General features: G+C 38.2%; 4 protein-coding genes across 4 annotated transcripts; 1 reads left to right on the forward strand and 3 right to left on the reverse strand.

Annotated features, from left to right (window-relative positions):
• Window positions 1-8,537: 8,537 nt before the first annotated feature.
• On the forward strand, window positions 8,538-11,708 carry LOC110915364 (peroxidase 72-like). The gene is made up of 4 exons (XM_022160042.2): window positions 8,538-8,753; window positions 9,616-9,807; window positions 9,900-10,065; window positions 11,181-11,708. Exons 1-4 carry the CDS (start codon window positions 8,547-8,549, stop codon window positions 11,591-11,593), a joined length of 978 nt encoding a protein of 325 aa, XP_022015734.1. The 5' UTR covers window positions 8,538-8,546; the 3' UTR covers window positions 11,594-11,708.
• A 2,396-nt stretch (window positions 11,709-14,104) lies between these two features.
• LOC110915362 (epoxide hydrolase A) lies at window positions 14,105-17,295 on the reverse strand. Its single transcript, XM_022160041.2, has 4 exons — window positions 16,942-17,295; window positions 15,719-15,901; window positions 15,386-15,627; window positions 14,105-14,436 (listed from the first exon to the last, which is right to left on the reverse strand). Exons 1-4 carry the CDS (start codon window positions 17,233-17,235, stop codon window positions 14,187-14,189), a joined length of 969 nt encoding a protein of 322 aa, XP_022015733.1. The 5' UTR covers window positions 17,236-17,295; the 3' UTR covers window positions 14,105-14,186.
• Window positions 17,296-39,297: 22,002 nt separating this feature from the next.
• Window positions 39,298-39,690, reverse strand: LOC110920348. Its single transcript, XM_022164562.1, has one exon. The coding sequence runs from the start codon at window positions 39,688-39,690 to the stop codon at window positions 39,298-39,300; it is 393 nt and encodes a 130-aa protein (XP_022020254.1).
• A 2,300-nt stretch (window positions 39,691-41,990) lies between these two features.
• On the reverse strand, window positions 41,991-42,977 carry LOC110920347. Its single transcript, XM_022164561.1, has one exon. The coding sequence runs from the start codon at window positions 42,975-42,977 to the stop codon at window positions 41,991-41,993; it is 987 nt and encodes a 328-aa protein (XP_022020253.1).
• Window positions 42,978-72,089: the final 29,112 nt, after the last annotated feature.

The following is a 72,089-nucleotide window of genomic DNA, read 5'->3' on the forward strand; positions in this document are numbered from 1 at the left end:
AAATTCATTTATTCAATCCGTGTAATACACGGGGTTATAACCTAGTTTATACATATACAAGTTATAATGTCGTTGGTGTCACATAGGTAGCGTCATGAAGTCACATGAAATCCTCCTTTTTTAAACCATAATATACAATTTTAACATACTTAAGTTTTTACTAATGTGAAATTTCTCTAATAATGTTTTTGTCATAACTTTTAAAAATACTTTATACACGGTTGTATTTAATTTTTTTTCTTGACATTTTGATATTAATTTTGGTTGAAAACGGTTTTGTACTCGAATTATAATACTTTTGTATCGTAAGCTAAAACAAATATCAGTACCATGTTGAACCGAATTGATACCGACTGAACAACATTGGTATCGGAATTAGTATTCTTTTATATGGTTTTCGATTGATGTAAGGTACAATTTTATTTTTAGGGTTGCGTTCGAAGCTTTTGTGTGATGAAACAATTCTATACACACTTTTCATCGTAAACGATACCGAGTACCAGTAATGTTACGAGCCAAACCGAAACCGACCGCAAACAATATCAGTACCTTTATCAGTATTTGTTTTGTGGATTTCGACTGCCATAAAACACGTATTGCAATCCATTTGGCATAACACGACTTAACTTTTATTGGTTACTAAAGACAAGTTTTATGTAATTAAACAATTATAAATAAAAAATAATATTTTGTAATGCACAATAATCTTTTAGCGAACTAATACCGCTCGAACATCAATACTGGTACGGTATTCATACTTATTTTTATATTTGTGTTGTAACCTTGTAACTTTCAACTTACTATTTTAAACCATTTTTTTTTATTTGGTCGGTATTTATAAACATTATTTTATATCTTATACATATCTTCAGTTACTCTTACGACTTCTCAGTTCTCACACATAATTCCCGCGGTTATAACAAAAATTAAATGGCAAGTAAGACCATGTGTAGTGGTACACATGAATAAAGCCCTTACCTATGGGTATTTTACGATACGTGTTATCCCAGTCAGCAAAGGGGCATTATGGGCGTTTTTCACAAATGGACGTAGTGGGATAATGCCCCATCAATGATTACCTAATTAATATTTTCTTGTTTTTTTTAATTTAAACATAAAGGTATTTGAGTTGGAATTACATGATTGGCCAAGTAAGGTGAAGAAAGGCGTGGTTTGAAACACGCGTGGAAGCTTTTTTTTTTGAAAGAAAACACCCAAAAACACCTCGGGGGTGGGGCTACAGCGTGATGGAAAGTGATTGGGGGAGAAAAACGCCAGAATCATGCCCACATCTAAACATCATCCACCTTTCCATTTCCCTCCATTTATAACGAGTATTGCCTTTGAGTTGTCATCAAAAAGATAATTCTTTACTACTTTGATGGAATTGTGAGTTCATCTTTGTTTGATAGTACACCTATTACTTCTTCAACATATTCTTGTTTACGCAAAGGGTTTCGATTTTCCTCATGAAATAAAAGATTATTTTATATAAAAAAACAGACAATTCTAATGATATATAAGGTATATGTCTGGAATATTAAATGCCGCGAGAACACGTAAAATAAAACATATCATACATTCTTTTAATCTTAAGAAAAAACTAATATAAGAAGAAATGGTAAAAATGCTTTGTTAATTTGCTTTTCCTAAAATTATATGTATATGAACAATTTTCATTTATGTATAAAATCTATACCTATATGATATAGTATAGGTTATATTATCTATTTTTGACTGCAATCTAAATCTACACTATTTGGTGACAATAAAACTTTAATCCTCATCACTTATGAGAGACACTATTTGAACACTTTAGTACCATATTTGGCTACATGCCCTTTGGTGGTTATATTACCTACACATAAAAGCATAATAAGATGTTAGTTTGACGGGTTTTTTTATTAATAAAATACACAATTCTAAAAAATATGAAACAACATTGATCAAAATATTTAATGATTTATGCTTGCTAATATTTATTCTTAGGATAATTGGATATTTTGTAATGATCCTCACTGTTTATATCGTCATTATCGTAATCATATTTAGTAAAGTCCATCAATAGCAAGTCTAAGGTAGGGTTTGAGGAGGGTAGATGTAGACAGTCTTTCCTCTACCCCGTAGAAATAAAAAATCTGCTTCCAGTGAAACTCTCGGCTCAGCTCACTGTCTATGTGTAAGTACCAAAGGATTTGAAGTATAGTCATTCCAAGTTGTGATAAAAATGTGTCACATTAGGGATTCTTTTCCAATAGTTAAAAAAGTAAATTTAGAAGTAGGATTGACTTCTGACTTACGCTAATTAAAAAATGTGTGCAAAGCATTTTAATTATATAAACGAAACCTAATTGCAAAAGTGTGACAAACTTAGTTGCAAAGCGTTTCTTTTTCTGATATCAACGAAAGGAAATTTGTGTACTTATGATATTTTTCTTTTCTTTTCTTTTTTGCCGTTCTAAAAAGGGAATTTATAATATTTTGTCAACATAGTAGGTAGCTCCACTGACCACTCCATTTTCATTGTCCGAACAAAAATTCGATTGGAAGTCTTGGTAAAATGACTCATATCAATCATCATCACATCATATGATTAAACTAGTTACTTGTTTTCAACTTTAAATTTGATAAAGTTGTTTGTGAAGTTTCTAAATTACTTTATGAATGCATGCATGCACCAAACTTAACTAATGCCATCCAAATCAATAAACATAAGCCAAACTCTTCAACATATTTGTTATTTAATTTTTAACTAGTGAAATATTTTTGCATGAAGCAGTAGGAATTCGGTTTCGGTTGGTATCAATTCGGTTTGTTATAGTACTGGCACGGTACTAGCACTCGACATTGTTAGCCTAATTCAAATCGGATCAAGAGTAAGCAAGGAATTTGCGATTGTGTATTTCTGAAGTCAACGAAGATGCAAATCAAATAAAGAGATAAAGGAAAGTAATTTAATAAGTTATTAAATTTATTGAGTAAAGTTTCGTACAAATAACTTTATCGTACTAAACGTATGAATAGCCAAGTAGTTTTAATTAAAATCCCTTAATTTTCTTATCTCTTTAACTCTCTCTCCCTCTCTCTCTCTCTCTCTCTCTCATTTTTAATTATTTCTCCGTTATTTTTAATTATAAGAGATTGAAGGACTAATGTTTTTTTAAATTAACTCTTATGTTCTTTTTAGAACTAAATATTAAACTTAATTAAATTATGTTTTTAGATATGTGTTTACAGTTCAATATATACAAGATTTATACACTTGTGTATTATTACATCTTGTTCCCACATGTCGGTATAAACCAGATTTATACACCTGTGTATTACTAAAGTACATATGTGTATACATGTCGGTATATACCAGATTTATACACCTGTGTATTACTAAAGTACATATGTGTATACATGTCGGTATATACCAGATGTATACACCTGTGTATTATTCAAGTACATAGTGTATACACGTCGCTATATATCAGACTTATACATCTGTGTATTATTACATCTTGTTTTCACTATGCATCTTTTCATCAAACATTGATGTAATACATATATGTATAGAGAATATAATTAAATATTTTTAATCGTGTTCTAGATGAAACAATATTTGATAATGTTTGTATTTTTTAAAATTATCAAATATTAAGTTAGGTAATTTATGAGAGAAAAAAAGTATAGAGAATATAATTAAATATTTCCCTATATATTAAAACTACAACGAAATGAACAGTGACATTAAATAAATATTAAAAAAGAGCTTTGAATAAAAAATATAAAAATAGAAATAAATGAATGGTGTCGGGTACCGGTACCGGTATTAAATTTATCAAACTGAGTATATTTTCGGTATCCGTTCGGCACCGGTATTTATCGGGTTTTACCTTCAAATACCGGTGCCGTACCGGTACCGACCGTATCAAGCCGTACTGTACAAGGTATATTCGGTACCCATACCCATTTTTGAGGATTTTGGTAACGGTATTTTCGGTATCGGTTACGCCCCGCTTGCGGTATGCGCGTATAATGTATATATGTGTGGGCCATCGGGGGCAAAAGTGAAAGTGCACTAATTTTAACGTTATTTTACTAATTTCGTGAAAATAACGTTAAAAGCTGAGGACAGTTAATCATGCATCATGTGGTGGCGTTGATAGCTGAAAGACAAAGGGGTACATGCACTAATCGATCTTTGTCCCGATTGTTGAGTGTTATGTGTGCCTTATGTCCAAGGCTTGATGCAAAACTACTATCGAGCCGGGGGTCTCACTGGAAGCAGCCTCTCTATTCCTACGGGGTAGAGGTAAGTCTGTCTACATCTTACCCTCCTCAGACCCTACCTTTGCTTTGCTATTGGTGGGATTTACTGAGTATGATGATGATGATGATGATTTTCGGTACCGGTTGGTGCCGAGCTCATCAAATCCCGTAGCAATGTAGCAATGCAAGTAATTGCACAGTTTAGTAAGTAAACTGTATTTCGTTTGAATGAGGTTTTATATACACAACAACTTATTTGATTTATTTTTTGTCTTTTTACGTAATGAATGAATTGTAGCATGTAAAATTAACTTGGATATTTAGATTATTGATGAGCAAATCGTATCAAATTCGGTAATCAAACCTAGGGATGGCAATGGGTCGGGTTTGGGACGGGTTTAGGTAATCCCAAACCCAAACCCGGTTAGATAAGCTTGTCCCAAACCCGTCCCAAAACCCGTCGGGTTTCTAGCGGGTAAATACCCATCGGGTATCGGGTATACCCGCGGGTTTCGGGTAAACCCGTTAATTTAAAAAAATTACTCGTTCTTTTAATTAGAAAGAAAAATGAGAAGAGAGAGAAAAAATCAATTAATTAAATGGAGAAAGAAAAATACAATATACACTTGTGTCTATTAAAATACATATAAGTTACAAAAGATAATTATAATCTTGCCACTAAAGAAAAAATCTAGATCTACAAAATCAATGGTTATGATAAGTTCATTTTGTTCACAAATACATAATTGTTCACTCATGAACCCTACCCTTATGTACTAATAATTTAATTTGATTTTATTCTTTCTTTTTGTGACTAGCCCAGTCCGAACCGGATCGACCTATTTTTAATATTTAGTGATAGACGATTGTCCCTTAAAAAATTCTGCCCCATGAGTGAAGCGGGTTAGAATTTAGCTACCACAAAAAACTTTGAAAGGTAGTAGGGATAGTAACATCAAAATAAACAACATACATGTAAAAAACTGGCTAAATTTTAGCTGGCTAGAGAAACGTGTCGAGTGAATGGCAAACTTTTATTTCGGCTAAAATTTAGCCGCATGTTACACGTGTTATGCTATTATTGGTTTGGTTTTGTGGACCCATTGTATTTTTAAGATTTCTCTGACGACTTATGTGGTTTTTCTGATTGGCTCCGTTTGTATTTGTCTGGTTTTTTAAGGTCGAGTGTTATACTCATTAGTTCCGCACATTATCTCGGAGTATACCGGTGTGGTTCCTGCACCATCCCCACAGTTCCACAACAGCTGCCATCCCCATATTATCTTTTAGCAGCCTCAATTCCTTCTTTATCCAAATGACCAGCGCTAGTAAGCTACCACTCTTGCACGATTTTTGTGGGATATGGGGTGCAACACGGCGTTCCCCGCTTAGTGATACCACTAGAATAACACATGGTCTTATTAACAACTATTTTAATAAAAACTTGTGTCCACTTTTTTTTTAGAGTAGGATTACCTCTTTAAATATGATAATATGATAATTGATAACCTTAAAATATCATAACATGTTAACTTTGGCATGGTTTTACCGGTGACCAACAAGGCCGGCCTTAAGCAAATGTTGGATGGACGATCGTTCAGGGTTCATATCGATATAGGGCCCAAAAAATTTAAAATTATATATATATTTAAAAAAACTTCGATGTTTTTTAAAAAAAACTCTTATTAAAATTATATATATATATATATATAGGGGAAGTTTCAAATGAAAACCACTAGTTATTGTGAAAACTCGAAAACTAATTAAAAAAAGCCAAAAAAACATACAAATTTTTTTTTTATTTTTTTACAAACCAAATTTCGTAGGTTTTTTTATATAAAAAAAATTCAAAAAAAAATTGTGTAGTGCACATGTGTAATACTACACATGTGTATGTGTACTACACATGTGCACTACACAAATTTTTTTTTTAAAGTTTTTTTATATATATAAAAACCAGCTATTTTTATAAATAAAATTGAAAAAAAAAATGTGTGTTTTTTAGGCTTTTTTAGTTAGTTTTCGAGTTTTCACAATAAAAGTGGTTTTCATTTGAACCATCCCCTATATATATATAGGTAAAGGGTACTGTACAAATTCCCTTGTCGTAAATTACGTACGCTACAATCTCAGCCGTCCGATCATCTTCCCGCAATGAAAATCGCATGTTGTTTTTTTTTTTTTTTTGTAATAATTTCGCATGTGATAAATTTGATGAAATAGCAGGTGTTGTTTTGTAACAATTTCGCATGTGTTAATTCAATTTCGCATGTGATAATTTGATGAAATAGAAGGTTGTTTTTTTGTAACAATTTCGCATGTGGTAATTCAATTTCGCATGTGATAATTTTGATGAAATAGCAGGTTGTTTTTTTGTAACAATTTTGCATGTGGTAATTCAATTTCGCATGTGATAATTTTGATGAAATAGCATGTTGGTTTTTGTAACAATTTCGCATGTGGTAATTTTGAAGAAATCGCATGTTAAAAAACCAACATGCGAAATTGTTACAAAAAAAACAACATGCGATTTTCAATGCGGGAAGATGATCTGACGGCTGAGATTGTAGCGTACGTAATGTACGATAAGCGCATTTGTACGTTAACCAGCCCTTATATATATATATATATATATATATATATAGGGGGAGGATCAAATGAGAAGAATGAGAAGAATATCCTAGCCATAGATTAACATGATCAATGATTATAAATTAATGTGGCAAAGATGTAAATAAAACAATCTTTTTATGAGTTTTCTTAATTGAAAAGGGTATTATGGTAATGTTAGTGTAAGATTGCATTTATGTTAATTTGTTGGTTACATTATGTTATTAATTTGGTGGTTACAATACATTTATGTTAATTTGGTGGTTACATTGTGTTAATGTTTGTGTAGGATTTTATCATGTTTCTACATAACAAAAAAAAAATGTTACTACACACCTCATACATCAAATAGGATAATTCTACACACCCCTAGATATTCCTACACAAACATATAATGTTCCTAAACACATTTTTAAGGCTTATGTTACTACACAAACGCTTAGAGAAAGTTAAATTATATGTCATTAATGTGTTGTATTATCCTACACTCCCTCTGGATGTTCATACACAAACATATAATATTCGTACAACCTTTTTAAGGGTTATGTTCCTACACAAAGAGTTAGAGAAAATTGTATTATATGTTTGTGTAATGAGTATGTCATATGAAGTAGGGTGGTTAAATAAATTAATAAATTAATTAATTTATATATCTTGTTTTATTTTTAAGTTATAAAGTGAAAACCATAAATGAACTAATTTGAAAAGCTAGATTATAGGAAATTATTACATTAACTATAATGTTGAAATTACCTCATTACCCTTATGAATAAAACATTCTTATTGGTTAACTTTTTTTTCTCAAGATTTTTTTCTTCTCATTTGAACTTCCCACTATATAGGGGGATATATATATATATATATATATATATATAAAACTCTTAAAGGGCCTTGGTTTAAGAACAAAAAATGTTAAAAGGGCCATAACAGTTTAAGACTTGGATTTGTGACCCAATTTGCCAATGAAATTCGCAAAGGACCAAAATAACTAAATTCTTTTTAGAAGTTCAACTTTATGAAATTGTAATGAAAGTAACTCAGGTTCAATTAAATAAACAAAACTAATTCAAAACCAATGAATGAATTGAGGGGAGCTGAGCAAAAGTTTATTTTATGTCGAATAGATCCCAATTTTTTTATCTCGCTCAGGGCCATAAATTTTTTGTGATTTTCAGAGACGGCCTTGGTGATGACAAAAAATGTAAGATAATTCCTTTTTTTTTCATATGCCAAATCAGACCATGTGTAGTAGAGAGCATGAATAATGCCCCCACCCATGGACATTGTGCGACACGTGCCATCCCAGTCAGCAAAGGGGCATTATGGGGTGTTTTTTCACAAATGAGCGTAGTGGATAATGCCCCATAGTGATTACCCAATTATTATCTTTTAAAAAAATAAAACAAATAATATTAAGGGGCATTAGTTGGAAGCTTCTTATAGGACACAAAACTGGAGGAAGCATGCAATAGCGTTCTTTAAAGCATGCCTCTCCCCCAGTTTTTGAAAACAACGCCCAAGGGGGCGGTCCGATAGTGTTAAGGGGCGTTTTTTGGGAAAAAACGCCAAAAAAAACCACGGATGGTCTCATTATAAAAGCAACCTAACTCTTGAGTGACTATAAATACTTCCATCCAATTGTCCACTTCCATCACAAATCACAAGCCTTTCACAAGATAATGGCTCGGTCGTCAATCACCATGCTCATGGTTCTAATCTCTATCTTGACTCTAGCCAATGGCTCTTACCTCTACCCTCAGTTTTATGACATCTCATGTCCGCAAGCTAAACACATCGTCAGGTGTGTCGTCGAAAAAGCTGTTGCAAAAGAGGCTCGTATGGCTGCTTCTTTGCTCAGGCTCCATTTCCACGATTGTTTTGTCAAGGTTTGTTCTTCATAAGTATCGCCACTACTAAACTCTGCTACCCTTTGTGTTGAAAGTATTTGGTAACTAGTCACAAGTCCTTAGCGACAGCAGATTCTTGCAATGAGAAAAGTGTTTTAGTGGAACTATATGCAGTTTGCAATATTGTTATTTTTTTTCTTCTTTTAGAAATCGTATAAAAAATGTGTGTCGTCGTATTCTCACATGTTATCCTAGATAACAAAATGATTTTTCTTTACGAAAAGGTTCCGTTACGACCTAAAAAGGTTGAGCGGAGCATGAGTGAAAGTTAACCAAAGATTTTTATATTAGGATGTATCATTGAGTAGCAAACAAAACTAAGACCATGACTAATGGGCATTATAGGAGCGTGAAGTGATTTGATAACGCCTCCAACACCACCCTCGTTGGCGTTATACAGACATAAAGAGGGAGGAGCATTTCTACTATAATGTCAAATGGGGAGAAAAAAGATGAAAAGTAATGATTGAATCGCCATTAAGGGACGTTAACCATTACACATTTTTTAAAAGACCACTATGATGCTGATGTGTCGAAAAATGCCTAAAGGGTGACAATAAAGATTAAAATTGTCATGAAAGTTATATTAACATTTTAAGTCGCCATATGAACATTACAAGTCATTAGTTACCAAGATAACCTTAGTAGTAAGTTAGTAACACAAAGGAAACATGTATTAAATTAGTGACGTCTTAGCTGTTCCGAATGATGAGATGGTCATCTCAATACCTCTTGGGTTGTAGTGTTTATATACAGGAAATTATAATTAATTTATATCCAAAGTGTTGTTACATTGATCAGGAACTTACTTTTTTTTTTTGCAACAAAAATAATCAATTAGGGGTGCGATGCTTCGATACTTCTTGACAACAGTGGAACCATAGTCAGCGAGAAGGGATCCGTCCCTAACCGCAACTCAGCTCGTGGGTTTGAAGTCATTGACGAAATCAAAGCTGCATTAGAGGAGGCGTGCCCCCAAACCGTCTCGTGTGCTGATATTATGGCTCTGGCAGCTCGAGACTCCACCGTTCTGGTACTATATCTATCCTAACACAACCATGGTCCATGGCACATTACAACTTATTTGAACCTTAAATCATGAATGCATGTTTTAAATTTGTGCAGACTGGTGGACCAAGTTGGGAAGTCCCATTGGGTAGAAGAGATTCATTAGGTGCAAGCTTGAGTGGTTCTAACCAAAATATTCCTGCTCCAAACAACACCTTACAGACCATTCTTACCAAATTTAAGCTCAAGGGTCTTGACATTGTTGATTTTGTAGCACTTTCTGGTATGATTTAAACATGGTTTCCTGGAAAAAAAAAAAAGGTTAATATTTGGCCATTTGGGAATATCACAAAAAATAATCTAATCTTTTACTTTTATTTTTACTAAATTAATGATTGACCAAATAACGTTGCGCTGACGTGGTGCAAGAATCCCATAACCTTGCACTAACGTGGCACAACATTGGCCTTCTCTTGCGTTAAAGTAGAACAAGCTTTTATTTTTCTCTTTTTCTTTTAAATTAAATCAAGTTCGAATGATTTTAGATTTTATTTACTAAAAAGTTTATAATAATGTTAATATTTTAGAAGTAAAAAGGTTATAATAATATTAATATTTTAATTTTTTTTTTTTTCTGGCGCAAGGAGGACATGTGTTGGTTGGTTGTTTAGTGGAGGCCGGAAATCCTTAGAAAGTTAAAAAGTCAGTGACATGTTAATATGATTTTCTTATGAAATGACTATTCTTGTGATTTCCCTTAAATAGTTTGCATGCTTCGACTAATTACGAAAATGATCAAAAGTTTTTTTTTTAACATCTTCATCATACTCATACTCAGTAAATCACATCAATAGCAAAGCTAAGATAGGGTCTAAGCAAATTTAAATGTAGATAACCTTACTTATATCGCGTAGGACTATAGAGACTGTTTCTAGGGATACCCCTAACTTGATAGTAGTTTTACATCAAGCCTTAGATATAAGGCATATAACACTCAACAATTAAGACAAAGACCGACTAGTGCATGTACTCCATTGTCTTTCGGCTATCAATGCCACCACATGAATCATGATTAAGCATCCTCTATTTTAACGTTATTTTCACGAAATTAGTAAAATAACGTTAAAATTAGCGCACTTTCACTTTTGCCCCCCAAACACCCACACATGTATAGATTATATGCGCATAACGCAAGCGGGGCGTAAAAGTTTTCTTTAACATGATTGATTGAAAAGAAGAAGCAAGTATCTTTTACATGAAAATCTTAGAATACCCTATAATTCAAACAAATCTTGAAATATTCAAGAAAACATGAATCAAGAAAATCTTGAAAGCTCTATTATAATATAGTTGAATAAAAATGAAGATCTCTTTGGGCTTAAACTTTTCACTTTGCAGGAAGTCACACTATCGGAAATGCTAGGTGTACAAGTTTCAGGCAAAGGCTATACAACAACATGGGTATGGTGCATCCCGACTTCTCGCTAGACCAATCATATGACGTGGAGCTTCGCCAAAACTGCCCAAGATCCGGCGGCGATCAGAACCTATTTGTCCTAGATCCGGTGTCACCCACAAAGTTCGATAACGGTTATTACAAGAACTTAATTGCTAAAAGGGGTCTTCTAAGCTCTGATGAAATACTTTTTACTCAAAGCCAACAAACAATGGAGTTTGTGAAGCAGTATGCTGAAAATCAAGAGCTTTTCTTCCAGCAGTTTGCAAAGTCTATGGTTAAAATGGGAAACATTACTCCGTTGACTGGTGAATGTGGTCAAATCAGAAAGACTTGCAGGAAAGTCAACGGTTAAAAAAGAGGGTATTATGCTATGCTATCATGATCCAAATATAGAAATAACTATGGTTTGACGTAATATGGTGCTTTTCAGTTTGATAATTCTGTCTTCTTTTCTTTAATTAACTATTGTGAAGTTGTTAAGTGTGTGCCATCATTTGGAATATGAGCTATGTTATCCTCGTTTATATATATTCAAGTCAAATGACCAATTAGTCATAGATATACCATTTTAAATGTATAAAACAATAAATCAGTATATATATATATATATATATATATATATATATTTGAACGGCAACTTTCTTTTATTCCCTGTTGTCTATGGGACTTGAACTCAATATCTCCCTCTCCTAAGGTGTTTAAAGGTTTTGCCTTTGCCAATGGACCACCACCCAATTGATATAAATCAGTATATATTTAGCGTAACAAAACCGGTTGGGCTACCCTCGAGGATGGTCAGTGTAACTTTCCTTAATCTATACAATTTAAATATACAAAACAGTAAATCAATATACAATTTCATATAAATTTTGTAGAACGGATTAATTCTTAACAATATAGACATAACATGAAAAGGAATATTACAAAATGAAAATAGTACAAATAAATATAAAAAATAAATAAGACGATGGTCGTAAGACAAAGAATAATGGCTAAGACACTCAAATTTGGCATCTATACGCGTTTTGTCCCATAATTTACAACATCCGAAGGATTAGTTGTATTGACGGAGACGAACTCATTTGACTAGGGTCGAAAACAATATAGTTAAAACTTCTATTAAAGTGTGAACGTCATGTCAAATTTATTCATAGATCATTTTTCTACAAAACAATATTGTTAAAACTTTTATTTTCAATAGCTATTAAAAACAAAAGGTGGTTAAATTTATTAACCTTTCGGAGTTCTAAGTTGGAAGCAACCATAGTCGGGAAAAGGGTAAGAATGGCAGTGTCAAAGGTGGCAATGGGCGAAGAACGCGTTAGTTTTTGCATTCCCTCGACGGAGTTTGTACCAGTTTCCAAGGTGCGTTGATGTCAATCTGATGAATTTAGTTATATAGTTTTTCGTAACACCAGTAAAGAGATTTATCATAGATGTCTATAGTATAGAGCCAATCTGTGTTGGCGTATAATTTGATATAATCTCATTGCATATAGAACATTATCTCTTGGATTGTCATTGATCCCTTACTACATAACAGGATAACTGTTCATGAATTTGTTGGAAAATTGGAGTATAAGATTAATGCTTTGTCCTTTGGATTGGGCTCAACATCTGGGCTGAGGCCTGAACTTGTACACGTCACATCCTCAAGTTCCAACTAGAGGTGCACAAATCAGGGTTTTTTAATACCAAATTCCTAACATGGAACCTATTTCAGGTATGATCCGGTATTGAATAATTGGCTATTGAGAGAAACTGGGTAAGGTTTGGGTACGGGTATTGAGGAGAAAAACCATACCTTTGTGCCTATATACCCGGTAGAGTATAATCGGGTATGGGTCCGGGTATTAATACCCGGTTTTAAAAAAATATGTTTTTTAATCATTTTATACAAAAATAATATCTTGTAAAAATTAAATTTGATTTGTAAAAATAATAAAATAAATTAAAATGATAGAAATTCACTCAAGTACAAAATAGTTGCTTTATAATATGCATTTTTAAAATAACTTTAATATAAAAGTTGTAAAGTAAACATAAAAATATACTTTAAAAATTTGGGTATTCTAACTGGTATTAAAAAAAAAATTGGTATCGGGTATAGGATATAATCGGGTTCGGATATAGGGTATGACCGGTTCCGGAAATTTTCAGGTATAAATCGGGTATGGTTTCATGTATAGGTATTGAGCTCAAAATGTATACCCTGTCCATACCACACGGGCGAGGTCGGGTTTGGTTACGAGCATATAATACCCAGGTACAAAAATAACCGGTTCCGGGTTTTTCTTTCTGGTCCGGTCCAGGGTATGGGTTTTTTTTGCACCACTAGTTCCAATTCTCTCTTTACGTATTACATGAAAAAGTGCATGAATCAGTAATGTCATAGAACTCAAAATCAATCAATCGTACAAGATGAAGCTCACCTCTATATATAACAAACTAGAGGCGGTATAACTAACCAACCAACCTACCTCTAGCTAACCAACTCACTGTAACCAACTCTCAACTATATATAAACTCTAATATTACACATACATATATAACCATACTGACTTGACCGTTAGAGGGTAGGCTCTGAGGCTACGGGGTGAGGACCCCTTCTAACGAGTTTATCTACATGTTACAGCTCATCTGTGGGCTCAGGAATGCCATATAAAAACATATGGCCCAACTGGACCCACCAGATCATAGATCATTGTAGCAGCAAAGATGATTGATTATTGATGACAAAGATTTTGATCATTATGGTTCTTATCTCTTCAGGGTCCCAGAGAGCTTCAAAGATTATGAAGTTGCAAACACTGAATCAAGATTTCAAGTATTATTAAAGATGGAAATTGCAAACACAAACAGCGAAAGCAAAATTGGTCTAATGGTCTCAATACATTAACTTATTTGTGCTAGTTTTGATACATAAATAAACAGACCCTGTGATCCTAGTTTTTGGCTACTTTCTGAATAAAGGATATGATCTCATCACAGACTTCTTGAGGTTTCTCGTGCTGGATAAAATGGTGGCCACCGTCAACTATGACAACTTCGATATCAGGAACTAGCGTCTTCATAACGTTTCCCTCGATGTATGGCTTTGAAAAGGTTTTATACCCGATATCTTTATCTCCGATAATGAACTTTGATGGAACTGTTATCTTTGACCCTTGCCATGGTGCTAGCAGCTCCCATGTCCTGCAATTCAGTTCAATTACATTCTTCGTACATAGGGGTGTCGATCATTCGGGTTGACCGGTTGAACTGTTCAACCCGAACACGACCCATATATTTATTCATGTCAAAAACATCAACCCTAACCCGGACACACTTATAATCTTGCAACCAGGGGCGGACCCACATGGTCTGGGTCGGGGTCCACGGACCCCAATCTTTTTTTTAAAAATAGTAAAAGTGGTATGTTAAATTTTTCAATGACCCCATAAAATAAATTAATTGGACCCAATAGCATTAAAAGCAAAGATGGTGTGGTGGTAAATTTACTTGTGTTCCATCAAATAGGTCTCAAGTTCAAGTCTTACTTGAGTTGTTTTTTTAGTTTATTTTTTTTTCATCAAAATTAAATTAGTGTTTTAAAACAACACAATCACCCATTAACCCTCTAATTTGCTTCTTTAAAATGATAAATTGAATGTCATTTTATTTAACACTTGATTACCAAATAAAACTTCCAACATATAAAGCAGTGGTTTCATGTCCAATTAATGCTTCTACATTATTTCCTAGCCCCGACCCTACTACGTTGATCGACTCGAAAATTTTAATGTTTGGTTGTGAAAAATCCTTACACAAAAAATGGACCCCAATGAAAAAAAAATCCTGGGTCCGCCACTGCTTGCAACCCAAACATGACTCGTTTGACTCATTTGTCTAAATGTGTCAAACGGGTTGGCAGGTAGTAATCAAGTTGTAAACGTGTTAATCAGATTGACGGGTAGTAATAAATTGGTTAAACGGGTCGTAACCGGATTGGTGGGTCAACCTGTTTACTTCAACGGGTTAAACATGTCAAGCCTAACACGATCGTTTAAGTTATACTAGTCAACCCAAAACCTGATTATTTGCGTGTCTTAGGTTGTGTCGAAAATTACCACCCCTAATTCTTTTGTGTTAACTTTTAACTTACAGGTCCATAGCGCGGTAGTAATTTAAACCACCCGTGAATCCCGACTCCTGAAACTTATCTGCATATATCTGGAGCTCCTCTTCAGTAATCCATGGCGGTAACTGCGACGGTATTTCTAGATCATCAATGATCTCCATGCCGGGCGGTGCTATCATTACGTCGGTTTTATCAATCAGCAAGAACTTTTTAATCACTGTCAGGCAATCATATTTTGCAAAAGCTCTCTCTGCTCTTCCTGGTTCCTGTATTATTAGTTTCCATAAGTTTAATTATTCATTTTTTTATTAAAAAAAAAAAAAACATGTGTCAGTCACAATAGAGAGAGAAGAGAACCTGGAACTGGGAGACATATAAATTATCTCCAAATGATTGCTTGAAAAAATGAGTAGGCTTGGTGTGTGGGTCTCTAGGAAAGAATGGAACACACATAGCAACCATTCCTTTGATTCTATCAGGTCTGAATAAGCTAAGATGCCAGGCAGCTGTTGCACCCCAGTCATGTCCCACCACAAACACCTAATTCAATCAATAAACGTCAAAAAAGACGGTCTCTCATGGGTCGTGTTCGTAAGTTGGTGGGTCGAACTCCACACGAAAATGAATACCTGAACACGACACAAATTTCTACAGCGAGCATGCCTCATTTAACCCGTATGATTTATTTTATTATTTAGTTTTTTTTTTATTTATTTATAATCTCAAATTACAATTTACATCCAAAAATACAAATGTATATAAAATAGTTACGTTTGATATATAAAACTTAATCTTTATTTCTCCTTCAATTAAATTTTGGGATATAATATCCAATTTGTTTAAATTTCAACATAATATACATATTTCTTACTAGATTTATAAAGAGTAAATGATTAAACATGTCAATCAGCGAACTCGCCAGGTGAACCCCAAACATGGCCCCTTTAGCTAATTGGGTGTCAATTGGTTGTGTTTGTGGGTTGACGAGTTGAACCTGACACGAACTCGAAAATCGCTTCATTTAACTTGTTTTATTTTTTGTGATGATTAAACATGTCAACCCGCCGCGAACCCTCATGTCAACCCTTAGTCAACATGTTCATAAGTTTGACCCGAACCCGACCCGTATAGACCAAACTGAAACCCACAAATTCTGTGTTAGGTCCAATGTTTTTATAACCGGACCGGACATTGAACCGGACTCCTTACCGGTCCACTGGTCTGACCGGTCGAACCGGTTCAACCGGATTTAAAAACCGAATAACGCTTTATATATGTGTATCTATTAGTGTATAATCATACTTATTCACTAACGTAAAAAAAACTAAATAATATATAATCTAACTTATTCACTAACGTAAAAAAAAAAAACTAAATAAAGTAAAACAATTAACAAAATTAAAATCTGGTAATTCTTTTAACTAAATTAAAAACTGGTTATGCTTTAAACTAAATTAAAATAAAATTTGAATATTCTTTAAACTAAATTAACTATACTCACAAAATCTATATATTTTTTGTTTAGTTTGGTTTTTTAATTTGCATCCCAAAGTCACACACAAAAAAAGGTGAAAGAGGACCTGTTGCTGATTGAAGTGATCAAGAAGGCCAATGAGATCTGCAACTATGTGAAACATAGTGTAGGAAGAGGGGGATGGGGGTGAGTCAGAATCACCATAGCCACGGAGGTCAGGTGCAACCACATGGTAGCCATGGGTAGCCAGGTGACGAATCTGATGGTGCCATGAAAACCATGTGTATGGGAACCCATGGAGCAGAAGGAGGAATGGTCCTGGGCCTTTTTTCTCTGCCACGTGGAGATATATTCCGTTGGTTTTGATTCTATGGTGTGTTAGATCACTCACCGATTCCATTTGTGTACCTTTTTGAGATTTTTGGTTCCGTGTAAGTTTGGAGCTTATAATTTACAACTGTGAACTTGAGAAAATAAATAGTGTTCAATTTGCTTGTTGCCATGGTCAAAGGTACAGCGTTTATTTTTTGGAAAAATCAGCGGATTAGGATCAGACTGACTTTTAAAACTTGAGAAAAAAATAAACATAAAATTGGAAAAATCAGCGGATTAGGATCAGACTGACTTTTACAACTTGAGAAAAAAATAAACATAAAAAAATAGAAATCTGAATGGGGTAGGCTAAATATACCCCTTCTTATTATTTTTTATACCCATTTCCATAAAATCATATTAAAACTTGTAATATTTACCCCTTATACAAATCATCATTTTAAAAAATATTCTTTTTGTTACAAAACAAATTCAAAAGTGTAAAAAAAGATTACAGACGTTTTCTTAAATATTTAATTTTTAATTTTTATTTAAATCATATTTTTTAAAAAGTTTTCATATATTGTTTCTAAAGACACTTTCTCAAATAGTATTTTGATTATGTTTTTTATTGAACATCTTTACAAATAAATAATAAAAAAGGTTTTGAACTTTCTTTTTTTTTTTTTTAAATCTATATTATGTGTTTTCCTCGTCTAGTTTGTATTTTAAAGGTCTTACATTTATCTTTTTAATACTTTAGACGTGTTTATTATATAATTAACAATTTTTATTTATCAAAAAACTAATTTTTTTTAAATAGCGTTTACAGCCCTAACACATATTAATCATTCAAAGTTTCAAACCATCTATGTAAGTCAACAAATAAACAATAGGTACTAAAATTATTTTATCAAACTATAAATTAACAATCTATATAAATTCAAATTTAGTTAGTGTAAAGAGTATATTATAAACAAGTTAAAACCAGTTTAAAACTTGGATCGAAGTGAACACTTTTCTAAAGCAAAACAAATGGATAGGTTTGATTCACAAATATTTTTCTCTTCTTCATTTAAAAAATATATTAAACTGGTTGATTTCGAAAATATATGTGGATTTTTTTAATCAAAAGTAGGTCATTCGAAACCAAAAGTCACGTGAAAGCATAAACTTAATTATGAATCGGTTTTCGACCACGCATCAGATACCCACTTCAAGTCGTTCCAAAATTAAAAAAAAAACATTTCAAAACATTAAAAATAATAAATATAAGACATTTAAAATACAAACTAGACGAGAAAAAAATATAATGTAGACTTTTATCAAAAATAAAATTCAAAACTTTTTTATTATTGTTTTTATATGAAAAACGTTATTAGTAATTTGTAAACATGTGCAATAAAAGAAATCATAATCAAAATACTATTTGAGAAAGTATAAAAATATCTGAAAACTTTAAAAAAAATAACATTTTTTAAATAGACATAAAAAATAAACAATTAAAAAGAACATCTATAATATATTTTTACACTTTTGAATTTGTTTTGTAACAAAAAAGAATACTTTTAAAAAATATGACTTGTTTAGGGGGTGAATATGACAAGTTTAAATATGATTTTATGAAAGGGGGTATAAAAAATAACAAGAGGGTTAGTAACCCTGGGCTTATAGCTCAGTGGTTATGGAAATGAGGGAAGACTTTTGACCGAAAGGTCTCAAGTTCGATTCCTGATCCACCCGGGTTTTACCGGCTTTGCATTGTCGTGCCCTCGGGCGGGTGCAGGGTCGGGTTTTCCCCGGAACTGGTGGCATGGTGGGCTAGGGGCTCCGTGCGTGCAGGTTGGGCTGCCGCGGGCTACCTTTCGGCCAATGGGTGCCGCGTACGGAGTACCCGGCGATTCTTATGTTGGACGTTCAAAAAAAAAAAGTAGCCCTTATTTGAATTAGCAGGCACGGAAACTCATGTAAACTACATGGGAACCAACAGTTAAAAAATATATATTTTTTAGAATTAAATGTCTGGCTGATCCCTGTGGTTTGCGAAAATTGCAGATTTTGTTCTAATGGTTCACTAATTACAGAGTTGGTCCCAATAGTTGTAATTTTTGCACTCGGGTGGTCTTTATCACTAACATCTGTTAAATTTCTCAGTTAAGTTCATGTTAAATGACCAAATTGCCCTCAACAGTTAAAAAAATTAAAAGTAAAAGAATAAAAGGAGTCCACCCATCATCTTCTTCTTCACCTCTCTCTCTCTCTCTAACACAAGTAACCACCATCTGGGCCACCACAATTGCAAATCCTATATTTCCACAACAGGAATTCCAATTGCAAACCCTTAATTTAAAGAAAATTGGTACAGGTTCTTACATTATCAAGTGATCGAGCTGACGGTACAACAGCATTTGGATTTGCCGTTGTTGACTGTGCCTCCTTACAGTTATGGTAGTGCAGGGGGTGGTTGTAGAGTTGGTGCGGCGCCAGAGGTTTGTGTAGATGGTGGTGATTGAATGGTGATGAGGCGGCGTTTTGATTTTTGTTTCCGTGTAGGGGTTCGGAGATGGATGGTGGTAGCCGGGGTTGACGAATCTGGTGGTAGTGGTCGGGTATAGTGCAGGTGGTGGTTGTAGAATTCGAAAACTGGAAGGTTTTTTTATGTCAATATGTTGAACTTGTTAATCTACATCGGCTGTTCTTGCTAGAATATCAAATTTGAAGATGTGTGTTTTAATCAAATGCAATAAAATGTAGTGTCTCAAAAAGACTAAAAAAGAAACCAGTTATTTCACCGTGAACGTTTATTGATGGACCTCCAAAATTTAAGGGATGGAAGAGTATAAAAGCCATTGATAGCTGATGTGGTTACCGGGGGGGGGGGTTATGAAGGAGATGATAGGTGGGCCCATCTCTTTTTGTTTTTACTTTTAAGTTTTTAATTATTGAGGGCAATTTGGTCATTTAACATCCACTTAACTGAGAAATTTAACAGTTAGTGATAAGGACCACCCGAGTGCAAAAATTACAACTATTAGAACCAACTCTATAATTAGTAATTAGTGAACCATTGGGACCAAGTCTGCAATTTTCGCAAACCACAGAGACCAACCAGGCATTTAACTCTATATTTTATAAAATTAACTTAACAATGTTAAAAATCAATTTTTTTAAAATTCTTTCTCAACGTCTTTCCTTAAAAAAGGGGTAGAAACTATTTGTAATAAAAAAAATTGTAAATTTTTAACGCTTTTTCTAACTATTTTTTTATGTTTTTAGTTTTTGATTTCTTTTATTAAAAATGTTCTACAAGTATTTATAAGGATAAGCGTTGAAATTTTTTTAAAAAAAATTATTTTTAACATGTTAACTTAAATTTTTAAAAGTGTTCCCCGGTTCCCCACTTTTTTAGCGTTCCCCAATGAATCTCACACTATATATATATATATATATATATATATATATATATATGTGTGTGTGTGTTTGTGTGTGTGTGTGTTGTATGTATATGTGTGTGAGGACATGAGGCATGGCAAGAACGTCGAGGGGAAGACGTTGACGACGGGGACGGGGCTAGGGGTGGTGTGCTTGGGCGCCGCCGGCCCTAGGCCGTCCCCCATACCTAGTGGTCTTATAGCCTAATGATATCCTAGGGGTGGAACATTGGGTTTCCTTCTGAATTTGTGTATAGGCATTATAGCCTATTGGATATGGATATGAGCGGGTGGTTCTGCTGGTAGCACGATGATACTCTAGTGATCCGTCAATGATCCAAATTTGTCGTTAAAAAGACTACATGGGAACCACAAACGAACTAATCAAAAGACAACACATGTAAAAGCGAGGGGCTAAGCATTAGTCCGCGACTAAAAGCAGGGATTAAGCCTGTTGGGGAATTCCTGATCATCGTTAGTTTATGCGTGAGATTATTAAGGAAGGTTGCTTGGAGTGCAAGATAAGCAAGCAATTCATTAGATATTTTAATCTGTTTATGAATAATTATTTAGTGGTCCTAGTTGAGTTAGAATAGGATGCGGAAATGATAATTATAGTGTAGCTGATTAATGAGAAATCCTAGTCATAGTATAACGTGATAGCAATGTTTTCAGACTCGGACTGGACCGGCCGATCGAACTGGGAACCGGAGGTTGAGCCGGTCCGGGTCATGGTATCGGGCCGGAAATGCATTGAACCGGAGTTGAACCGGGTTGGACCGAGAAACCGGCCGGTGAGACCGGTTTTTGGAAGGGTACTTTTTATAGATTTTTTCAAATTTAATCCTATTCATTTTTATAATACTTACAATAACTTCAGGTTTTTACGTCCGGTCGGACCATTGAACCGGTAAGAAGACCGGTTCGACGTCCGGTCCGGTTCTGAAAACATTGTGTGATAGGTTAGCTATATATACCAATCAAATTGGTAGGGATTGTACTTCAAGGTTTTGAGATAAGTTTCCTTGAGAATGAACGAATTTAGGTGATTTGCCAATTCATATTCATTGTTCCATTTCTGATTAACATAAATCTCTTTAAGTGGTATAAAAGTGGTACGGTTGATTAATTAAGGGACATGCGAAGAACAACATACCTACGATTCAAGGGGTTGTTGTTGATTATACATACGACCAGGAAGAATCATCGGAACAGTGTTAGCTCATTGGAACAGGGACCCGCGATTTAGGGTTACCTATGAAGGAGAAGGGAACATGCATTGTTGGTGACCTGCGTAGAAGAAAGATCTGTGATTAGAGGTTGTCAATTAGATTTGCTACAACCTGATAAGCGACCCAACAAGTTGGTGATCTGAAGCAACCTGCTACTCTGCGCATGTGCTGACTTGTGAACAAAAAGTCAGCGATAAGAGGAGACAAAGACCGACCTACAAACCCGCGTTGTGGTTTGTCGGTTAGAACGAACGGAGCACCGCAATCGGAAAAGGGAACCAGAGGTGGTTGAGCAGACAAGACCAACGAATTAGGGAAGAAGCTGAAAGTTGACGTTCGTTTGAAAAAAAATATTAAATAAAATAGACTTGGGGTTTTTCTATAAAAAGGTAAGTAATTATTTTTTTACAACAACAGCGACTTGGTATTTCTTCTCTCAAATAACAGGTAATTATTTTTAATCACTTTAATCCATGTTAAAATTGAAACTGTAGATTAAACGAGACACAAGTTTTTCGATTCAGATTCGATCAGGTTAGAAACTGTTTTAACTGTTGATTCTCTTGGTTAATCGCCGGTTAAAGTAGGTTGGAAATGGGAAACTGATGATTTCCCTACAACGTTATCGACAGGAATCAAAAAACAAACTGATTACGACCGCGTTAAAAGGGTTATATTAGTAAAACTGATTCATGAAAGACTACCAAAACCTACAGCCGATGAAAGAACCGAACGATGGTTGAGGGTGAAGGTTCAAATGCTCGGATAAAAGAAACAATTCCAAGTTTGTTTCAGTGTCCGATGTTAACTTCAACAAAACGATTCCAAGTTTGTTTTAGTGTCCGATGTTAACTTCAACAAATTACACATTCTAGAGCATGCATATGGAGGTTATTTATTGGGATTCATGGGGCTTGGGATGTGATTGATCCAGCTTCCAATGATGCGAAGAAAAATAACGTGGCGAAGGCACTTCTGTTTTAGTCGATACCGGAGGAACAGATTTTACAGATCGGTAATTTGAAGCTAGCAAAGGAGATGTGGGAAGCAATTAAGCCAAGGAATCTCATTGCAGAACGTGTGAAACAAGCATAACTTTAAACCTTAATAACTGAATTCGATGGATTGAAGATGAGGGATACCGAAACGATTGATTAGTGTGCCTTAAAAGGGGTCGTATATTGCTTCTAAGGCAGCTACACTGGGAGGAAAGATTGAGGAACGAAAACTTGTCAAGAAGTTCCTTATTAGTATTCCAAGGCGTTTCATTCACATTCTGGCCTTGCTTGAACAAGTTTTGGACTTGAAGACGATCAGGTATGAAGAAGTGGTTGGTAGACCGAAAGCCTATGAAGAAAGGATCAAAGATGAAGGACACGGAAACGATAATTCGGGTAAGTTAATGTTTTCTAAATCTGAATCTTTTTCTAACCGTGGACGAAATTCTGGTAGGGGTCGAGGTCGAGGATCCCACTCGTCGCGAGGGCGTCGCTATGCTCGGGATAACACCCAAAAACCGCGGTCAACAAGAAGATAATAAAACCCGAGACAATGAAAAGCAAAAGGATAAAATTGTGATATATCAGGAATAAAGTGTTACCGGTGTGACAAATATAGACACTGTTTTTTCAAGATGCCCAGATCGATTCAAAAGTAATGAGGCAAACATGGCACAAGCTGAGGAACGAAATAATAGGGTTGATGGAACATTTTTTTATGATGAAAACCGTTCAAGAAACTATCTTTATAGATGAAGAAAATATTTTGCCAAAGAAATATGAAGCCGATTCTAGCGAAAAAGATGCTTGGTACCTTGATAACGGAGCAAACAACAACATGACGGGTAACCAAGTTATTTTGCAGAGTTAAACGAGCGGATAACTGGTATTGTGAAGTTTGGTGACGGTTCACGTGTGGCAATTAAAAGAAAAGGATCAATTTTATTTGAAGGTAAAACATGTGAACAAAAGCTTTTAACCGATATTTATTATATGATAGATTTGCAGAATAGCGTGATGAGTTTGGGTCAAGCGACCGAATTTGGATGTGAACTTCGGATGAAAGATGATTTCCTAACAATGTTTAATAGTGGTGGAAAATTAATAATGCGGGTGGCTCATTCGAAATATAGTTTGTATTTATGGGTGTTACCCATAAACGTAAATTGCAACGTGTTACTCATAAACGTAAATTAAAACGTGTTCTCTATTCCACTCTAATTCAATTTTTTTTGAACGGCAAATTTGGATCACTAACGGACCACTGGAGTATCATCGTGCCACCAGTGGAACCACCCGATCATATCCATCTCCACTAGACTATAATGCCTAAACACCAATTCAGGAGGAAACCCAAGAAATCTGGGAAAAACCCCCCTTGTGAGACTCGAACTCATGACCTAATGGTCATAAGCCTTATCTCACCCCCAAGATGCCACTAGGCTATAATGCCATGGGCACTCTAATTCAATTGCTGGTACCAATAACTCTTTAAAGCCTTAGCCGATGGACAAAGCGGATGAGGCGGTCTTATTTTTCTTATTAATTGGTTTGAATATATATTTTAAAATTAGTAAAAGCCAATGTGTGTATTTGCAAAATAGTGGTGAATATATGAGTCTTCGTGATTATCTCTTTATTTTTTATTGTTAGGCATGTGTATTTTCTACCGAAAAAATTTTATTCCTACTTTAATTTACATCAATAATTCTAAATTTATCTTCTGCCCTGGTTTAAATTTAAGAAATCCCTCTAAGAGCCGTGTGTGTTTTTAGTTTGTTAATTTCTATCCCTTTGTTCTCTAGCAAATACAAGAAGTATCTTCTCCGCTTCACACTAAAAATTGTTTTTCTGTATTTACCTCGCTATAACCTATAGATGATATATCATAAAACGTTTTAGAAAATGTGTCAATTGTATTGTTATTAAAGTATAATTTGAATATTGATTGTTGGCGAAACATTTTACTTTATATGTGTTGATGCAACAAATAATAGACCAAGGATATTAGCTGGGCCGGTTAGGCAAAATGGTTTAAAGGTTCAACTTTGCCTAACGCAGGTCGTGAGGTCCCCCCACGTTTGCAAGACGTGGAAGGAGGTTCACTAGTTTTGTTATTGATGTTTGCTATGGATCCTCCTCTGAAATGTGTTCAGATTCGGTTCGGATGAAGGAGCAAACAGAATGAGTGTGTTGGATGTGAAAAGAAGTATCTTGCGAGAAGTAAGTACTTGAAGTGAATGACCAGAGATATCGAGAATCAGGGCTGGTCAGGGAATGTGTTTCTTAGTAAATGAAGTGTCAAATATATAGGAGAAGACACCTCCCAAAGAGGGATGCATTTGACTAGCGACCTTGCTTGCAGTGAGGGGCTTACCCTTTCGGGGGTTAAAGCCTTTTGACCCCTGGATAATAGAGTGTGCTCTATGGACCTGCATTGCTTTTGCGGCTGGCGAGTTGGTGGAGATGTGACCATTTACTGTTCTCACATTGCTTTACTTCATCTCCTCAGCTTTTCAGCCTTTGAACCATTTAAACCTTTAGGCACCCATGTATTTTAGTCATTTTATTTTGCCTTGGGCTACCCCCGTCATCAGCCCCCCAAGTCAGAGGTTTTTGGGAAATGAGGTCAAAGACGTCTGACTTTTATACGTGTATTTTACTGCCCAAAGGCTTCGGAGGTTCGAAGGTTTGAAGGTTGGAAATGGTTGGGGTTTTTGAATTTCGGAATTTTGACAAGACGGTTGACAAGACCTGTGGCAGTTTGTCAGGCGACGGTTATTAATTCTGCCTTTTAATAATTATCCTTTATCTCGTTTATTTGCATATTTTTATTAGAAGATCATTACTTGCTCCTTTTTCTCTCAAGTTTTCCCTCTTTTTCATATCAGGCCAGTTCCGCTTTGCTTATTTCTTTGTTAATTGTTCATATCATGGGTGCTCGTAAGGATATGGCAAAATCATTTTCTCGACTGACTCAAGAGGAAGTCGATTTGTTTTGTATGGAATGGGGTATAGGGACGAAGTATAGACCGGTTGCACCGGCTTGTGATAAATCTATCAATGAATGTCCTCCTGGTATGATTGCCTTATATTGTCGTCATTTTGAGTTCTCCAACCTTCGCTACCCTTTTTCGAACTTTGTTTTGAATATTTTGGATTATTATCGAGTGTCTTTTGGTCAGATTCACCCCTTGGTATGGCTAGGGTTTTACATTTTGAAATTTTGTGTCGGGCCACCGGGTATGACCCATCTCTGTTGTCTTTCTGTCGCTTTCTCCGGCTTGCTAAGAATGGTGATTGGTTCACCTTTGAGACCACTCAAGTTGATACTTGTTTAATTTCGTCCATGGTTTCTACACTTGGGGTCTGGAAGGACCGGTTTTTCTGGGTGTCAGAGGAGATTGTTCCGTTCAAACTTGTTTGGAGACACCCGGATGCCGTTCTGAACGAACCGGAGCCTTCTGCTTCTGACATAAACACTCGTTTTTTAGAAACTCTTAGGGAGTGCCTTTCGAGGCTTCGTCCCTTCCCTGAGCATTTGTTGGTGTTGTTGGGTATAAGTAAACTGTGGGAAAAGGCCAACCGGGATCCGGTGCTTATTAGAGATGGGAAGGGTATGCATTTATTCTTTTCTTGTTTTTTTGCTTCTTTTTCTTTGTTTGCTTATGTGCTTTTTATTTGTGTTGCAGTTATGTCTGCTCTTGATTTTATCAAAAGCGATGATACCTCTGATGTTGCTGCTACTCCTAGCGAGAATGCGATTGTTAAGGGTTCTGATTATAGGTTTGAGGGTTCCGGGTATGTGAATGTTCCGAATGTCAAAGGCTTTACCAAGGCAACTGCTTCCAAGGGTTCCACTCGTCGTTCCCAACGCCATATGAAAGGTGTTGATCAGCCTTCTGGTTCGGAGCCTATCGACGTTAGTGATGATATTGAGGTATCAATGGATCAAGCTATGGATGTTGGCAAGGGTAAGGAGAAGGAGTTGATTGTTTCAAGCAAGAAGAAGAAATTGATTAAGAAAGGTACCACTCCTGTTATTCAAGGTTCGTCAGCCAAAAGCGTTGAGAGCTTCGAAGGTTCAGAGGGTCAAGACATTTATGTGCCTAACTGGGGGGTTAAGGTTGGTGATAATTTTAAAGATCCGATGGTTTGTGCTGAAGCCCTGGCTCATTTTGCTCCTCCCGGCGTTCAAAGCGCCATATCTGAGATGGAAGCTAACCATCTTATTTCTAGGATGATGCTCAGTTCTTGCAACCTTTCTGCCTTTTTGGCTGAAGGTGTCACTCGTTTTCCTAAAGGGATACAGGAATATGAAGAAGCTTCCAAGAAAAAGGAAAAAAATGAAAGCTTCAATCGCCGCGATGAAGAAGGAGATAGCTGGGTTTGCTGAGAAGGAAGAAGCATGGTCAAAAAAGGTTGATGATTTATCTAAGCAGCATGAGATTGAGATGAGTGATTTTAGAAAAGCTTTGAGGCCGATCGTGAGAAGCTAAAGGCAGACAGGGAAACTTTGTTTGTTCAACAAAGGGCTTTTGATGCAGAGAAGGAAGGTTTGAAGGCTGCGGTTGCTCGAACCACCGGTGATAACCAATGGTTGATTGAGCAAGGCTTTCAACAGGTTGTTACCTACCTTCTCCACTCCAAGGAGTTTAATTCCGCACTTGGCGAAGTTTACACAAAATTACTTAACTTGGGGAAACATCAAGGCCTCATTGCTGGGTATAAGCTTCATGAGTCTGGACATCCTTTGGAGAAGTCTCCTTTTTTTTCGTCCTGAGGCTTCCGATGTTTTCAAGGGCTCCGTTGAACAGATGGAGATGCTGACCTATCCTTATATCCATCAAGTTTCTGCTTGTTTTGGTAAGCCTCTTACTGTTTTGCAGGATTTGAAACCGGAAGGCCTTAATGAAAAAGTATGCTCTGAAGTCTTGGATTCTGTTTCGAGGAAGAGATCCTAGTCTGGGGATAGTGATGACACCCTTTCAGGCGGATCAAATTCTTCGAAGGATGCAAGCTTGGAGGCTTCAGCAGTAGGTGGTGATGGTGGTGCAAAAGCGAAGAAGCTGAAGAAAGCAAAGAAGGCTAAGGGCGAAGGTTCCGGGGTTTCCAAGCCTTCTGCCGATGCTTAACGGATATTCGTAGCTTTCTTAGCATTCAAAAACAATTTATGGTTTGTGATGTTAACCTTAAACAATATTAGGTTTTTAGGAACCCTTAAGGTTCCTGTTGGTTGTGTTAGGCCCGCGTGGTCATTTGAACAATATCTTAACTTTCAAGCCACTAGGGCTTGTTTTAACTTATATTTGAATGGTTGAAAGTCTTTCGGGGCTTTCTTGGTTATGATATTATGCTTAGCTATTTTCTGCGTTGTGTTTTTATACCTGTGCCTATTTTTTAAGGCAGGTCGATTGGTTTTAAGCTTTTAAGCTTTTTAGCTGTCTGTAGGTAGGTTGAAACCATTGAGGTTTCGAGTTGTCACTTCGGAGGCTTGAAGCTTTGAAGGCTTTTTGGGTTTGTGACTTTGCTTGGTTTGCATCTTTAAGTTTTGATAACTTTATTCGAGTTGTTGCATTGTTCCTTAAGCTTATTCTGCTTTTCTTTTTTGCTTTGTCTTTGTCGAGTTTGTGTTGTCTCTATGTTTTTTTATGCCTTAAAGGGTTCAGTGCTGCAGACACTTTGCCTTGGTATTTTTAACAAGAAGACATAGCACCTATCCTTTTTATCATTTTATTTGGTTTTGTAAGCCTGTTTGTTTACTATTTTTCTAAGGCTTGAGGAACATTTGATGTAGGCTGTTCAAACCCGTCTATGAGACCTCTTTGCTATTGATAATAAGTCTCATGGAGTTGTATTGATTTAGGAACTCTCCCCTTATATAGGTCCATTCAACCCTTGAACCTATTGAGCGATGTGGCCTGGGAGCTCAACCCCTTACATGGCCCTTGCCATGGAGTTTCTTGCTAGGTTCTCAACCTGATTTTAGGATAGAAAGACAAATTTGATAAAACATCTTCATTCATTCAAGAGACATTTTTACAAAAGGTTTTCATAGTTCAACTCTTGAAATGCAACATTGTGAAATACAAACCAATCTTTCCCGTTTAGACATGAAACCTTTTCAAGGTTTTTCCATTCCAGTGCCTTGGAAGCCTTTTACCTTCTGATTCTGCTAATTTGTAGGATCCACCCTTATATGCTTCAAGGATGGTGTATGGGCCCTCCCATTTTGGGCCAAGCTTTCCCTGATTCTCTTTCTTGCTAGCTTCAGTGTTTCTAAGGACCAGGTCTCCTAGCTTGAAACGTTCATTCTTGACTCTCTTGTTGTAATAGGCTTCCATTCGTTGCTTGTACTTGGCTTCTTGGATTGCGGCTTGGTTCCGTGCTTCTTCTAGGAGTTGTAAGTTCAACATGGTCTCTTTCTGGTTTGTTTCGGGATCCATGTTGACAATTTGTTGTGTTACAACTCCTACCTCGGCTGGGATCACGGCCTCGGACCCAAATACCAAGCTATAGGGTGTTCTCTTATGGCTTGTTTTTTCAGTTGTTCTTATGGCCCATAGAACACTAGGCAATTCATCAAGCCAGTTACTTTCGTACCTTCCCAATCTTGTTTTGATACCTTCCACTATGCTTCGATTTGTTCTTTCAACCTGACCATTTGGTTGCGGGTAAGCCACTGAGCTGAAGACCAGATTGATCCTGTACTCTTTACACCAAATGCTGAAAGGCTTCTCGGCAAATTGCTTCCCGTTATCAGTGATGAGTACTCCCGGCAATCCATAACGGCAAATAATGTTCTCCCAAACAAAGTCGATGACCTGTTTGCCCGTGATCTTTGCAAGTGGTTTAACCTCGGGCCACTTGGTGAAGTAATCTATTGCCACCAGCAAGAATTTTACTCCTCCTTTGCTTGGGGGAAATGGACCAACAATGTCCATTCCCCATTTATGGAATGGCTATGCCGAGGTTATTGGGACAAGGTCATGCTTAGGACTTTTTGGGATTGGTGCATGGATCTGGCAAGCATCACATTTTCTTAATTGCTCAGCAGTATCACGATGCATTGAGGGCCAGTAATACCCAAGGTTCATGAGTTTTGCAACCACCCACCTAACTCCAAAATGAGCTCCGCATATGCCTTGGTGAATCTCTTTGATCAAATACTGACTTTGCTCAGGACCAACACATCTTAGCAAAGGGGCAAGGTAACCCTTTTTGTAAAGGGTTTCTCCTTGTAGTACATACTGCCTTGCCTTGATTTTAACCCTTTCAGCTTCTACTTGATCATTGGGTAGTTCACCATTTTTTAGGAACTTTTTGATGGGATTCATCCAATTTGGATCTTCCTCGGTGACTACGTCTTGAACTTCCAATTCATCGATTGATGGAGCCTTCAACACTTCTACTAGTACCTTCTTGGTGAGGTGAGCAAAAGTGAGAGATGCTAACTTACTTAAGGCATCAGCCTTTTTGTTTTGGGACCTGGGAATTTGCTTGATGTGGCATGTTTGGAAGGTATTCATTAGCTCCTTGGATTTTTCTTTGTATCTTTTCATGTTGGGCTCTTTGGCAACATAGCTATCGTTTACTTGGATTGAGACCAGTAATGAATCTGTGAACACTTCAAGTTTCTAGACCTTCATCTCTTTGGCCAGCCTTAAACCGGCGATCAGTGCCTCGTATTCAGTCTCGTTATTGGTGGTCTGAAAGTCAAAACGGAGAGCATACGTGAATTCCAACCCTTCTGGGTTGATCAAAATGAGTCCAGCCCCTGACCCTTCAACGCTTGAAGCCCCATCGGTAAAAAGCTTCCAGGCTTCAAGGTCAGAGGGTTCAGAGGTTGCAGTGTTTACCTCAGTGACGGTTTGCTTAGCGACTTCTATAATGAAATCAGCCAAGACTTGGGCCTTGATAGCTTTCCTTGGGACATAGGCGATGTTATGCTCACCTAGTTCTATGGCCCATTTGGCTAATCATCCCGAGTTTTCTGGTTTTTCAAGCACACTCCTGATAGGTTGGTCGGTGACCACTTGTATAGGGTGTGCTTGGAAATACCTTCGAAGCCTTCTAGCTGTTTGGACTAGGGCTAGGGCAAGTTTTTCTAGAGGAGGATATTTGGTTTCAGCCAATTTTAGAGTTTTGCTGAAGAAATAAACGGGTACCTGGATTTTTTCTCGTTCAATGGTGAGGACCACGCTTATTGCTTCTTCGACAACTGACAGGTAGACTGAGATCAATTCGCCCGTTTCTGGAGCTGCCATGCCAGGTAGGGAAGCTAGGTGTTGCTTCATTTGGTTAAAGGCTTCATCGGCCTCTTCAGTCCATTTGAAGTCCTTCTTATCAGTGCAACCTTTGAGCGTTTTGAAAAAGGGAAGAGACCTTTCTGCTAACTTTGAGGTAAAATGCTTCAAGGCTGCAAGCTTCCCATTCAGGCTTTCAACCTCCTTCTTGGTTTTTGGTGGTTTGGTTTCAAGAACAACTTTCACCTTGTTTGGGTTGGCCTTGATGCTTTGTTTCCCAACAATATGACCCAAGAACTTGCCTTCCTCAAACCCAAATGAACATTTTTCAAGGTTGAGCTTCATGTTAACCTTTCTTAGGTTCTTGAAAGTTTCTTGAATGTCATCGAGCATTTGATATTCCGTCTTGCTTTTGATCACCAAGTCATCGACATATGCTTCCATGTTTTTACCAATTTGGCTTGCAAAGGCTTTGTCCACTAGACGTTGGTAGGTTGCTCCAGCGTTCTTGAGACCAAAAGGCATCTTTTGGTAACAAAAGATCCCTTTATCAGTGTGGAACGTTGTCTTCTCCTCATCTTCTTCTTTCATGAGTATTTGATGGTACCCTTTGTAGGCATCAAGAAAACACTTGAAAGGGTAGCCGGTGAGGGAGTCAACTTTGAGGTCAATTTCTGGTAGTGGATAGCAATCCTTGGGGCAAGCTGTGACACCCTAGGAAAACTAGTAAACCACGCAACTTAACTAGCTTCCTTAGTAACCGCATGCTAAATTTCGGGACGAAATTTCTTTCAAGTTGGGGATAATGTGACAACTCGAGCTTTCAAGATTCCGTCTTCGCATTAATTGCACGTTAATTGTTTATGTTATTTGTTCACAACTATGTTTGCATAATTTGTTGCTTTGTAATTGTTCTTGTTGGATATATGTTTGACATATGGTTGATTGTGTTATATGATAAAATGTGAACCGTCTGACGTATGATGATTATGATTATTATTATTTTATAAATATGACGAAACATAAAATTTTAGCCAAAACCTTCACCCGGCGAAACTAGGGGTTTCGCCATAACCCACACCCGACGAAACTGGGAGATTCGTCATAACCCACATGACGAAACGCGGGGTTTCGTCGGCCTAGCATGTTCCGAAGCCCAATAAGGGCCCAATGCATCTACGCTTAATTTATGTTAGTAGGGTTGAACGATGGCATAAGATGATCGTTCAACAAACCCTAGCCCTCCTTCCCCAGCCGACGGCAGCTCTCTTCCCATTCGAAGCTATATCCCTTTCTCGTTCTTGTTCGAATTAAGTAGTGCGGTTAGTGATTCCACGTTTAGTTTGATTTCAATCCTAAATATATGAGTATGATGTTCTTGATTTCGTTATGCATGATTAATCGGTTACATAACTTTATGCGAAACATGATGTTGATTTAGGGATTCTAATTATCAGTTTGTGCATGAATCGAAGGGATGGATTAACTTTATGCGGAACTAGGATTGATATAGTTGAATGCATGATCTTGAATGTTATTGATGTGATCAGGGCTCGAAAGCATGTGAACATACTAATGACGTCCGATTTCGTGATATGTAATGTGGATTGGTTTGATGTACACGTAATCTAGGGTTCATGCTAGATGTTGAAAGCTGTGATGTTATCGGAATGATGTTAAATAACAATAGATGGCTACTGTAATTGAGAAATAACTATATGATTGATGAGTTTGGGAAGAATGACTGATGATGATTAGGGTTGTAATTGTGTCCTTAACTGTTACATTGACGACGAGAGTCACACCCGACGGAAATCTGTTGAGGACGAAACATGATGGGTTTCGTCGCTTGTTAACTCGACGAAACATGATAAGTTTCGTCGCATGGGGGTTTCGCCGAGTATATGTTTCGCCGTGAGGCTTATCATGAACAGTGGATCCATATGTTTACGTATACTGCATAAATGTTAGAAACTGGTTTTGTGACTTACTGTTGATGATGTCACCCTAAATATGAATGAGTTGATTAACTGCTAAGTGCTTTTGGTGATCACTGAGGTAATACCCATTATGATTGTATTTTTACGTGAACTCTCGTTACAACTTGTATAATGATGTGAGAATATGGGAACGCTACTTGTATAATGTGAATGTGGGATACATGATTCATGTAAACAAAACTGATTAACCTTTGGCAATCACAGAAGGGTTAGGTTGACCAACTGGGAACTGGTAAAGTAACTTAACAAACCGAGCAAACCGAGGTGAGTTCACACTTTCTACAAGGCATGGGATTCCCAATGGTTGGGAATGGGTTAATAAACTAAAACAGAATCTACATATCCTCCTTGGGTAGGATATGTACGGCCATCCTCCTTGGGTAGGATGCCACTATAAATTCTACGTATTCTCCTTGGGTAGAACTACGTATGTTTGATGTGTGCTAAACAGACTATAAAAAATTAACTATATTAGACTCTCTAAACTAGACACTACAAAGCTTTAATTCTAGACTCGACCTAAAACCACACAATTGGCAAGTGTACCGATCAATGTAGTATAACCCTAGGAAGTCCGGATATCGAACCACGAGACTCTATGTATCACGCAAACTAGACTCTAACAGACGCTGACAGACACGACTTAACTTGTTTATTTGTTGTTTTTTTTTGGGGGGGGGGGTTACGGAAAATCTAGGAAATCTATATTAAACTACTAAATTAACTAAAACTGGACTAAAAACGAATTAAGACTGATGACTTTCCTTATATGAGAACGAGACCACCTAGACAAGAATCATGGATCATTCTTAAGAGATTACCGATTAAGTTAACTGCATGAATTATGGAACCGGGATCATGTGATACTAAACCTATTAAGAACCAACTAAGCCCCTCGACCCTTCTCAAGGAGAAACCTGTGGAACTACCTAGGCCGTTAATCCTACCGGTTATTAGACGCCTTCCCAATTGTCTAATTATTGTGTAAGTACCCTATTGTTGACCTACTCTTTTCCAATCATATATCTAGGGTAGTTTGAAGTAATCAATTTGACTTGATAGACTAATAAAACCGACAGGTAAACCAAGACATGACCTTTTCCAAGGACTATCTAAAGCAATTCCCCGGGTAAGACCTACCAATAGCCCCTCACTTTCCAGGTATTAGGACTAGTAGAACACTAGGACTCAGCAAATTATTACCAATTACTTCTAGGGGTTATTGCGCAATTTCACCCTAAAGAGTTAAGGTTTCCCCACACTTACTCTTTTTTCGTCCTCGAAAAAGAATTATGCAACGGAATCAGAGACAAATAATCACTCGGGTCGAAAATTATTTTTATCTTATTAAAACCAAGGCTTGGGTTAGCTGCGATTGCGAATATACTTGTCCCCTTAAACCCAAGTCCGATCCTAAGCCCTTATCATGTGAACTTAATTTAAGTGCGGTTAGTCTACCTAGGGTCTCACGCTAAAATCTACAGTCCACCTACTCCCGCCTCAAGCGTATAGAACTAAAGGAACGATCACTGGACCAATTCCCAACTGTCTTATGTCAAAACCAAGAGAGTTTACAATCCACTTTTTTTCTTTTTTCATTTTTTTCATTGCTTTTCTTTTTTTTTTCTTTTATGAGCGTAGACGATGCTTTCCCTAACCAAGAGGCAATCCGGCTGTAGAGTCGCTATCCCCAACCCAGATTACTTAAGTTTCGGTACTTTTTTTTTCTTTTCTTTGCACAGTCGATTTCACACACCCTAGCGGTAATCCGGTTGTGAAGTCACTATCCCCAAACCAGACTACATAGAAATGCGCTACTTTCATTCAGTTTCTAGCTCATTTTTTTTCTATTTTTCTTTCTTTTCTATTTTTGCATGATCACAAACTCTAACGGTTTTAACTTATAACGGTGCCCCTTATACTCTTATTGGCAGTTTCAATTTCCCATACTTCCCAGGCGAAAACCCTCTAGCAGACCGACAATTAAGGTATATTAGCTCAAAGGGACCTAAAACCAAACCCGGGCCTATCCACATATCCCTAACTAGACGCAAGCTCGATTTAATATAATCTCATATTATTATTATTCCAACCCGAGCAAAAATTCATCTTTTCTATCATTTTCCGTTTAAAAATGCAAACTTCTCATATCGAAGGACATTTTCTGATTTTTCAATTTTTTTGGATTTTTCAATTTTTATAATTTTTAATTTTTTTGTGCTTTTCCTAAATAAGACTCGATTATTTACATGTATCCTATCCCCACACTTAGAGATTGCATTGTCCCTAATGCAAGAACGATAATACGACTCAACAACTACCTAAAAAAATAAAAAAACGAAATAAATAAAAATATACAACAACAAAAAGGGAAACGACTTAGCTGAATATGTGAGACTGTCAAAGTGCCTGTCGTTTCCATATAAGCCCTCCAATTCGATACGCGCTCAGCAAACAACTCCTAACCTCGGACACGGTAACGAAAGCGGCTACTAATACCAACCTAATCAAGCAAACACCAAACACTAACAAAAGATAATATATAAGATACTAAGTGTTAGTGCAAAAATCCAACAACCAAACGTCAACCATCCCCAAAATCCCAACCAACCTGTTTAACGTATTTAAGTACAAACCAATAGACGAGGATTAAAAACAACATAAAGATAAAAATAAACAAAAGATATAAGTTGTCATCCTCGCTGCATCCTAGCTCTACTCCGCATCATCCAACACCTCGTCACCCGCCTGTGTCCCACTGGGCCCTGCCTCAGTCTGCTGCCAAGAAAGCGGTGGTTGTGCATGAAGACTCTGCATAATGACTCGCATACCGTCCTCCAATCGCCTCTGACCTGCCACAACCTCTGCTAACACCTCCTGCCTAAGCCCACTGATCTGATCATCAACATACATACGCAAGTCACCGAAACCCGCCTGCATAGAATCATATAATGAATCCAAGGTAAGTGGATCGGGTCGTGGCTGCGCTAACGGGTACTGCCTAGCAAGAATATCCTGACGAATACAGGGAATATGAGGCCTCTGATAACGGGTAGGAACCGCACCCTGCATAGCCTCCGCAGCACCTGAACCAGGCGGAGGCTAAACCTTTGGACCCTCTCGTATCGGCTCCCAAGTAATCGGATCAGTACGAGCTATAATCGCAGCAGACTGCAAATCCTGGACACTCATAAAACAAGGGTCAGGGACCTTCTTCATCCTATCAGCCGGGTACCTCTCAAACACACCTAAACTCTCGGCCAACCAAGTAATCAACGGCGCACAGTAAATACGGGCTCCAGCACCACCCCTCCATAACCTCTTCATAGACAAAGCAAACACGGTAGCTAAATTGGCAGGCCTCTCCTCAACCATACACATCAGACAAAATAAGCTTACCTGATTAACCTTGTTGTCTCCCTCTCCTCTACCAACCAGAGTTGATGCTAGAATTTTGTGGATATAACGAAGAACTGGATCAGTAATATCACTAGCAACTGCCCCTATAGCATATGGCACCCTCGATATGGTGCTCCAAAACCTCGCTAACTCACTCGCCAGAACACAAAACCCACACTGCTTCTTAAACACCCCCTGCAAACTATTAATAAATTCGGGAGCCCTAACCTCTTCTTCCGTATAAAACTGAGTTGCCACTGCAAACTCAGGGACTGTCATCTCATATTATTTCCTACCCAAGGCAAAGAATATTGCACCTTTTTCATTAAAACGTCCTTGCTTATAGTCAAAAGTCGAGTGAAACTCCATTGTGATTTCCTTGTACTGTCGCGCATCACAACCCAAAACTTTCCTGAATTTCGGTCCTAACAACTGTTCCACCCGGGCCCTTGCCCCTAAACGATCCAACACCTCCCAATCAATCCTCCTATACGGCAGCAGCTCTGCCGTAAACAACGCACCTAACCTCCGCGACTCCTCCGAATTCTGCTCAAACTGTAAAAGAGGGCTATCCAAGATCCTTTGACGTGGACCATGCGGATGTCCCGACCCCGTATACTCAATAACTCTGCTATAATCTGACTGTTGCACCACTCGTACTGGTTCCGGTTCAACCTGCTGGACCGGCTCGAGCTCCCTACTCACTGGGCCCCTCTTGGGCGAGTATCTGTGCCTCGTTTCCTACTGGCCCGACTTGAAATTCCTGCACCTGGCATTCTGCAAAACAATTCAAGTATGACAGGACAAAGAAAAGCAGAATATTAGTCACGAACTATTTTTGGTATTTTTTAATTTTTTCATTTTTTTGTATTTTTGAAAATTTTTTAATATATACAAGAACAACGGCCGTATAGCATTACGTTCGCGGCCGTAGTTTAAAAACAAAGTGACGTTAAAATGACGTTTTGCAAATCTCTTTTTAAGCATAAACCGAACCTCGCCCGAATGGAGATTGAGTACGGGCGAGTGGTATCACAAATCAAGTGAGCAAAATACGCACTAAGACACTAAGATGACTCAAACACAATTAAACCGACACCAAAGACCCTAAACTAACCATTAAACTAGACTCGATCTAACGTAGACGCAAACTACACAAATTACAAACTATACCTCCTCCCGGCACATTACTTGCCCTCAAGTAAACCCAAGTGCCTAACAAACCGATATCGACTTCCAAACTTGGTTAAAATCAGCCACGTAGTAGTTTAGAACAAATTTTAGCATTGAAAAATTCCGCCTAGTTAAAGGAGGTTTCATTCTTTGCAAAAGTTTCGGTTTAATAATACAAGTTTGGAATCATACGCTTCAATGTAATACAAACCAATTGCTAAATTCAGCAAATCAAACCCCATAACCAACCCGACAATCATCAACATCCCGAAACCAAACCACAATACAACCCAACATTGAGCGTTAACCGATGTAAAGTTGAAAAACTTGTATATTGCATTAGCGAAACGGGTCAACACAGTGACTAAATCTGATTTTTATGTCAAAAATTCACCCAATCGAATCCCCACACTCAATGTTGGCTAACCTTAACCCACGATATGATGAACATTGTACTCAAAACCCCAAACGGGTCCAACCCGCAACTTGCATATATCACAAAATACCCAATCGAATACCATGCCGCAATCTTATTCTAACACTAACATGAACTGAAACACTAGACTCAACGAAAACCTAACCTTAAAATTATCACTGACTAAATAAAAACTAAAATATAAGACTCAAAATACAAAAGTCACAAGAGACATACCTTGGATTTGAGAGAAATAAGAAGAGATTGAAAGGTTTTCGGGTTGTGTTTGGACTCCACAATAGAAGTCGATGGTGATGGAATGGTAAGGGAGAAGGGGTTACGGTGGTGTATGGTGGATAGAAAGGGGGTTATCGATGTAACGGTGATGAGTTTGCAGGTGGTAATGGAGATTGGAGGGTTTATCGGCGGTGGATAGTGGGTGTTAGGTCAGGGAAATTAGACATTTGGGGATAAGGTTTAGGTGAACGTGGATATGAGGGGTTACAGCAGTGGGGTAGTAGGTGAATGGGGGGTTTCGGTGATGTCTCAGTGGAGGTAGAAGGGGTTTATCGGTGGTGAAGGGGATGAAAGTTAAGTGTGGTGGTGGGTGAAATAGAAGGTTATCGGCAGTGAGAAGGTTAAAAGGTGATGGAAGGTGGAGGTTAGAAGTTATCGGCGTGAGGGGAAAGGGGAATTAGGGTACTATAATGTGTATTTGGGATATTATTTATTTGTGACATCAGACACGGTGCCTGGCGGGCCGCTACAAGAGGACGTGGTGGGTGGCGGGGCGCCACCGGATGAAAAGTTTCCGAAAAAAATTACGTTTCGTGCTGGCGGCCGCGAGACATATGTTAACTTTGTGGCGGCCCGCTAGCACGTAAAAACAATAAACACGAATCCCTGGTTACGCTCTGGCGGGTGGCCAAAGCTTTGTCAATAGGTGGCGGCCCGCCAGGAAGCATTTTCAGCAGAAGGTTTGAAATTCTTGCTGCCTTGCCTTAGAAAAATTTTTATGTTTTTCCCAAACCCATCAAAGTTCAACCTTAAAATTTTTCTAAGTGTAAAACTTACCTGAAACCTTATTTCTCTCGCAAATTCCTTCAAATCCTCGGTGATGCATTCCTGCAAACGACTCAAGACACAAACAAAGAACCGACACACTAACAAAAACGACCGTTAGCTACTAAAAATTACGAAAAATAAACGAAGATACAAACGGTACAAAATATACACTTGAGTTTTCACCCAAATCACTAGTTGGCGGCTTTTGGTGGGATTTCGAGAGGAGTTTCTTCCCTCCCGTCCTTGTTTATCGCTCCTCCAATGTAGTGTTTCAAACGATGGTCGTTCACCGTCCAACTACGGCCATCCGTCTCATCCATGATCTCCACCGCTCCATGCGGAAACACGTAATGAACCATATAAGGTCCCGACCACTTTGATTTCAACTTACCCGCAAAAAGCTTCAACCTTGAATTATAAAGAAGCACTTTGTCGCCTTTGCTAAACTCCTTCACTTTTCTCAACCTTCTATCATGTAACAATTTCGTTTTCTCTTTGATTCCCAAAGATCGAGCATACGCCATATCCCTAAGTTCCTCTAACTCATGAATTTGAAAGAATCGCTTCCTAGCGGCTTCGGTCATGTCTAAATTAACGGATTTCAATGCCCAAAGCGCTCTATGCTCTAACTGTACGGGAAGGTGACAAGCTTTTCCTTAGACGATCATGAAAGGTGTGGTTCCTAAGGGTGTCTTGTAGGCGGTTCTAAACGCCCACAATGCATCGTCTAGCTTGTCGGACCAATCTTTCCTATTCTTACTCACTGTTTTCTCTAAGATTCGTTTAATACCGCGATTCGCATTCTCCATTTGTCAGCTTGTTTGTAGATGATATGCGGTAGACAAATGATGAGTGACACCATAGCGTGCAAGCAATTTCTCCATCAATGCATTGCAAAAGTGAGTGCCACGGTCACTAATTAAGGCTTTAGGTGTACCGAATCGGGAGAAAAGCTTCTTAAGGAATTTCAAAACTACTCGGGCTTCATTTGTGGGAAGAGCTTGAGCCTCAACCCATTTAGACACATAGTCAATTGCCACGAGTATGTAACGGTTTCCTTTGGAGTTTGGGAAGGGTCCCATGAAGTCGATGCCCCAAACGTCAAAAACCTCTACTACTTGTATGGGATTTTGAGGCATCTCAACTTTGGCGGAAATATTACCGATTCGTTGACATGCATCACACATCTTCACGAACTCAACGACATCTCTAAGTACGGTAGGCCAATAGAAACCACAATCGAATACTTTTTGGGCGGTGGTGTGTGCACCATGATGTCCTCCCGTGAGGCCCTCATGCACATGTTTAATAATGTTCCACCCATCTTCTCTCGATACACAACGTCTAAGTATTCTATCTCCTCCTATCCTAAAGAGAAAAGGATTGTCCCAAACATACTTTCTTGACTCACTAATGAATCGCTTCCTTTGTTGTGTGGGCATCCCTCTCACAACATTACCACTAGAAAGATAATTCGCTAAATCGCAAAACCATGGTAATCCTTCTTTCTCGGCCTCAACAAACTCTATAGACTCGTGAGGGAACGTGTCTCCAATCTCCTCCTCACGAATCTCTTCCCTCTTGGGATCCTCTAGTCGCGATAAATGATCGGCCGCCACATTTTCGGCCCCTCTCTTGTCCCTAATCTCAATATCGAACTCGCTAAGCAAAAGAATCCACCGAATGAGTCGGGGTTTAGCATCTTTCTTTTGAAAAAGAAAACGCAACGCGGAATGATCGGTGAATACTATCGTTTTGGATAACACGAGGTACGAGCGGCCTTTATTAAAAGCGAAAACTACGGCTAAAAGCTCTTTCTCCGTGGTAGTGTAGTTTTCTTGAGCATCATTGAGCGTTTTGCTCGCGTAGTAGATTAGGTGGAAGTGCTTATCCTTTCTTTGTCCTAATACCGCTCCAACGGCATAGTCACTCGCATCGCACATTAGCTCAACGGTAAGCTCCAGTCGGGCGAGATAAGAATAGGTGCACTCACAAGCTCTTCCTTCAAAAAGTTGAAGGCCTTAAGACACTCATCGTCGAGGACGAATGGAACGTCTTTCTCTAGCAAACGGGTCATGGGGCGGGTGATTTTTGAGAAGTCCTTAATAAAGCGTCTATAGAATCCCGCATGCCCTAGAAAACTCCTAATTTACTTCACACTCGTGGGCGGAGGTAACCTACTAATGGTATCTATTTTCGCACGATCTACCTCAATACCCTCCCTAGAGATCTTATGCCCTAACACAATGCCTTCTGTCACCATGAAGTGACACTTCTCCCAATTTAGCATAAGCTTCGTCTCCACACACCGCTTTAACATTCTCTCTAGGTTCTTCAAACACGCATCGAAAGAATCACCATATACCAAAAAATCATCCATGAAAACCTCCATGGAACTCTCTATCATATCCTGAAATATGGCGACCATACACTGCTGAAAAGTAGCTGGAGCGTTACATAACCCAAATGGCATGCGTCGGTATGCATAGGTGCCATAGGGGCATGTGAAGGTGGTCTTATCCTGATCCTCGGGTGCGATGGGGATCTGGAAGTACCCGGAAAAGCCGTCGAGAAAACAATAGAATTGTTGACCGGCTAGATGTTCCAACATTTGATCTATGAAAGCCAGTGGGAAGTGGTCTTTACGGGTGGCATCATTCAACTTTCGGTAGTCGATGCACACGCGACACCCCGTGACCGTACGTGAAGGGATAAGCTCGTTCTTTTCGTTCATGACAACGGACATCCCCTCCTTCTTGGGGACAACCTGAGTGGGACTAACCCAAGGTGAATCAGAAATGGGATATATCATCCCCGTATCAAGGAGTTTAAGAACCTCCTTCTTTACAACGTCTTTCATGTTGGGGTTAAGCCTCCTTTGGGGTTACACCACCGGTTTATAATCATCCTCCATGAGTATCCGGTGAGTGTAATAAGAAGGGCTTATGCCCTTGATGTCGGACAACCTCCATGCAATGGCCTCTTTGTTGGCCCTCAACACATCCAACAACCTCAATTTCTCACTTTCCTCTAACGCGGATGAAATAATAACGGGTAGCTCGGAACCCTCCCCTAAGAAAGCATACTCTAGATGAGATGGAAGTACCTTAAGCTCTAAGGGTGGGGTTTGGGTGGTGTCATCACTAACCGCTAACACATCGGGGATTAAAGGAATCCCCTCCTCTTCAACTTCATCTACACTCTTCACCTCCTCTTCTACCTTCTCTCCTACCACTAGGTCCGCACCACTAATATACTCTAAGCAATGATCAACACACGAGATGAACGAATTCAAGAAATAGACGGAATGGCAAGGACCACTATAGTCATCCGAACCACTCGGGTGGTTCATGGAACGGTCTATCTCAAAAGTAACTCTCTCCTCACCGACCCTAAGGGTGATCTTACCATCGTAAACGTCTATGAGAGCTTTAGCGGTACGCAAGAATGGACGACCTAGTATAATGGGGACTCTCTCATCCGTTTCCATATCAAGAATTACGAAATCGGCGGGAAACACGAATTTGTCTACCTTAACTAGCAAGTTCTCAACTATACCCCTAGGGTATTTAACGGACCGATCGGCTAAGGATAATGTCATTCGGGTAGGTGCAAGCTCTCCTAGGTCTAGCTTCTCATAAAGAGAAAAGGGCATTAAGTTAATGCTATCACCTAAGTCGGCTAAAGCTCTAGTGTTGGTATTACTACCGAATAGACAAGGAATGGTAAAAATACCGGGATCGGTAAGCTTTTCGGGAAGCTTATTTAACACAACAGCGGAACACCCTCCGTTCAACGGAACGTTCGACAACTCCCCCAACTTCTCTTTGTTTCTAAGAAGATCTTTCAAGAATTTCGCGCATTTAGGCATCGATTGGAGTGCCTCGATAAACGGGAGATTAATCTTCAATTGCTTGAAGATGTCTAGAAATTGCCCGTATTCCCTTTAGTATTTTTGGTTCTTAAGACATGAGGGAAACGGGATATACGCATGGTCTACTAAAGGTGAAGGTCTAACGTCTATGGGGGTTTTCTCAACTTTCTTCTCACTTTGAGACTCACCGGGCTGTGCGGTACTTGCTGGGCTTAGCCTCTTTTGCACTTTGCCGGGAGCCTCCAACTCTATCTCTTCATCTACAATATCTCCATCCTCATCGACTATTCTATACTCTACGCTCGGGTTCCCTACGGTTTTGCCACTACGGGTGTTAATGGCTTTAGCATGGGCATTAGGGTTCGGTTGGGTGTTACCCGCAAACTGACCGAGTAATCTCTCTTCTAGCTTCCTAGACATATCACCTACGACCCTTTGGAGGTCTTGAAAAGAAGCTTGGTGGTTCTTAAGCATGAGATCATGTTCACTAAGAGTCTTTTGGGTGGTTTGATCCCTAACAATTAATTGACTCATCATGGACTCCATTCTTTCTAGACTACCCCCTAAATCATAGCTTGAACCTTGACCTGTTTGAACCGGATTATTTGACCCCCCATCTTTGACCTGCCCATTGAACCCCTTGTTGAACTGCCCCATTTGAACCCCCCACCAAAAAGTGAACCTTGACCCCTATTTGGATTTTGAGCTATTTGAAAACCAGGGGGTCCATTTGAGCAAAAATTTTTATTATTAGCAAAATTATTATTATTATTATTACGCCAACCCGAACCAAAATTATTATTACCAAACCCACTAGATTGACCTCTACCGAAACCTCCTCCTACGAAATCAACTTGCTCCTCACCAACTAGCAATGGACACGCACTCGTATCATGACCCCCTCGGTAATACTCACATTTGTCTACCTTAGCCTTAATTTCCTTAAGTTCCCTAGACATGTTTTCCAAAACAGCGGCTAAACTAGGATCCATGGTAACATGGTTCACCCCTCGGGCGGGTGCACTAGTAGTGGTATTAGAATTACCACTTTGATACCGCTGATCGGCTCGTGACTGAGATTGAGACTGAGCAAATGCCTCAAAACGCTCTAAACATTCAACAACTGTAAGAATACCCATCATATGCCCCCCACATTAGTATCGAAACGATCACGAGTCTCTTGGGTGAGACCGTTGTAGAATTTCTCACATAAAGCCCAATCGGAAAGACCATGTTGGGAGCAACGAGCACAAAGGTTTTGGAAATGCTCCTAAGCAAGGTAGTAGGGCTCGTCGGGCTCCATGCGGAAGGAGTGGATTTGATCTCTAAGACGTGAGGCTTTAGCGGGCAGGAAATAATTGTTCAAAAAGGCTTGACGAAGCCCCGCCCAGGTGGTAAAGGTACCGGTTGGTTGAGAGTCCAGCCAAGTAGCCGCACAGCCGGCTAATGAAAATGGGAAAAGCTGTAGGTAGGTGGCATCGTTAGGGGCACCGTGAAGGCTAAAGGTAGCTAGCATACGAGAGAAACGGTTGATGTGGGCCGGGGCGTCCTCATCGTCTCGACCATGGAATTGGATGGTATTGGTGATGGCTTGCATGGCATAAGATGGAATCTGCCATGAGTTTTCGTTGACTATGGGTGGAACGGTGATGGGTGAAGCAAGGCCGGTGAAATTTTGGGTGGCTTGCTGATGGACGGTTTGCCTAGGGTTGGCCATTGGTTCTGAGTTTTCTGGATTACTATAGGCACTAGAAGTAGGACTATCGGGTGGAGAAACCTTAGGTGAGGTTTTAGGTGAATGGTTTGGCGAAGGTGGTGGTGTAGGAGGTGGGGTGGGTAACGGGGTGGAATCAAAATTGGGAAAATGAGAAGAGGATGAAGAAGTAACCTGAGGGCCTTGGCCCAATTGAGATGATGACTCCTTAACTGGTGGTGGCGGTCCGTGCGAGCGCAGATGTGGCATCCACTACAAGCAAAAACCTGAACACAAGAAAAGCAAACAAACACTAGTTACTAAGACTCAAGATGAATATAAAAGACACAAAACAAAATAAACACGTAGCACGTATTTGTCAATGAAGTCTATCAAAGCTAATGAACGCGATTGCCAAGAGTCCCCGGCAACGGCGCCAAAAACTTGATGTGTGCTAAACAGACTATAAAAAAATAACTATATTAGACTCTCTAAACTAGACACTACAAAGCTTTAATTCTAGACTCAACCTAAAACCACACAATCGGAAAGTGTACCGATCAATGTAGTATAACCCTAGGAAGTCCGGATATCGAACCACGAGACTCTATGTATCACGCAAACTAGACTCTAACAGACGCTGACAGACACGACTTAACTTGTTTATTTGTTTTTTTTGGGGGGGGGGGTACGGAAAATCTAGGAAATCTATATTAAACTACTAAATTAACTAAAACTGGACTAAAAACGAATTAAGACTGAGGACTTTCCTTATATGAGAACGAGACCACCTAGACAAGAATCCTGGATCATTCTTAAGAGATTACCGATTAAGTTAACTGCATGAATTATGGAACCAGGATCATGTGATACTAAACCTATTAAGAACCAACTAAGCCCCTCGACCCTTCTCAAGGAGAAACCTGTGGAACTACCTAGGCCGTTAATCCTACCGGTTATTAGACGCCTTCCCAGTTGTCTAATTATTGTGTAAGTACCCTAATGTTGACCTATTCTTTTCCAATCATAGATCTAGGGTAGTTTGAAGTAATCACCTTGACTTGATAGACTAATAAAACCATGACCTTTTCCAAGGACTATCTAAAGCAATTCGCCGGGTAAGACCTACCAATAGCCCCTCACTTTCCAGGTATTAGGACTAGTAGAACACTAGGACTCAGCAAATTATTACCAATTACTTCTAGGGGTTATTGCGCAATTTCACCCTAAAGAGTTAAGGTTTCCTAACGTGATATAGACACTCACCGGAATCCTAGACCCTAATATGACTCTATGTTGTGATATAGACCGTCACTAAGAATCGTATGAAGCAAATAATAACAATAAACCAAATCAAAGCATGCATATACATCAAATCATTAAATCAAACCTTTTACAAAACACAATTAATCCATATAATCATGCAATTAACAAAAACAGTAAAAACTTTATATTAATCCATTCATCAAGTCTAGGTGGTTTATAAATTTAGCCAAGCATGTTAAAACGTGAAAACAATTCAAAGATGTCTAAACACGAATTCATCATAACAAGTTTTGTAAGAAAAGTCAAGAACAAAGAACTAGAAAACCCGATTAGATCTTCAAGACTTCTTCCCCGAACTCGTACCGATGATTCCTAGGCTTCAAAATCTCCGAAAGTGCTCCAAGAATGCTCAACAATTGCCCCCAGAATCCCCAAAATCAACACTAGGGTTTTTTCAAGTTTTAGATGATTTTATATGACTTTCCATAGCTTCTGGCTGGGTGCCACCCACTGAAGGAATCGGTGGCGGGGTGCCACCTTGTTTTTTTTCTCATGTAACATCTCCAGTCTCTCGCCGGGTGCCAGAAGCTTCTCACGGGGTGCCAGAGAGTGATTTTTCAGCTCTTTAACTCTATTTCAACTCCCCGACCTTTCCAACATCCTTCAACACTTGACACATCAATATTTTGACTCATTCCACTCGGTTTCCCACATATTTGAACATCAAAACCTGTGAAACACGATTTGATCAATAGTATGCATATTCTAACGAAAAACAAAACTAAATATAACGAAAACTATACAAACTGTACACGAATAAAAGATGTATTTTGCAATACATCAACGTTCGTCCTCCTTGGGGGTAGGACAACAACCTTAACTTACTAGACAAAACTCTATCATGAAGTCCCTCCTCTTTATATCGACTTAATCGCCGAGGCCGATGGCGAGTGAGTCATTAGTTAATAGCGCTATTAGGTTTAACAAACCTCACACCGTGTCGTTCGAACAGACGTGTACTAATGGACTATGGCAAACTGTCAGTGATGATAGACACTGATGTAGGGCACAACTTATGTTTCGTTAGTAGTCGATATGGTATGGTCTAGTGGTACACATGGGAAGCCCCCACTGATTATGGTTATGGTTTGGGAAACACGGTAAACTGGTAATTCACATGGGAAGTCCCCACCATCTATGGATATGTTTGGAAAACAGGTAAACTGGTAATTCACATGGGAAGCCCCCACCATCTATGGATATGTTTGGGAAACAGGGTAAACTGGTTAATCATATTTTCAACTATGGGGTAAACCCCACGGCAAGTAAGCCAATTAAAGACAAACTATGTTTTCGTAAGCAACTTAAAACGAACACCCAACTGTGAACTCGCTCAACTTTGTTGTTGACTCGTTGTTACATGCCTTGCAGGCCTTTAGGTGCATATCAATGGAACTTGCTGTCTGAGAAGCTGGAGTGGTCATGGGTCGAGCTACATGGAAATGCAACACAAGACTAAGAGCTTATACATGTGGTTTATAAACACTTAACGAAAGATTTATGCTTCCTCTGTAAACTGTGAACTATTGTAACACTTACTGTTAATTAATGAAAGTTTTATTTTCATATACCTATGAGTTCAATGTGATTAATGGCTAAGATCCTGGTACGTCACGCTCCCCGCGGTATTTCCACATGTGGTATTTTGTGGGCGTGACACAAGCTTTGTTAAGATCCTTGAAATCTATACACATCCTCCAAGAGTTGTCTGGTTTTTTGACCATAACTGGGTTGGCAACCCATGATTGATATTTGACTTCTCGGAGAATGCCGGCAGACACAAGCTTCTCAACTTCTTGGCATGCAGCCAAACTTCTCTCTGGTGGCAAACTTCTTTTCTTTTGAATCACGGGCTTGACATCCGGTGGTATTCTTAACTCGTGCTCAGCAATGTTCCGAGGGATCCCTGTCATATCTTCTGGACACCAAGCGAAGACATCGCTGTAGTGTGTTAGCAACCTTTCGAGATATGAGAGGGTTTCTTATGAAAGGCTTGGATTGACCCTTATTTTATGTTCGGGGTACTTAGGATTTATGACCAGCCTATGCTTGTCCTCTTCGCTTTTGGAACTTTCACCTTCAGTCAGGTAGGCCTCGTGAGAAGGTTGAAGGGTTGCTATTCCCCTATCGGTGGGAAGCTTGACTGTACCATGGCCAATAGACACGACCATGTAGAATGCACATTGTCCTGGCCTTCCAATGATTACATCATAGCTTGAAGGTATGCTGATAACCACAAAGGTGAGTGGTTGGATTCTTTCCTTCTGACCTTCGCTGAAACGAACATTAAGTGTCAGTTGCCCTAAAGGCTTAAGGGGTATATCGACAATACCTTTTATGGAGGTTCCAGAGGGTTGAAGCCTTGAACGTTCTTCATTGCTCAAACGGTTGAAGAATTTCTCGAACATGATTTCGGTGGCCGCCCCAGTGTCTATGTATGCCTTGCTTGTTTGTAACGTTCCCACGGTTGCGTCTACCACGAGAGGGTTTGAAAGAGGATCTTTCTCTTTTGGGGGAAAGCACACACACTGAAGCTCCCAAGCTTCCAACCGTTGCCTCTTTTGTGGAACCCTTCCATCAAAATCCACCATATTGACTTCCTTGCCTTTTCCTTCAGCCATTTTGTCCCTTACCCCTTTCACCAAGTGAGTAAATTCTCCGGACTTAACAGCTTCTTCAATCCTTTTCTTAAGTTGGAAGCAATCATTGGTGTGGTGACCCTTTTCATCATGGAATTCACAATTTGTGTGGAGTTCTCATTTTTTCTGCTTTTGGGGAGAGGCCTAGGAGGCCGGAAGTTTTGCTTGACTTCTTCTGTTGCTAGGATTTCTTGAGGAGTCTTGGTGAGAGGTGTGAAACTCATGCCATTTTCCCTGCTGGAAGGGTTATGACCTTCAGACCTTTGATGGTCTGAACCCTTTTGGCGTCTGTCGTAGGAGTTAAAGTTTCCTCTCTTTTTGGATGGGTTGTTACCTCGCCAGCTGGATCCTCTTTTCCTTTGTTCTTTGACATCTACTGCCTCCTCCCCTCGAATGTGGGCCTCAGCCCTTTCAAGAGCTTCTTCCAAAGTCTTGGGGAGGGATTTGTTGAAATCCCTTGTGAGGTATTTAGATGTAATGGCGTTCATAAAACCGGCCACCCTCATTTTTTCGTCTGCCCCCACATAGGTTAGACCTTCTTTCTTGTATCTCTCTATGAATTCTCGAAGGCTTTCATCATCTCTTTGCTTGATCTGAAAGATCAGCGTAGCATCTTTAACATACCGCCTTTGTTGGGAGAAATTGGCTAGGAACCCCTTGCTAAGGTCATCGAAGCTTCGAATGCTTCAAGCAGGTAAGTCATTGAACCAGATTCTTGCTGATCCGACAAGGGTTTGCATGAACATCAAGCAACATTCAGCATTTGACCATTTCTCGATTCTTGCGGCACCGGTAAAGATCTGAAGATGGTCTTCAGGATCTTCAGTCCCATCATATGTTCTGATGTGGGCCGGCATTTTGATCTTTGTCTGGAAGTCATAATCGGCTATCTGCTGTGAAAAGCATGAAAGGTTACTTGGTTTATAAGGTTTGGCCAAATCTTCTTCAACCCTTGCACTCACATTGTTGTTACCATTGTTGTTCCCTTGAGTGGCTAGCACTTGATTAATAAAGTGTTGCCACGGGAAGTTGGCCATCATCTGGGGCATGAGGTTGAAGCCTTGAAGGCTTCCGGGTGCAACAGAACAGTTAACTCCCAAGGGAGTGCTCATAACGGCACTTCGTGCTAAGGGGAGTACCGACAAGGCCTGTTCCCATGAAGTTGTCGTTGAGGGTGGAAAACTTGTTACTGGGGACTGCAGGAGTTGGTCAAGGGTCAGCTCATGGCCCAATGGAGCACCGCTTGCAGCAGGTTGAGACGAGAAGAGAGGGTATACTGTAGGATTTGGCCTTGCAGACAGATACGGGTTAGGATTTGGAGGATCACTGGGACCTGCCTCATCCCTAGATGTAAAAGGAGGAACAGGAGGTCCAGGAGACAATGTCGGCTCAGGTTCATCATAGTCTAGACGGATCCTCACTCCCTTGTCCCTTTCTCTACTCACATATTGGTTGAGGAGAGACCTCAACTCAAGGAAATTGTTGGCGACCCCCTCCGGGGTAAGTTCGACATGCGACGGAGCACTAGTGACACCAACATTAGGGGAAGGGACCCCTGATCTGGACGGAGTAGGTGTACTGAAAGTTAGGAACTCAGGAATACCTCCCGGTGTCGAGAAGGAAGCAGGTGTAGTTGCATGGGCTTAACTAGCACTTGGGGTAGAAGTGTTAGGAACCTGATTCACTTCTCCGGGTGATCCACTTTCTGACATGGCAATTTCGGGAGAATGGAGCTACACTACTAGGTCTTTTGAAGAAAAATAGTGGCGTAGCCCACGGTGGGCGCCAACTTGTTGATGCAACAAATAATAGACCAAGGATAGTAGTTGGGCCGGTTAGGCGAAAGGGTTGAAAGGTTCAACTTTGCCTAACGCAGGTCGTGGGGTCCCCCCACGTTTGCAAGACGTGGAAGGAGGTTCACTAGTTTTATTATTGCTGTTTGCTATGGATCCTCCTCTGAAATGTGTTCAGATTCGGATGAAGGAGCAAACAGAATGTGTGTGTTGGATGTGAAAAGAAGTATCTTGCGAGAAGCAAGTACTTGAAGTGAATGACCAGAGATATCGAGAATCAGGGCTGGTCAGGGAATGTGTTTCTCAGTAAATGAAGTGTCAAATATATAGGAGAAGACACCTCCCAAAGAGGGATGCATTTGACTAGCGACCTTGCTTGCAGTGAGGGGCTTACCCTTTCGGGGGTTAAAGCCTTTTGACCCCTGGATAATAGAGTGTGCTCTGTGGACCTGCATTTCTTTTGCGGCTGGCGAGTTGGTGGAGATGTGACCATTTACTGTTCTCACATATACTTTACTTCATCTCCTCAGCTTTTCAACCTTTGAACCATTTGAACCTTTAGGCACCCATGTATTTTAGTCATTTTATTTTGCCTTGGGCTACCCCCGTCATCAATATGCAAAGTAGTAATTTAATTATATATCACTGCTGGTTAGGTTTTCTTTTTTAATTAATCTTCAAACGCTACAATGGTTACTTAATATATGCACTTGGGTCGTCCAATATGGTTTGTTTAATACAGGGATTGTGTTTGATTTAACCCGTTAACCGTTTAAATTTAAGCATTTTAAAACAAAAAATGTACCGAGTTTTAAGACCGTGGGATATGGTGGGGCGGGGGTTTGGGGCATGGGTTGATACGTGTAATTTGAAAACTCAATTCACAAACCCATTTATTTTGTATGAGGTATGGTGGGCGTGGCTTGGCTGGCGTGGCCAAGCCACATAAGGTTTTTTTTTAATATATATATATATATATATATATATATATATATATATATATATATATATATATATATATATATATATATATATATATATATATATATATATATATATATAACCATTAAAAACTACATAAACATACAAAATATTTATAACCATTAAAAACTACATAAACATACAAAATAATTATCAAAATAAAAAACTATCATTCTTCGTCGTCTTCGTCGGTTTCGAACCCAGGAATCGTTGAAAATTGATCCACCAAATCAGATCGAAGGTTGTGATGTATATCCCTTGACTTGATCAAAAATTCATTTGCCGCTTTATCTTCGTCTGTTACGTTACCTGGTTGAGGGTCATCGTCATCATAGTATGTAACGACCGCTCTACCTTCATCCTCCAAAATCATGTTGTGAAGAATGATACATGCGTACATAACGTTCCTAATCTGATCCTTGTCCCATAGTCGACAAGGCATTGCCAATATTCGCCACCTTTTCTTCAAAACACCGAATGCTCGCTCGACGTCTTTACGTGCAACCATCTGAACCCTGTTAAACTTTAATCTCTTTGGATCTGTGGTACCATGTCTTGTGAACGATTTTACGAAAACCCCCCACTCTGGGTAAATCCCATCAACTAGGTAGTACCCATACACGTACTCAACCCCGTTTACAAAGAAAGTTCCTTTGGGTCCTATATCATTTACCCGATCATTGAAAAGGGGTAAGTGGTTTATAATGGTAATATCATTATGTGAACCTGGCATACCGAAGAAGCATGCCATATCCAAAGATCTTGGGACGCAACCGCTTCAAGCATGATGGCTGGCATCCCGTGAAATCCACTCGTGTGAGCGCCTTGCCATTGGGTAGGACAAAGTTCCCAAGCCCATTTCATACAATCTAAACTACCTAGCATCCCGGGTAGCCCATGATAATCTGCGTGATGTTCCAATATTTGTTGCATGTCACTGAACAAGGGCTTTCTCAAATATCATTTCCTATAAAGTTCTAGAATACACGAACAAAAGTTGTGAAGACTTTCTCTAGCTACACGTGCAGACATTTTTAAATAGTCATCCATAATGTCCGAACTATTGTCGTACGCTAACTGCCTAAGTGCGGCCGTGACCTTTTGCCACGTACTAAATCCTAATTGCCCGGTTACATCCGGTTTTTGTTGGAAATAAACGACGCCTAGCCAAACTAGAGATCTTGAGGAGAAGTATGTTTATTTCCAACAAAAACCGGATGTAACCGGGCAATTAGGATTTAGTACGTGGCAAAAGGTCACGGCCGCACTTAGGCAGTTAGCGTACGGCAATAGTTCGGACATTATGGATGACTATTTAAAAATGTCTGCACGTGTAGCTAGAGAAAGTCTTCACAACTTTTGTTCGTGTATTCTAGAACTTTATAGGAAAAGATATTTGAGAAAGCCCTCGTTCAGTGACATGCAACAAATATTGGAACTTCACGCAGATTATCATGGGCTACCCGAGATGCTAGGTAGTTTAGATTGTATGAAATGGGATTGGGAACTTTGTCCTACCCAATGGCAAGGCGCTCACACGAGTGGATTTCACGGGATGCCAGCCATCATGCTTGAAGCGGTTACGTCCCATGATCTTTGGATATGGCATGCGTTCTTCGGTATGCGAGGTTCACATAATGATATTTCCATCATAAACCACTCACCCCTTTTCAATGATCGGGTAAATGGTATAGGACCCAAAGTAACTTTCTTTGTAAACGGGGTTGGGTACGTGTATGGGTACTACCTAGTTGATGGGATTTACCCAGAGTGGGGGGTTTTCGTAAAATCGTTCACAAGACACGGTACCACAGATCCAAAGAGATTAAAGTTTAACAGGATCCAGATGGCTGCACGTAAAGACGTCGAGCGAGCATTCGGTGTTTTGAAGAAAAGGTGGCGAATATTGGCAATGCCTTGTCGACTATGGGACAAGAATCAGATTGGAAACGTGATGTACACATGTATCATTCTTCACAACATGATTTTGGAGGATGAACGTAGAGCGGTCGTTAACTACTATGATGACGATGACCCCCAACCAGGTAACGTAACAGACGAAGATAAAGCGGCAAATGAATTTTTGATCAAGTCAAGGGATATACATCACAACCTTCGATCTGATTTGGTGGATCATGTTTCAATGATTCCTGGGTTCGAAACCGACGAAGACGACGAAGAATGATAGTTTTTTATTTTGATAATTATTTTGTATGTTTATGTAGTTTTTAATGGTTATAAATATTTTGTATGTTTATGTAGTTTTTAATGGTTATAAATAAATATATATATATATATATATATATATTAAAAAAAATCTTATATGGCTTGGCCACGCCAGCCAAGCCACGCCCACCATACCCCATACAAAATGGGTTTGTGAATTCAGTTTTCAAATTACACGTGTCAACCCATGCCCAAACCCCCGCCCCACCATACCCCACGGTCTTAACTTATTTTCTAACCAATAATGTCATGTCATGTCAAGTCTCCACTCCACTCTCCATTTTGCACTCTATCACTAACAATGGTAAAATACATGGAGAGTGGTAAACAATTTAAAAAAAAAAATGTGATTGGTTGAAAAATGGTAGGCCCACAATTAACCCCCTCACTCTCCTCCATCACTTCTCTTCCCCGACTCAGTAAGTGGTCATCACCTAATCTGCTCACCGATCACCAAAACTGGACCGACACCACTTCACTTTCTCCCTGATTAAGTCACCCAACCCACTTCACCCACCCTAAGTTAATTTATTCACTCCCAACTACACGTCCCTTTTGCATTTACAATCCTACTATGCATGTGACTCGAGATGCGATCTTTTGTGACTTCGAGAGACTACATTTATGACTATGTTCTTTGTTTTCTTTATTGGTACATTTATGTGAAGTTTTATTCAGCTGTGTTAGGGTGGGGGGTATAATGTTCGGTGAGTTAAGTGGGGAGTGGGAGTCACCGATCGGTGACCATACCCACTTGATTGACTTGATCGGTGAGGGAATTCGGTGTGTAGTCACCGATGTGATTGAGAGGAGAGGAGAGAGGATCACTCAACCAATCAAGTTTTTTTTTTTTTAAATTGAGGGGTATTTGACCATACCTAGTGATTGAGTGTAAAATGAGGAGTAGAATGAGGAGTTGACATGGCATAATATTATTGGGTAGGATTTCACTCAATCACCCTAGAGTGATTAACCATACCCTCCACCCTTAGGTTTCAAACCGATTAAGAAGAACCAAATTACATTTTATTTTTTTTAACGGCTAATGTTACTCCTTTACATTCATAATTCAAAATTATTCATCTTTGCATGGGTTTAAACCTATGACCTCCCTTTTAAGAGGTTGTATCTCTACCAAGTGAGCTAACCCACATTTACACCAAATTATTACAATATTCAGTTTTAGGTTTGGTATTAAGCTGAAACCAAATTAGGTAATCAGTTTTCGGTTTGAAAAAATTTAGTTTGGTTAAAACTGAGAACCCAAGTTTGGGTTTCTAGATATGTACAACGAACTAGAATTTGGTTTCGGGTTTGTTTTTACCAACTTTGAATTTGGTTCGGTTTTGATCAAAAAATATTTAACTAAGAAAACTAAACTGTAAGAAACGAAATTCGAACAATGAACACCCCTTGTTTTTTTTTTCTTTCCGCTGGTGGTCCTTTGTCTAGTATCCAACAAATTTTGTTACTTGATTTCAATGTGATTCTATAGTGCTGGTCACATAATATATTTCTATTTTTTTATTTGGATTATAGACGCTAGTCTTACTAGTAGTGTGCATATTCATACGAGCATAAATAGAAATTAAGAACTTAGTCATTTTCTCACTATTTGTATTATTTAATCATTTGCTTCAAAAAAAATTGTTGTTTGTTTTATTAGTTTAGAGAAGATTGATTTGAATAAATACTTAAACCTAGATTTTTTATTTGCATTTGTTATTTTTTTTTAACAAGGAGTAACTATAAAATTGTCAGTTAACCGAATGTTGAAAGATTGAATTAATTTTCTTTCCTTTTTAAAACAAAAAACCACTAAAAAAATCAAGTTAGTTGGGGTTAAGGAGAGTAGACCATTTCCTTGAGGTGAAGTAAGGTGAAATGAGGAAAAGCGGATGATGTGGCACCTAGATGGAATTGAGAAGTGTTAAAGTATACCCTAAGGCCTAACAATTAAGTTGGTTTCAGTTAACTGGTTATAAGGGTTAGGATATAGGGTACGTTTGGCAAAAGTAGCCGATGGCTGGTGGCTGGAAACTGGTACCTGGTGGCTGGAAGCTGGTAGTTGTAGCTGGTAACTAGTAGCTGTAGTTTTTTAGATATATTTGGTGTTTGGCAGAGTAGCTGGAGCTTTTTATAAAACGTATAAAATGACCGAAATAGACATAACTAAAAATTTAATAAGCTTCTGCATTAAAAAGTTCATTATGTTTAGAGGTTAAAATAGTCATTTTTTTCCCTAAAAGCTTGCAGCTCCTTCTAAACGCTACTAGTAGGAGCGTTCAACCAAAAGCTTCAAGCTCCTAACCTAAAAGCTTCAAGCTCCTTCAACCAAACAAGGCTTTTTATTAAGTAGGAGCTTTTTCTTAAAAGCTTAAAGCTAGAAACTCCTAAAATCTCTTAAACGCTCCATGCCAAACATGGCCATAATAGGAAGTTTTTTTTTTGCTAAGAAGGCTAGAAAGTAATCTTGACCATCATTTGATTTAATCAAGGGCTAAGATTAAATGAGTGAAATTGAAGAGGAAAAAAAAGAGGCACGTGGGTTTGTGTAAGGACATTCTAGTCAATCCAAGACAATAGTTTCTCCCTCCTCCAATTCCTCCTCATTTTTAAACGTTAATAACTTTTTCATACGGCATGATTTTTTATAAAAATTACACCAAAAAAACGAGCGTTTTTTATCTTTGAAACGAGTGTACTATTGCTATATTTTCGAAAACCCAGTTGCGTAAAACGCAATGGAAAAAAACCCAGTTGCGTAAAACGCAATGGAAAAAAAATGTAAAAAAATGACTTTTTTCTAAAACGCTATGCACAAAAAACACAAAGAAATGTCTTATTTCTAAAACGCAATAGCTAGAAAACACAAAGAAATGTCTTATTTCTAAAACGCAATAGCCTAAAAACACAAAAGAAAGTGTACTTTCTAAAACGCAATGGACTGAAAACACATAAAAATGTATTTTACCTAAAACGCAATGCACCAAAAACACAAAGAAATGTCTTATTTCTAAAACGCAATGGCCAAAAAACACTTCAAAATTTCTTTTTTCTAAAATGCAATGGACTGAAAACACATAAAAATGTGTTTTTACCTAAAACGCAATGGACTAAAAACACTTCAAAAATGTGTTTTTTAAAACGCATTGGCCAGAAAACAGATAAAAATGTCTTATTTCTAAAACGCAATGGCCTAAAAACACAAAAGAAAGTGTTCTCTCTAAAATGCAATGGACTAAAAACACATAAAAATGTGTTTGACCTAAAACGCAATGACTAAAAACACTTCAAAAATGTGTTTTTCTAAAACGCAATGGCCAGAAAACACATAAAATATCTTATTTCTAAAACGCAATAGCCTAAAAACACATAAAAATATCTTATTTCTAAAACGCAATGACTGAACCAGGAAGTAGGAGATCAAAAACTGTCTACGAAAATGAGGCAATTTCCAGAAAATTAAATTTTCTGATGCAGTTTTATTAAAGCAATTTAATCGACCCCAGCCAGAGGCTCTGCCCCTTGGACCCTGCTCCCAGAGGCGCTGCCCCCGGACCCTCACCAAGATCGTAAAACGCAATGAGTTATATCAAAAACCCAGATCGTAAAATTGCAATTCAAAATTTTCTTACATAGACCGAAGCCGATTTCTTCAGATTTCTTCACCGATTGACGAATTTTGAATGTTAGAAACACTTATCAGCGATCGAATCGAACGAATCGAGTGATTCGCTTCAAAATCACAGGGAAAAATGAGATATTGTATGAAACTAAACTGGGTTTCTTCAAAAAAAAGTTGAAGAACACGTTGATTGGGTGTTTGAATCATTGATTAGTGACGAAAATCACACTATAATGTAGTGATTATTGAGATAGAAAGTGAAAAAAAGTTTGAAGATGGTGGGTTTTGAAGTTACAGAGAGAAGAAGAAGAAGAAGGGAGAAGTTTGGGTAACATTGACTAAAATACCCTTACTCTTTATTTTAAATTTTGCTACATGTCATAATCCTATTGTTTCCTATTCTTCCTAACCAAAATAAACTTACTATTTGATCCTCACCCCGGTTATAAATGTTAATTTTGTTCAATTATGGGTTAGTTAACTAATTTAGGCTTGAAGTTTTTAAACTTCCAAAATTCTCCCCAATGACTCGTTAAGTATTTTTAGCCAATGTGCCGAAACATATGATATCTGATAGAAAGTTTTTGTGAATTTTTGGAAGGGAAAGAGGGTAAGGTGGAGACAGCACCAAGAGCATGACAATTTTTTAATGAGTCTAAGAGGGTGTTTGGGGTTGAGTTTTAAAGGAGATTTTTAGATTACTGAGTTTTGAAATCGTAAATAATCAGTTTTGAGTGTTTGGGTAAAAAAATTAAAAAATTGATTATTTGCGTTTAGAAAGTTACAAAACGCAATTTTCCAAAAGCAGCTCCCCCCTACTGCAACAAAACGCAGTTTTCCAAAAATTGATTATTTGCATTTAGAAAAGGATTTTCACTTGTTTATTTTTTTAAATATATATTTGCCAAACACTCAAATAGTTGATTATCTGATTATTATGATATCAAACAACATAATCAAATCCAAAACTATCTTTCAACATCACGTTTTGTTACAGTTAATTATCTAATTCTGATTATTCAAAACGCATAATCTATTTTCAAAACTCAACCCCAAACACCCTCTAAAATGGTCTTATTGAATATCGTATTATGAGGAAGGGTCACTTTCCCTTCCTACCCTAACATCCTCCAATCGTTACCCGCCACGTCACTTAATCTATTCACTACCTTAAAAACCCAATTTGGTAGCACAACTACCCTAAATCATGAACCCCACCATTTTAAACCATTTCTCTCTCTCTCTCTCTCTCTCTCTCTCTCTCTCATACCCTCACACACACACTCGACTTGTATCCACCCCAACCCGTACCTGTCGGCAACAACCCGTTAGACCGGCATCGGTGTTGCCACCACGGGTAGTGAGTACCTGACGTCCAAATTCTGGGTGGTCCGTGTAGATCCCAATATCAATCCGGATCACAGTGGTTGATTGTTTTAGTCCAAAACACCTATTTATTAAGTGTTTGTACTATGAAAAAGTTAAGAAGAATCAAGAATGAAGATGAAGCTAATGGAATGATGAATACAACAAGTGTTGTATTGAATCCAAACAAGAATGTAAATCAATAAAGCACCTTGAAAATCTGATTAAAGCACAATAGCAAAGATTGAATGTAAACAACACTTCTATTCACCAAAAGAGCCAAAAGCTTGGCTAGGGCAACACTACATGGGCTTATATAGATCCTGACTTTCCAGCATAATTATAATTATGCTAGAATCTTAACTACACCAAGTCAGGTTTGCTACTATCATCTAATTACAAAATATGCCCCTAGACTTTAAAACAAGCTACAAACTATAATAAAACAAATCCAGTACAAGTATGAACGATCTCAAAAGTTCCAACAATATCCCCCCTAGATCGTTGCATACTTGTTTTTCATTCTTCTGTAGTTTCCACTGGATTGTCTATAGCTTTCTTTGCAGGCTCTGGAGGGACTTCTTCACGCCCTGCTGCTTCTAGTGTTGCTTGAACTTCGATTGTTATGGCGGGAGTTTCTTGTATTATAACAGCTTCACTTGTTGTTGGTGGATCCTCCATAATGGCTTCATATGTGGATGAAGTCGGAGGTGATGATGTTGTTTGAGAAGTTGTGGTGGGCTCTTTTGTTGACGCGGAAGACTTCTCTTTCTTCTTTTCATGCTTTTTCTTCTTTCTTTCTTCCTTCTTCTTTTCATCAGCTTCCTTCCTTTTCTCGATTCTATCAACGATGTCGAGCATCTCTCTTTTTATCTTCCAAGCTCTATCCACTGCCCTTTGAAATAACATGGCCTCTTCAAGATTAGCGTTTCCAGCTCCAACATTTAACAACTTGCATTCAGCACTGTTAGGTCAGAGAGTCCAAACATAAACACATCCATTGGATCCAAGATTCAGATATCTTCATTTTCGGTTGATCGAATCACTGCTTCACCAGTTTGGCTATCATAGAACCACTTTTTGAACTTGTTTAGACATACTGGAACTTCTTCTGGAAGCTTAATTCTTGTAACAACTTTAGCAGGGTTAATCACCCATGTCACCTTCCCTTTTCCAGTAACAGGATCTTTGGTTGTCTTGGACACTCTTCTTCTGGGACGCAGCGGCTTGTGATTTGGAAAACCTTTGTTGCATTCTTTGGCAATTATGCGCTCAAAGTCCCCACCAACGCTTCTATCTTCTGGATTTAGCATATCCAGTCGGCCGAGCTCACGTAGATCCCACCTTGGAAGTGAAAAGAGATCAAACCCTATTCGAAAGTACTGAATTACTCCACCTCTTCTTTTGACCACAAACATTCCCCTGAGATTGCTGTACATCCAACTGATGATTTTATCAGTGGCTTCAGTCTTCTCAACAGTTACTACCTGATAGAAGTCAGGAAGTTTTTCTCTTTCCTTTTTGAACCATTCAGGATGCTGTGGGGAGAAAGTCTTTCCATCTTCTTGCTCATACACAACTTCCTCTTCTAATTTCCACTCGATAAATTTGGCAGGCATTTCATCCCTATCCATCTCTTCTTCATCGCTCTCGTCTCCTTCAGTTACTTTTTCCGTTGACTCTAGACGCATTTTCTTCGCTTCGGCTTCTTTGGCTTTTCTGTTTGTCTCTTCTTCCATGAAAGCCTTGAAGTCGAAAACTTCCGCGAAGGAGAACATAGGCTCTATCTCTATCTTGGCACATATACTTTTCATCATTCTGTATAATTTTTCAATCCCCTGCTGTTGGAATCTTATGAACTTTGATTGTTTGGCTACATAAGAATTCATTTCTTTGTTCTTCTTCCGTTGATCCTTTAACTTTTCTCTCAAGATTTTTGTGTCATTCACTTGATTATTGAGGAGGCAGATTTCTTTGGCTGAAGTTGGACCGGTCTATTTGACAAGTTTATCATATAGATCTTGAAACGGACGAACCCTTTGTGGAGGAACAGGCGGCTTTGAGATTCTTGTTGGTTTTACTTGAGGAAATTTGGAAGGCCCCTCATCTGTTGACTTCTTCTTTGGGGGAGTTGTCTTGCTTGCTAAGATTTCTTCTGGATCTGTTAACAATGTATCAACAAAATCATCCAGTGTCCGTTCTTCTTCCGTTACTACAACTGGTCTTTCAGATTCTGACATCTCTTGTCTTTTAAGCCTCTTTTCTCTTTCCTGCATCGCGTGAATTTCTCGCATATCTTGGATATGTTGACGATGTTCCTCTGATTCGGCAGCTCTGAAGCTTGCACCCATAAGTCTTTCTGGGTTTTCAGAGGATTTCTTCTTTTTTGGAGGTTCATCATCAGCTGCTTGCTTTCCTTTCCTTTTTCTTCTCAGATGTTCTTCCTTTTCTGTAGCCTCTGCTTCAGCTTGCGCGATTCTCTGCTGTTTTGCTTGAACTGCTTCTCTGTACTTTCTGTAAGCTTCTTTGACCAATGGCAGACTCTGAGCAGTATACATCCAGTCATGGAACATCACCCATTCGTTCGTTTTAATCTCTGTATACTGACGACTGGTGGGGACGTGAAAGGTGAAGAGGTTTCCCTCATGCGGTAGATTGTCATATTGATCGTTAATCAGCATCTGAATAAATCTGGGATACATTGCCCAAGTGTGTCCCCTTGTATTTTCAAGCATGTAGTTAAAGATCAGACCAGAAAGGTTGAACTTTTGATTCAAGCATATGCTCAGCATTGCTCCCGACCACTCCGGATTCAGGCCGTCAAATCCGCCATTACGATGAGCAATGCTCATAGCAATCACGTGTACTATAAACCTCCAATCCCTTGTGAGTCCATTTCTCTTAATCTCCTTCTTTTGACGAAAGTCCCCTACGTACCCCATACCACGAAATCCGTCCAAAACATCATCCTTGCTCAAAATGATTGGATCTCGTGCGTTATCCCCCAATTTCAAAACTTTGCGAATTCTTTCTTCTGTTACAATTACACGTTTATTGCGGACTATTGCAGATATCGCTCTGGCTTGGTCAATAGTTTCGGCTTTCGCTGTCTGCCAGAATTCTTGAATATGTTATGTTTCAACCGCATAACCAATTCTGCTAGACTTTACCCATCTTGCCACGTCCTGGAAATCCTGTGGTACTTGCTCGAGATTGATACTCTGATTATGCTTCAACGTCTTATCCCACTCAATAATGTTCACCATCCTGTTTTTGACACGAGAAACGAGCCAAGTTAAAAAAATCCGATATAAAGATATAATATTAACAACGAAATACTATAAATAAAAACAATTTTCATATTGAGAAAAATATTTACATATTATATAAGGAAAATGAATTTAGAAAATATTTACAAAAATTTGTGTTAGATTCTAGAATTTAAAGAAATATTTACACTAAATTGAGAAAAAAAATAATTAAAGGTTAAATTCGCCGATAACTCAAACTGTTATCTTCGCTGATGACCGTTATCGAGATCAAGCTATTTCGCCGGCGACATTATCGAGTAACTGGTGTTTTCGCCGGCAATACAGATGAGATCCTAATTTAATTTCGCTGTCAGTTGTCGGCGAAGGTAGGTTCTGTTCTCTAAGCGATCGAGCAGCGAAGACAACTGTCTAAGCCATTTTACCGGCGAAATAAATTATTTCACCGGTTGCTCGAACTCGCGTTCGAGACTTTTGAAATTCCTTGACCCATACTAATTTCGCCATGATCATCGCTATATACATATTTAAATTCGCTGGCATCAAGAATTTCATGATAAACCCTTTCTAAACCCCTAACTGATTCTCTGATTTATACCATGACATCGATTAAACAGATTGATCAAACAAAGATTATGATGAAAACCGATCTTAATCAGACTTAAAGAAAAACTTTATCCGAATCCTTGATTACCACATCTCATACATAATTAGGGCCTAGAGATCATAGCAAACCATAACACAAATTTCGAACCCATAATCACAAGATTTGAGTGTTGATGATACACGATATTACCTGTTAAACTTCAAACAAACAATAAGAGTGATCGGTGGATAAAATGCAAGATTAGAGGGTGAATATGATGATGATTACTGTTTTTTTAGAGGAGAGGATGAAAGGTGGTTTTGAAAATTTTGAAAGTAAGGACGGTTGAGTCCTTTTATATTAAAAAAAAAGATGACGAGCGAAATTAATTATTCCGTTGGTATCTTTATTTCGCCCTGAATGTGTGAAATTGATCTATCTCAAAATCAATCCTTTTTAAATTCGCTCGTGAATTTCAAACTTTCTCGAAAAACATGCCCATTTTTGTTTTAAAAAAAATAAATTATGAAATATTCACAAACTTGAGAAAATTTGGGCCATTTTGACTCCGAACTTCGAATTTTCAACTCTGGGAGGTTTCATTTCTGTTTCATCTTTGCTAATATTCTTGATTCTTTCGACGCTCGTCGACTTACCTGCAGAAGATCATATTGTCAACACTTGTCAATTTCTTATTTATTATTATTATTATTAGCGAATCAAGGCACAAGTAAAACTGCCAGTATGTTTGTCCGCTTAAATCCATGCATCCTTCTTTCAACATGCCTTCGGAGAGCGCTTTTATCATGTTTTCGGTAATATTGACAAGACTTCTATGGCCCCCACACAAGCTATTGAGAATAGAATCATTACGCCCCTGAGTCCCACATCAGGACATACCCCCGCGATCAAGGTATGCACAAAGGTTCATCATAACACGTGAGTATATTGGATTCATTCGTTTTGCTTTTCAACGATAGAGTGGGGATCAGGTCAGTACTTTCGTACAGCAGAGATCCCGAAAACTACCGAGGGCGGAGACAGATACCAGATTTGGTACGATTTGTGCATTTTTGCGCATTTGAATAACTTTCTATGAAAGCTTCTTCAATTTTGGGATTTGGCCATCTTTGGGCTCTTTTCTTGAAAAGATATCATAGCGTCTAGGTCAGCATGTATCTGGATGCAGCAGAAGAACAACTATGATATCCCCGAATGAAATACCAATATAAAGACCCGAAATCTCAGACTTTGGCAATCTATCAACGCAAGATTTAAGACCATTAAGCCATATGCCGCAACGTGTTACCCACAAGATGCGTAATGCCTGAGAAAAGCCAGAATCCTTGTGTAGATGTTATTTTTTGCTCCCTAACAGCAGTTTACTCGTCGGTGTTGCTGAATTTACCGACATGTCGTTGCTTGGTACCCTGATTTCTTTTGTTTTCTGTTTTTCAAGAAATGACAAAGTGTTAGCAATTTTCTATCATTTCCTCTAACAGGAGTGAGACACAAGCATCTAATTTTTGATTTTCTAGAATATCCCCCCTAAAATCTTTATTTTCGAAAGTCCATTGCCCGAAAATGAAATTTTAAAATTCAGAAAATCTTTTTGGTGGGTGACGCTTTACGATACTTGTTTTACTTTTAACAAACGTTTTTTTTAATATGGACAGAAGATAGACTATTTACGAACGATTTTGGACAACCAGGTTCATTTCCAGTCAAGGAAATTAACCATTTCCAACCAGGTTACCAGCTGGTTGAATCGGGTTTTATCAAAGGCTTTCGTGAAAATGTCGGCCGATTGCTGCGTTGTAACCACTGGCACCACTTGAATGTATCCTTTCTCGTAAGCATCTCGAATTGCGTGAATTTGAATTTCGATGTGCTTTGTTCTGGAGTGGTGGATGGGGTTCTTCACAATTCCCAGACATGCCTCATTGTCAATGAATATAGGAGTCTTCATGATATTGATTCCATAATCCAACAACTGATTTTGTATCCAGAGAACTTGTGAACAGCAACTGTAGGCCGCAGTGTATTCTGCTTGAGCAGTGGAGGTGGACACAGTTGTTTGTTTCTTGCTTTGCCAGGAGATCAGACGGTTTCCCAAGAATTGACATCCTCCTGATACAAACCTGCGATCTACTTTACAACCTGCATGATCACTGTCAGAATAAGCAATAAGATCAAAATTACTATCTTTAGGATACCAAAGACCTAGTTTCGGGGTTCCTTTAAGATAGCGGAAGATGCGTTTCAAAGCAGTTTCATGTGATTCTTTGGGAATTGTCTGAAAGCGAGCACAGAGACAAACTGCACACATGATGCCAGGCCTGCTTGCAGTTAAGTACATCAGAGAGCCTATCATTGCGGTAGAAGGACTTATTCACTGGTTTTCCTTGAGGATCTAGAGTAAGCTCTGTCTGAGAGGCGAACGGGGTGCTAGCAACTTTGCAGTCGTTCATGTTGTACTTTGCAAGAATATCCCGAATGTACTTAGCCTGATGAATAAGAATGCCGTCCTCCTTTTGCTTCACTTCTAGTCCTAAGAAGAATGTGAGTTCTCCCATCATGATCATTTCGAACTTTGTTTTCATCACGGTCTCGAATTCTTTACATAACTCCTCATTTGTTGATCCGAAGATGATATCGTCCACATAAATCTAAACCAGCATAACGTCTTCTCCGATTCGTTTGGTGAAGAGAGTCATGTCGATCGTTCCTCTGGTGTACCACACTTCAAAAGATAAGTTGACAAAGTCTCGTACCAAGCACGTGGAGCTTGGTGAAGGCCATAGAGAGCTTTGTCCAACTTGTAGTAGCGACCTGGAAAATGAGGATCTTCGAAACCTGGAGGCTGGCACCCGTAGACTTCTTCCTTTACCTTCCCATACAGAAAAGCACTCTTTACGTCCATCTGAAAAACTTTGAAATTTCTGTATGATGCATATGCCAGGAATATTCAGATTGCCTCCAATCTTGCAACTGGAGCAAAAACTTCTTCGTAATCAATTCCTTCCTCCTGACGAAAACCTTGCACCACCAATCTAGCCTTATTCTTGATTACTACTCCACGATCATCCATCTTGTTACGAAAGACTCATTTAGTACCAGTTAGAAACTTTCCTTCAGGTAAATCTACTAACTCCCAAACTTTGAGTTTGCGAAATTGAGACAGTTCTTCCTGCATGGCCTGAACCCAACTGGAGTCTTGAATGGCTTCCTCGATGTCACGTGGCACGGATTGCGAGAGAAAGATGCATAAAGACCTTTGTTGATACTTGATGACTGACCACGTCTGCGTACTCCTTCTTCTACTGCACCTACGACATTTTCAAGAGGATGATTGCGATTTGTCTTGTATCCTGCATTTGTATGAGACTCAATCTGCTGTGGAAGGTTGGTGAAGTGTTCGTCAACATAGATTACTGGAGGGTCATCTTCTTGAGTTTGTTCATCCACATTTTCCTGTGAAGAAGAAGCACCATTTTCAGGGGTGTTCTCAGGTGAAGTGTCACCATTTACTTCATCCACAGAGAGAAGTGGATCAGCAGAAAATGGAGAGAAACGGGTAGTGAAGGGAGTTACACCAATAGCTGAAGAATCAAACAGAGGTTCCACCTGAGCAGCTTCAGCAGGTTCTGCTTCTGGAATATCTTCTGGAATTTCGAAGGTGTTGAAAATCACACCCACATCATAAAACCAATTGGGAGTACTTCTAGTGTTAGTGTAGTTTCCTTCTTGAAAGTCAATGTAATACGATTCAATCACCATCTTCGTTCTTTTGTTGTAGACTCTGTAGGCTTTCTGCGTGGATGAATATCCTATGAAATAGCAGATATCACCCACCGCTTCGAACTTGATGAGATTGTGACAACTGTCAAATTTGCATGCATCCGTACGTTTAATTAATATTGATTTATGCTTAATGGCTGTGCTTAATTACAACTGATGAATTAAACTGCTTATGATTGTTGCATCATACATACATATGCATCACATTCATACTGTCACTCCATATATTACATACAACCTTTAGTGACAAATTTGATGCACAAAGCACAGTTAGCACAGTGAGCGGATAACTCAGAAACATGTTGACAATGCTAGCACCTAGACAGATAATATTTTTTAGGCCAGTATGAGCCAGAGTTAGGGTACTACACTAGTAGGGAGTGTAGGGAAGTGAGGACCATAAAACTGCGTCACTAGGTGATAGTTATAGTGCCGGGAAGTGCCTAAAACACACTCCAAATGCAGAATTCTACACTTAATAACAAAATTCAGCATTTAACTATGCTAGTAATGTGCAAAAACTTAACAAAATGGTCTTGTACACTTTCCAAAGTGTCGGGAATTAATTGTGACACAAAAAGTATCATAAAAGACACATTACGGTACAATTAAGCACTTTAACGGAGCGATACCCAACCGAACAACCGAACTTTGCCCGGGACACCAAAATAATGCTAGAAGCATTGTTTTAATGTTTCCAAGCTAGTTGTGGTCCCTAAACATCATGACACCCACTAAAAATATCTATTAACTAATACATGTAACAAACACTTGAAATTTAACTTGATGGTAACTAATTAATTAAGACCTAAGCTAGTAACCCCCCCCCCAACCTACCTTACGGCCCACATGGCCTATTTGGGGGATTTCTTTTGATCTCCTTTGATCTTATGAGATTTGGCTAGAGATTTGCTTGGTACTTTACAAACATATTATACAAGGGTTAATGAAATGTTGGAAGATTATCATTTATAAACCACAAGTCTTACACTTCTACCATCAACAACACCCCAAGCTCTCTCCCTCCTCCTCTATCTCGGCCGTGAGCCACCCCCATCACCACCACCGTTATTTGCTCATCTCCAACTAATCTCTAGTGATCCAAAGGTGCTAAAGTGCAAACAACGAAGCTTGGTGTTCTCGGAAGCTCAAGGACCACCTCTATTTGCTATTAACCACCGAATTTCTACTCTTGAACTCCCCTAGCCTTGAGCTAGTGGTAAGTCTCTTGAATCTTCATCTACTACATGTTTTTGATGGTTAAATAGTTAAAGTATGATGAAAACTTAAAAACACTAAGAATCATAAAGACAAAGTCTTGAACATAAACTAACTTGGTGATGAAGTATTGTTGAAATGATTAAGAAATCATGATATTCATGTGTTGTGATGCTTGTTGGTTATTGTTTACTCATGTAGTTGATATGGATCATCATGTGGTCTTGCTAGATCATGATTATGTCACACCCCAACCGATGGCGGAAACATCGGGATGAGACGAACAAATTGCTCAAAACAACATAACACTATTGTGACAATATGATTTAAATTCATTTCATAAATATCAAATGGAATACATTGTTTTCAAGTACATCATAAACCAAACATAATAAAATACTATGCTAAAATGGGTTTCTAGTTCCATCCTAGCTTGATTTCTTTATTTCTTGAACATCAACCTGCAATATGTATTAAAATAAAATCAACAAAAGCATGTTGGCGAGTATACAAGTTTTCATACATAGCATAATACGTGTTTAAAATGTTACTCATATCCAAATGTGAAATACAATATCATGTCAACAGTATATGCTCGAAACGATGTTACTCTATATGTCCAAACCAAAGTTTAACGCAATTAACGTGTCCAACCCAAAAGTGTACGGGTGGTTTTTAACATAGTTTAACCTAACAATACTCGTTAATATAACGAGAGGGGCGTTTCTCAACCTATAGCGCTACCATTGTTAGGGGAGGCTTGTACGAAGTTAATGAACACATAGTCATGAGTGTTTACAGTAGCATAACATGTCTAACATGATTAAAATGTATCACATAGAGTATGGATAGAGTGTGCATAAAATGTTTGATGTGATTGTGATGTTTGATATAGAATACATATTGCACCCAAAAGTGTAAAACGAAAATGGGTCATGTATACTCACCTTAGAGTGCGTTGCGTTTCTTGGTAAAGAATACGAGAGTAGGTGTTTGTCCAAGAGAATTGTAAACAAGCGCAAGAGATTTACCCTATTTGTTTGGGAATTCGTTAATTAATGATGGTAAAATGATTAATATGAAAAATGGTAATTTAGTGGGGATTAATAATACCGTTTAGAATAATGTTACTTGTGATAACAATGATAATGACAACAATAATAATAAAGTCAAAATATAAGGATGGTAATAATATTAATAACTGAATTTCTAATGAAAATAGTATAATAACAATGATTGATATGATAATAATAGTAATACTAATATTTCTACTGATAATATTTTTAGTAATGATAATAATAATATTAATATTATCATAAAAATTCTGATTAATGATATTAATTCTGAAAATAATAATAACAATATTAATATTGATATCTATAAAATAATTAAATAAATTTCAGTAATTAATGGTAACTTAATTATAACAATAATAATACAATAATAATAATAGAATAATAATAATAATAATAATAATATTAATGATAATAATAATAATAATAATAATAATAATAATAATAAAAATTCTGATTGTTATATATGTTAATCATAATAACAATAATTCTGATATAAGAATAATACTGGTTATATAGATAATAATAATAAATCTGATGTTAAATTCTGAATATACATATACAATTTTCTGATAAAATTTTACTTAATAGATGTTAATAACAATTCTGAAAATAATAAAAATACTGATTTGATAATATCAATATTAACAATGGTTGATCTGGATTTTATAAAAAAAATAAAGGAATAATAACAAAGTGATAACTGTAAACGTAAAACGATACGTGGCCGGAAATAAAAGAAAACGAAATCGGAGAAGAATGTTACCGGCGACTGGGTCGTCTTCTCCGGCGACGGTGGCGGCTCCGGCGAGGACTTCAGCGGACTCCGGTGACTGGTTGTCTTCTCCGGTGAGCTCCGACGTTCTCCGGCAACGTACAGAAGAAGGAAATGCAGCGAGGGGAGCGGAGGGTGTTGTAAGTTCGAACAGAAGGGTGATTTTGCAGTGGTGAGGTGTGAACGAGAGATGCAAGAAGGTTCGATATTTATAGGGTGCCGAAAACGTTTACAGTTTTGGAACGAGTTTCGTAATCACGGAAACGACATCGTGATTGGTTATAAGGCTACGTAATTAAGGGAATGATAGGTGATTGAATCGGTTTAATATGGAAAAAGGGGGGAAATTATGGTGATGTCTTTAATTTTGGTAAACTGGTAATCACGTAATGGAGGATAGCTGGCCGGAAATCTTGAAGATGGAAAGTTGACTGATGTTGCGTGTTGTTTGATTTGTGCGGCAAAAGGGGGAAATGGAAGGCACGTAAACAGAGCATAAAACTTACACATTTCCATAATCGTTTGGATGTGGCATCCCCGGCCGAGCGGTTAAGACGTGTGTGTTTGGGGTGAGAGGCGCGGGTTCGATCCATGGGGCCGGTCCTTTAAAGAAGGACCCCCTTTTTGTTTCCTTTTTGACATACTGAACTAACTGAGTTTTCTAACTCAGTTAGTGATTTCTTTTATAAAAAAAACTAACCTAGTTGGACTAACTAGGTTAATTTGAAGGTACTAAAGGATCTACTAACTAGGTTAGGTTTAAACTAACCATTTTAATTAAAAATCAATTTCATAAATCTTTTATTTATTTACAATACTTATGTATTTAATTAATAGAAATACTATATTTATTTATTTTAACTAATAATATATATTATAATTATTCGATTTAGCCCAAAATCTTGGGTATTTTACCGAATTACGTATAAATTCCCGATTTTTATCCGGTTTAGGGAAATCTCTTGACAATACTTGATCCGAGAGCTTAGATTAGGATATCTTTCCACTGTTTTTACGTGTTTGACATAGTTTAACGTGTTTTAACGTGTTTAACCATAACATAGAATTCAAACAAGCATATGATCAAAACAATGCATTTTTCATTATGATTCAAGTCTCGGTTTATAATTTGGAACGAAATAAAGTGCAACGAGAGTACAATTGATTAATTTGGGAAAGTACGATACGACTTGCTAAAAATAGAAAGTTCAGATATACGAAATGTTACAGTCTCCCCTACTTTAGGAGATTTCGTCCTCGAAATCTAAGAGAAAGACTTTAGAAAAGGTGATTTTTTTTTTAAAAACGAGAATAGATGAGACCTTGATCATAATGTTTGTTTAGGAAAAACTTGTTTTCATGAATGCACCATATAGCACCTTGTTTCACATAGAATTTCACATAGTATAACATGAATAAAGTGACATGAATTTTCACATAGAGTAACATGTATGATGAAAGCATAATAAATTTAATTTGTTCACGATAGAGTAACATTAATTGTTTTAGGTTGCGACAATAGTGTGAATCGTGACTCCTCGCTTGAAAATAACGTTCAAACGTAAAACACATAGAAATTGAGATAACATAAAAGAGATTTAACGTAAAACATGGATTGTCACGGAATGTAACATATGACAATTCCAAAGTGAATCGAAGTCCTTTTCGAATTAAGGAAACGTGCTTTGGCCTAATGGACAAATACTCTCATCGAGGAGCGACTAACGATATTTGTTCTTCCAGTTACTACACGTCCTTAATCGATTGGGAAAATCGAAACTTTGGCGAGAGCGAAAATCGAGGAGTGGGACTAGTTAAACAAGATGCGAGTATCACCTCTAACTTGATAACATCGTACCCTAATGTGGTTGGTACTTATCCTAAGATAAGGGTCCACTGGAATATGAAATGGAAAACTCCCATCAAGGTTTGGATATCACTCCTAACTTGAGGGTAGATTTCGTGCAAAAATCAAAGTATAGCTGAGTGAAAATCATCACCAAGTGTGGGAATCACCCCTATCTTGATGTATCATTTCGATTGTGTTGTAAGAGTGTCTTCAAAGCCTCCAAGTGTGTATTGTGTTAGCCTTAGGAAAGGCGTGTATATTGAGAGTCCACAAGAAAGTAGAGGGAAGCAAAGAAGATAGAAAGGAAGTTGTTTTAAGCAACACATAGTGAATAAGCTCCTAAACTATAGACTAGGCAAGGCATTCCTAATTCCCTATAGTTATGGCTCTGATACCAATTTGGTATCAGAGTACTCCTACTATAGACTAGGGAAAAGTATGGCAATCCTACCTAATTCCCTATAGTTATGGCTCTGATACCAATCTGTCACACCCCAACCGATGGCGGAAACATCGGGATGAGACGAACAAATTGCTCAAAACAACATAACACTATTGTGACAATATGATTTAAATTCATTTCATAAATATCAAATGGAATACATTGTTTTCAAGTACATCATAAACCAAACATAATAAAATACTATGCTAAAATGGGTTTCTAGTTCCATCCTAGCTTGATTTCTTTATTTCTTGAACATCAACCTGCAATATGTATTAAAATAAAACCAACAAAAGCATGTTGGCGAGTATACAAGTTTTCATACATAGCATAATACGTGTTTAAAATGTTACTCATATCCAAATGTGAAATACAATATCATGTCAACAGTATATGCTCGAAACGATGTTACTCTATATGTCCAAACCAAAGTTTAACGCAATTA

The sequence above is a fragment of the Helianthus annuus genome, chromosome 16 (genome assembly GCF_002127325.2).
Source record: "Helianthus annuus cultivar XRQ/B chromosome 16, HanXRQr2.0-SUNRISE, whole genome shotgun sequence".
Taxonomy (NCBI): Eukaryota; Viridiplantae; Streptophyta; class Magnoliopsida; order Asterales; family Asteraceae; genus Helianthus; species Helianthus annuus.

Bases quoted from the DNA above. Each gene is read 5' to 3' on its own strand.
- LOC110920348 (XM_022164562.1), bottom strand. From the start codon at position 39,690: ATGACCGAAGCCGCTAGGAAGCGATTCTTTCAAATTCATGAGTTAGAG.
- LOC110920347 (XM_022164561.1), bottom strand. From the start codon at position 42,977: ATGCCTAAATGCGCGAAATTCTTGAAAGATCTTCTTAGAAACAAAGAG.
- LOC110915364 (XM_022160042.2), top strand. From the start codon at position 8,547: ATGGCTCGGTCGTCAATCACCATGCTCATGGTTCTAATCTCTATCTTG. The intron at 8,754-9,615 runs GTTTGTTCTTCA...ATAATCAATTAG, and splicing joins TCCACGATTGTTTTGTCAAG to GGGTGCGATGCTTCGATACT. The intron at 9,808-9,899 runs GTACTATATCTA...AAATTTGTGCAG, and splicing joins CTCGAGACTCCACCGTTCTG to ACTGGTGGACCAAGTTGGGA.
- LOC110915362 (XM_022160041.2), bottom strand. From the start codon at position 17,235: ATGGAATCGGTGAGTGATCTAACACACCATAGAATCAAAACCAACGGA. The intron at 15,628-15,718 runs GTTCTCTTCTCT...CTAATAATACAG, and splicing joins TATATGTCTCCCAGTTCCAG to GAACCAGGAAGAGCAGAGAG. The intron at 14,437-15,385 runs GTAAGTTAAAAG...ACTGAATTGCAG, and splicing joins TACTACCGCGCTATGGACCT to GACATGGGAGCTGCTAGCAC.